Raw genomic sequence first — 72,089 nt, forward strand, 5'->3', positions numbered from 1 at the left:
CGCCTCCATTTCTTCAGCCTGAACATCCGACAGCTCGTGCGACCGGGCCAAAACGAGAATCTCGTCCAGAGAGACCCCGGGTTGACAAAGGATCAGCTTCCGCAGGAGTTTGGGGCGGCATCCCAGGATGATTTGGCGGCGTATCTCTTTCCTCTGATCCGGGAAGGCGCACGTGCTGGCCAGCCAGCGCAGCCGCGTGTAAAACATGTCAAAGGACTCCGTGTCTGACTGCGACGCCCGTCTGAACTTGAACCTCTTGAAGTCGGGGTTAAGTTGGAGGTCAAAATGCCTGTTGAGCGCGGCGACCGCCGCCTCGTAGTCGTCATCATTACCTGTGTTGGGGAGCGTTTCAAAGAGGTCGTAGATCTCTGAGCCTCCGAAGTAGATGAGCAGCGACCTTTTCTCGGTGCCATCGGTATCCCTGGTGCCCTTGAAGTAATGATTAAGCCGTCTGACCCATGCCTTACATCGTGGGGCTGCCGTGGCGGGATCTGTGGTTTTTCTGAAAGGTGGCAGCGGGGCAACAGCCGTGTGACTGTGCCCTGGGGGTGGTGCGTTGGCGCCCCTGTCTGGATTGTTTCCCCCAGCCTCAAGGCCGGCAGTGCCATTCGGGGCTGGGTCACCCATGGGGTCCGCGTGTCTCTGTGCAGGTGTGGTGGCGCGCAGGCACGTGGCCACGTGCGGCTTACTGGTCTGTAGGCCATGCTGGCGCTGGCGAGGTGGCTTTGCTCCCCTGCGTAAGCTGTGGCAGATGGCGTCCTCCTGGTGCACTGGTGAAAGAACCCAGGTGACGAGAGACCCTTGTGAGTGCTGGTGGGCTTTGCTGTGTTCCCAGTGTGCCTTTCTCTTTTCGTTTAATGTGTCTTTTTTTTTTTCCTGTTTCAATTTCCCCTTTTGTTTTCTTAGCAGGTGCAGGCAGCAAACAGGGCAGCAGCGTGTGTAGGGGGCCTGAGACCAGACGTATTTCAGAGTCTGTGCAGTGGCTGGCCTGGGCGCTGGCAGGTGGAGATGGGGGCCGAAGCCTTGAGGGAGACGTCCTGTACCGACGCTTCTGATGTAGCGTGCAGGGGGCCTGCAGTACTCTTCCGAGTCAGGCACTCACCGCTGAAGAATCCGGCCACAGCGTGCGCCGCCAGCTGAACATGCTCTCGCTGCTCTGGGGAGACGTGGGGACGGGGGCAGGGTGCAGCGGCGGAGGACCTGGAGCCGGTCCACATGGGCATCAGTGGCAGCAACGGCAGGGATGGGTGACGCGAGCCTCAATTGCCGACAGCGACGCACGGATGTGCAGGGCAGGTCCTCCTTTGCAGGCAGGAGCGGAGAGCCTCGGATGGGCTCCGCAAGCTCCCAGCTGGTCGGTGATCAGGAGGCGGTGCTCGCGCGGAGTGCGACTGGCCTCATCTCCAATGTAGCACGGCTGGGCCACGTGGAGTGAAGGCCGCAGCAGCGCTAAATAAGATAAGCCACACTATTGTTAAGGTGCTGGCCGTAAGACCCCGAGCGGTCTCCTGACGTTTATTTATCCCTTCGAGTCGAACCTGCCCCAAGGGGTGTATGGATGCGTGTTGTGCGATACATTGTAGTGGAGAGCCCGGGTGGCTCTCTACAGCGCCAACAATTTTTAGGTTGAACCCGAATCGCCGTGTCTGCCGAATTACCCCCTGAGATGCCATGTTCTGTCAGAGTCCGCTTCTTTGACAGACTCACTGCATAGCTGAAAGCTTCATTAGAACCAATGCAGAGCGGCATGATACATCACAAAGTAACACTGCACAGACCTCGCTTCAAAGACATAAGGTACAACTTCCAGTGGCCGGTACTTGTTCCTGTACCTGACCTGCATTCCATCACAATTGGCCTGAATTTATGATGTTGCCCTGGTCCAGAGTGACCTGATACCCACAGTTGGCACTTTGTAACTCTTGTTGCTATTGTTACTTAACATTTTAAAAGTCAATATCTCCAGTTCTACTGATTAGATTTTGTTCGTTTTGGTATCATTTTCTTTTGCTCTAAATTGGTTTGGGATTTTTCTTGTGTTGTGTTTTTACTTTCTTACTGTTTGTGTGCTGCATAAATACATTACACAATGGCTCTAAGTTAAGCCTGCCTGCATTTGTGCCAAGATACCAGTGGCTTAAGCACAGGTTAATTGAGTGACTTTTGTATTTCACCCTGACAAGGCTTGTGGTTGTTGCTTTGAGTGGTGGGTCCACACCTCTTAAATAATAACCACATTTCTTACAGAGGAGTTTCAGTTTTCCCCCATATTCCGCATGCATTCAAAACTACACACAAGCACAAGTATATAATGATGTGTCAATTAGCAAGATTTTTGTATGGAATGCAGACTTTTCTGAGTTTTTGTCCTGATTACTCTAAAACCGTATTTGTATACAATTTGATTCATTTTAGTGTATTTTCCTTTTGAGCGACTCAACAAAAATTGCACTGTGTACAAAAATAATTGTGACAGAAAGTACAGCTTTGTGGATCTTTACGACCTTCGCGTGGTTTTCATGTTGAATGATAGATACCTGAAGTACAAAAGAAAAATACTTGGCAACCCAAACTAGGGCTGATAAAGTCTTTAGGACTTTTTTGTGCTTCAAATCCTCCCCAGTATTTCATGAGCAGCTCATGTCTTCATATAAAAGAGATATATTTGGCTCATTGGTGAGCAGTTTTTGCTGTGATTGGTTGACTAATGATTGATTAATTGCCGTCGATTGAGTGTGTAAATTTAAACTCTTTGGAGAGCTATGTTGGTGCTTGGCAGCTGTGATATTTATGGGAGTGATAGATGCCATCTTTAAATAAACCCCTGCCTCAAATGTCAGCTGGTGCTTTTATCAAAGGTCTTTCAAGACGTTTCTTATTTAAGCAACCTTCAAGAAGGTCCGTAGGAAACTGCATACTTTTGCAAGGTTTTTCTTTGGTATGAGATCTACGTGAAAATATTAAGCTTTCACAATTTAGGTGGCATATATAATTGGTGAACCCATCTTTAGAAACCTGGTAATGCCAATAACACCTATAAATGAGAATGGTGCTGATGAGTATAACTGCCCCAACCAGTCTGAGCCTGACTGAACTCTTCCACTGAAGCCTGAATTGGGCGAATGATCAAATGGAGCCCCCTGGGCCACACCGACACCATTAGCACACCAGCCCCCACAGCCCGCTCTCCAGCACCGCGCTCCTCACCTGCTGAGCCCTGCAGGTTCAGTATCATCCTAAGTATGGGTGCTGTACTACAATTGATCCTACTTCCTTCACCTCAGGCCTGAGTCCAGTGAGCTGCTGACCACTGCACTGCTGCTGCTTTTACTGCAGATGTTTGTGCCATTTCACAGCTGTGCCAGTTGTGTGCAATACAAGCTTGCGTTACTTCTGACTGTGGTGCTCCTGGTATGTATGCCCATCCCTGCCAACTTGAAGAACAAGCTCACCGTGTGGGGAGGGGGCGGGTCTTGAAAGGGGCAGGGCCTTGTGCCAAGAAGTACCTACGAGACACTTTTGAACCCTACCCTGCCCCCAAACCCTTTCCTCCCCCAAAAAAGAAAAGCTTGCTGAGGCTGCTGCCGATATCCTGGGGTGTTGTCACACCTCTTAATGAACATTAGCAGTTCAAAGCCTCGTAAAGCGAGCTGGAAAGCTGCTATTTTCAGTTGTTTTCAGCTTGTTTTCCCTGCCACCGTGTGATATCGGCTCTTCACCAGGAGACCATGTGATGGAAGCCGATATTGTGTGTCACATGGTAGCACTGTGTGAGTTCACAGGTATGTATGCATATGTGTGCAGTGCTTAAAGTGGGATGAAAAAGATGGCAGGGCTAAAAAAAGGGCGTGGCTAAACAAACGTAGCCGGGGTTCCTTATGCAATTATGGGCTTGGCTGAAAGATATGTGAACTTGAAACCAGTGATTGTATCAGTATGCCACATGACCAGGATTTTTGTGCCTCTAGCCGGGTTTTCCATTAGTGCATTCAAATGCATCTCATACCAGCAAACACGCAGTTAAAACGAATCAAACCTATTGACTTTATCAATGCTTTTTAGCATTATTTTTATTCAATATCAAGCAAACGAGTAAAAAACTGCCATTCTTCTCTTCTCTTCACGTCACTTTCCTTTGGGAATCTCCCTCTCTGAATTGGTTCCTTGTGCCCAGTTTCTCCACACATCTCTGTTTGCTGTCCCTCCATCTGTATGGCTAACTCTTCATTTCCTACTCCTCTACCGTTTTTTTCGCTCGAATCTCCTGAATTTACCTCATTTCGAATCTCCACTTCACCAACCCCTTAAACACATGCGTCCTATTTCGAAATCTGTTTACTTCTTTTTCCCTACTTTCTCACAAAATTGGAAAAACAAACACCACGTAGGTGACCATTGCTCTGTGCATTCTGGAGAGAGGCCAAGAGCTGGAGGAGCATGTACTCAGAATAACTTTATGACCAGGGTGACCACAATTTTAAAGCCAAAACCCAGGACATCTCACAAAAATAAAAGAAGGACTTCAATTTTACTTCAACTGAGCACGCATAATGACAGCTTTCCTCAGCAGAGAATTACAGAAGATGGAGTAAGATCATACTCGAAATGCAATTTTTAAAGCCAGTAGTAAGCCTGTTTAATTAAATTGCTTTCTTGTAGCAGCTGCTAACTATCCCCGGTTTGGAAAATATTAAAAGGAACCTCTCCCTGTTTTCAGTCGACCCTCTCTTAAAACCGGGACATGAGCTTGATTTCCTGAAATCTGCCTGGACAGCTGGCGAAAAAACGGGACTATCCAAGCAAATCCGGGACGCCTGGTCACCCTATGCTTACAATGACCTCTGTGAGGGAAGGTTGCTTAGCTGCTGCTGTATGTGTGTGTTTGCATTGCTGCTGCCCTTACTTCAAATACAGAGAGCGAGAGCCAGAGAGTGGAACTTGCACAGCTGGTACTGCTCACGTGGTACCTGTACTCCTTGTATACATGTGTGGAAAGAACGCCCCAGAGACGTTGATGGAAAGAACGTGTGCGTGCAAGGACTTTTAGCCCCATGGCTCTAGAAAAAGAGAAGTACAAAAACAGAAAAAGGGTCAATCCTACTGGAAGCCATAAACCATTCATCCAGCTATATAGCAACCTTAATCTTGAAACCCTTGAATACCTTCCCGCCCAAAAGTGAAGTCAAGCGTTTGATGGGAGACTGCCCATGCATGGGTGACTCATTACTGAATAGTTTATCGTATTCAAGGGTGTAAAACATTCAATTCAAAACCATGACCGCATCTCTTTAATGAAACCAGCGGCAATATATCCATGCTGCTTCCATGACTCCTATCTATGTAATATACAGGAATCAGGAATACACAGGTGGGCTGGTGAACACAGGTGTGCAATGAAACAGCTGTTATATTTACATACATACACAAATATACATACATGTGTGGTGACATACACACATATTCATGCACAGAAGCATGAAAGCACACACAAGCACTAATAGACATACAAATAAATATGTCCACTCACAGGCACACATACAGAGCTGCACACCAATGCATACATATGAGCACATACATAAAACGCATATGTACACTGTGTGAAAGTGCCTCTTCTGAGTGGTCCCCACTTTTTTTTGCTGAATTTTATTGCTCACTGGGGCACTGCGTCCAGTGCTCAGAGCATTACCTCTGATCCGTAAAATATGTAAAAATGGGTTAATCCCTTATTGGCATATTTAACTTTCTTGTAAGGCCATAGTATATGGTGCAGAAAATACACCTCTTAGCATAGAAAGTTAAAATGTCACCTGTGGACTGCAGCTCTTAGGGGTCTATTACGATGGAAGTCGAAAAGCCTCTGACCTTTGGTCAGGGGTTTTCCAACCCCCATCGTCGGATTTAATTCCGACTGGCTGATTATGTCGAGGTGCTTACTAATTACAACTCTGCATTGCAGCATTGTGATTGGTCAGGGGTGCCTGACTGTACTTCCTGCGCCTGCGTGACAAGGAGAGCAGAGACGTGGGACCCGGTGCGGAAAGGTTTTTTTATTATATATATTTTTTTAATTGTGCACTGTTCAATCCCCCTTTTTACCCCTGCGCGCCCGTTCCGCCACACGAGAACCATGCCGGCCGCCATTGTTTGAAGCCATATGATAGCTTGACTTGTATTTGCCTCGTGATTTCAAAAGGACCTCGAGCTGAACATGAGCGAGGCACATGGCTCGACCCTTCAGTGGCTCAGCTTCGTTTATACACAAACACGCACCGCTAAATGCCCACGCACACATACACACATAGGTAGCCCATTCACCTACACATCCATGCAAAAAACATACGCTCAAATGCACAGAAAGCACAGGCGTATGTGCACACATCATAATATATATCCAGTGGTTGAAGTGGGTGGGATTTGAGGGGCATAACCTGCCCATTCTTTTGTAATGTAAGAAAAACAGTTCTTCTATATTTTTTTTTGAAAAGTCAACTGTTCTAGGGCGGTTAATTCCAGCGTTTAAATGCTTCAACTGAAGTGAAAGGCAGGGAGTCTCCAGTGCTGTGAAACTGAGGAATGGTAGATCACTGAACAAGCCTTTTTGCCTGGGTGCCTCCTTGCCTGAAAGAAATGTAAATGTGCGCCACAGGTTAATACTAAAATCTATATTTTTGAAGCCCTTTTAATCTTATAACTTTTTTACACATTTTATAGCAGCCTATCGTCTACTGTGTGTAATGCACGTCTGAAAAAATGACTTTCATATTCACAATGCTTTCAGTTGCAGACTGCAACCTCGTAGCACTAAAGTTACACAAGTCACTATTCTCCATTGCACCAACCTTGATTCAATTTTGTGGGTCTTTGGTTCCAGACACAGATCTCTGAAGTGCATTAACTATAGAGGTTTCATGATTTACTTTAGTGCATTTCCCACTGATTAACTTAACCTAACTTGCATTAATTTTTAATTTCAAAAAAAGTTTCTGAATATTTTGTTTTTTAAGCCACGCCTTTGACCCCACCCCCACGCTTAATCACCCCACCCATTCGCGCAAATCATCACAGTTCCCATTTTTTTTAGGTCTCGCCTGAGACAGCACATGTGCCGTCTTTGAGACATTTAGTAAGTGGCTTTTAAAAGTGCCACCAGAGGCTTTTCCTGGCTTCAAGCTTGCGTTCACGAGCGCGTGCACACCCACAGCCGCCATCTGTCTTTCCTCCATCTGGCCATCATGGCTCATAAAGCTCTGCCCCTCCCCTACCTCCTCGTCAACTGCAGCCATACCTTTAAGCCACCTTTAAATTGAATGTATTGCTAATTACTATAAAGCGCCACATGGTTAAATAGGATTTACTGCAATTTAAGAAGAAAAGAATCAACAACAATTCCTTGAATCCCTTTTCTGTGTCTCGCGGCATCGCGTGAGCGCAGCTTTTCTTCTTCCGAAGTCAGTCATACTTGACTTGTTCGCAGGGCATTTTGCTCATTAGCATCTCTGTGCATAACTAGGGTCTGAAAATAGTAAGACGCATGTCACGGTGACATGAACATATTCTCTGTTTTACACGTTGTTTTCCCTCCTACAATGTTTTCCTTCTTTCTGCTTGTTAAACAACCGACCACGGTAAAGCTAAGGCTCCTACAGCATGTTTCCTCCCCTCTCCCTGTGCTCCCCCTCCCCCAGCCCGCACACTCGTGCTCCGAAGTCTCCAGAACACCCCCCATCGCTCCTTCCGGCGCATTTTCAATTAGCTTCAGCCTCACGTGCTTGCTCCTCCACTGCCTGTTTCACCCTTGCTCTCCCTTGTTCTCTCTTGCGTGTGTGATGCTTTTCCCCTCTGCTCCATTCCCATGTTGCCCCCCTTCCACCCGCTCCTCACCAAACTACTTGCAGGCATGTAAACATTTTTTATTATTATAACTACTTTTTTGTAGGGCCCTGCAGCCACTAATTGCAGCCGGGCTGTTACTCTGTGTGAACAGTGCTTTTCCTCCACTAACGTGATTTTTAGCAGCTCAACCCGTCGGCACTTTGCTTTAATCCCCAAAAATAGTGATTTTAATGGTCATTCCGCTCCAAAGTCTCTGCGCCATTCAAGTGTCGGACGGAGCGGAAAGCCTGCAGGAAAACACCCTTCAGCAGAACTGCGGGCAACAGAGCGCGCGGTCCTCTGCAGCTTTAGTCCTCAGAAACATGCATGCCCCACCTCTCAATTTCGTGACAGTTCCCCAACAATACACTGTCGCCGCTGACCAGTGCCAGTACAAAAAACCCTAACAGCAGGGGTGAACCGCTCTGCAGCACGCCGACTGCCATCCAGCTAGCAATATTATACATTGCTTTCTGTGCTTTTTAAACAACCGACCACGGGAAAGCTTAGGCTCCATTACATATTTCCTCCCCTCTCCCTGTGCTCCCCCTCCCCAGCCCGCACAATCATGCTCTGAGGCCTCAAGACCACCCCATCTCTCCTCCCCCCTCTGCGCCTCGTGCTCATTTTGCAGCAAGGTTGACACATTGGGCTACATCTCCCACAATTCGGCAATATTTTTCCTAACTTAATTGTGCAAGGGAAAATCAAGTTGGGCTAACAGCCATATTTTGGGCTACAATCCACGCAGTGTATGTCCGATTCACAGAATTGTGCCTCGCAGCCATATTGCAGCCTGGGGTTCCTTCGCTATGCCCCTCTTCCACTGTCTGCCTCTCCACAGTAACAGCGCAAACATACATCCTTTGCTATAGGAGCAATTCCTTCCTATGAGGGTGTTGCTGTTTTTGCACTGACCTTTGGCCTGCCCCCATAAACCTGCAGACCTGCCCCTTCGTTCCTTTGACCCAATCATGCTCAGATGCATACCTCACTGCTTGGGCATGCCAGCACTTGTAAAGCCCCGCCCCAAACCTTTTTGCCCTTCATTGTTTCAGGCTCACCCCCTACTTCCTTCTATTTACCTGCCTGCAACTTCTGTGACCACCACTCACCACCCTAATTAACGAAGGAGGCCTCCTACCGCCTGACGCCACATGTGTTTGAAATCACATCTGTCCCCCCAGAAGTCAGCAGTTTGTTGCTGACCCAGCCCTATCTGATTCACAAACATTTGTTTGCCTCGGGCCCTGGTGTTCTGAGCCACCCCCAGCTACTTCAAATGAAAGTAAGTTAAAGGGAGAGTGTCTTTCTGGTGTTTAACTTTCAGCACCCCGGCAGCGGCATGTGTAACAAAAACTGCTCTTATGTGTGTTCAGTTAAAAGGTGCGAGGAAGCTATTACTTTGCCTAGTAATGCTCAATAAGGTTTCTGCTAAGAAATATTTACAAAACCTATGTTACTTAGAAATACAATTCTGCTAATTACAATTACAGTGCAGTGCTCTGATGTGGTGTGAGGCCATCCCACCCATGTTTTAGGAGTGGTGTACAAGAGGGCTACACCTCTGGCTCTGTTTCTGTAATTTTCTTGAATGTGTGAGAAGGAATTTGCCTGAGTGGTGGGGCACATTCATTGGGGTCGGGGACGCTGTAAGTAAAAGCAGCACTGTGTCCTTGTGTAAATATGTAACTGCTGCTCATACATAGCGCTCCAATATCCTCTGGTTAACTTCCCGCTTTATACATATATAAACATGCTTCCTCTCGTGCAGGCTGAACCAAACACACAACCAAAACTTTCACCAATATAGCAAACACAATGTCCTTGGAATCCCCAACAATTGTCCCCTATCTACCAAGCAACTCCACCACCTCTACAAACAACATGCAGACAACAAAAAGTCTCACCATCATCTATAAACTATAGATATGGTCAGTACTCCTGAACAATTTTCTCATTTATATCATATAGTATAACATTCTCCTTTTACGGTTGGCAGTTTAACTCGATTAAACAAGTACCAATCATGTACATTTGTTGATCTCCTTTCCTCAAACCCACCCTAATCTCCTACCTTTTACTCGCTTTCAACATTTCTTCCACCCATCCTCCCTATATAATTTGTTCAGACCCACCCCTCCTTCCTTTTTCTCTCTCTTCCTTATTCCCTCGTTCCTCTCTTCCTTATTGGCCTCCTTAATCCCTCTTACTTCTTTCCTTCCTTCCTACCTTGCTTACCTTCCTAACCCTCCTTCCTTTTCCCACTCTTCATTACTCCAACCATCTCTTCCCCCTTCCTTGATTCCTCCTTCCCTCAAACTCTTCCTTCCTATGTACTTCCACTGTCCCATCTGCCTATCTTCCTCTCTACCGCCCTATCTTTCTTCATTACCTCCTTTCCTCCTTCTTGCCCTTCTTAATCCCTCTCTTCACTCCTTAATCCTATACACTCACCTTATTTCCTAAACCCTAATTTCAACTTCACTTATTCCAGTCAATCATATCTTGCCTTTCTGCCTTTCACTAAGTCCTTTCATTGTTCTTCTTGCTTTCTCTGCTATCCTTTTTTCCTCTTTCTCTCCCTCACTCCGTCCCTCACTCCCTTCCTCAAATCCTCGCCATCTTTCCTCCCTTCTTTTAATTCCTTCCCCCTTTCTTCCCATCCTTCCCTTATCTCTCTATCACATTGCTCCTTCACTCGTCACACTCACACAGATCCATGCCACACCACATAATTCACCAACAAACCCCATAATTCAACTCAACACAATTACATAACACCGCATACATACAATCCAAACCACATAATTCCACATCATGCTAAAAAATTCAACAGCACACTCCACTACATACTACTCCACACCACAATCTACCATTGCACATAATTACACTCCATCACACCCAAATCCATCTCCACATAATGCCACATAATTCGTAACTAACAATTCCAATCCAACTCACATAATTCCACTCCATAACACATAGGTAAAAGACATTATCATTTACAACGCCAATAGTTCTAACTCAAGCAAATGCGAAAGCAATTGCATTCCTTTTTGGATCATACAAGTGAAAAAAAGGTGCATGCGTCATGCGTCTCTGGGGAGAGGATGTGGTCTCGTGGCTAGACGGCTGACTTTGGAGCTGGAAAACTAAGGTTCGAGCCTTGGGGTCAACTCCACATCCTGTGATTCTGGGCAAATCACTTAATCTCCACGTGCCTGCCAAACAAAATGAATGTGTAACGTAACTGGTGCTCATGTAAAGCGCTCCAATACCTTCGGGTTGCATTTGCGCTATATAAATCTGCAAAAAAATTAAAATACATTTCACATGGTAATGTATGCACGTGCCTACACAATAATGTGGTCAGTCTACTTTATTATAATTTTTGAACATGCTACACATCAGCCACACTTCTCTATGACATAGCTTAGAAACTAAGGCAAAGCCCAAAAAACACTTATAAGGTCCCAAAGGCGAGACCTGTTGGCTATGTCAATGCTTGTTTTTTTATGGACTTCGACTGCTGTACACATACAACTAACACACGCATGACCACAGCCCATGTTGTACACGCGCGTCTATACGTGCCACACATGCCCATATTCTCATACACATACACGGGCACGAGCGCACTTAGGTTTGCCCGCGTTCTCGCCCTGGCACGTGGACGCTCACACGTGCGCGCTCTCCAACTGACTGCCCTGACGTCGAGAGCCTGGCAGCATCTTTTATGCAGCGAGGAGTATTTGTTCCGCTGCGTTAAATGCCAGCCGAAGTCAACATTGCTCCACCAGTGTGACAGGACCACAAAGGCGCTTCGTTTTCTGGATTGTTGCTGCTCATGTAGGGGAAGCGTTATGCAAAAATGTAGCCGGCGAAGGGCATGTCTGCAGGATCCCAGCGGGGCCTGGCGGAGGCTGTCAGGAAGCAACCTTCACACAACGCTGCGGCCTGCGGCAGGCGTCGACGTCCTGCTCCTCAAATCCAGTCGTACTTTTCTTTTTATTGTTAATTTCTTCCATTTTATGCAAAACTCACCGTTTTAGTCTTATCTATTAACTGAATAATATCTTAAAACGCTTATGATGAGAAACGTAACTAAAAAGCAGGACCTCTGTTATTCCTTTCTTTGTCCCCCGAATCCCCACCTGTTCCTTTTCATGTGTTCTCCCTTCCTTTATCCGCCCTGCTCTCATCTCCCAGCTCATACAATAACTGGCTTATTTATAAAGGGAACATTCACTTCGCTCCCTCCTGAATCACTGTTTAATAATGAACGTTTGAAACTCACTAAATCATAATCATTTTTACCAGCCTTAGAAGAATGAAGGTCTAAGAAGACTCGCCGTGAATTCTATCTGTCTTAAAGGAGTCAAATACAGACTTGCGGTGGGGGAAAGACATAAAAGCTGGGCTCACCAAGTACATTTTTAAGTGGCATAACGATGTAATACAAAGCAGGCAACGTCATTCCACGCTTCATTCCACCATTAGTCGTCAGACCTTTCTTTTGAGGGCATGACACTTTCTCTATTTTTTTCTTCTATGTGGTGTCAGCTAGTTGCAGTACGTCATGCCGTAACGCAAAAAGGCAATTACTCTCATTTGCGGTTGAGGAAAAGAGGGTATGCAGTGAATGATGTCACAATACGGCCCAAACCCCATGCTGATGTCATCAAGTAATAAGCACTTGGGAGCGATTGTTGTTGATCAATGTTTGCGGATTACACTGGATAAAAATAATTGTTTTTGACCGCATCGACTGGGTGCCCCCTTCAACACGCAAACATGATTGACAGCTTAGCCCTATATGCAGGGTCAGTGCAATTATGCGATTCTGAAGCTGCAGTTTATGAATTTACAACATATGCCACATGACATAATCCAAAAAGAACTGTTGATGGACAGAATGCAGAACAATGTCATACATTCACCCCAGTACACAGATCTGGGCCTAAATCCATCGTCTTTTTTGCTCACCATGCCATTCCAGTTTGGACCCAACCATATGCAAATCAGTCTTGACCCTGTGCCCCATGGGAACAGTCCAGCCCGAACTGCCAGGCCAGGTCTTCCCTGAACTGGAAACAAGCATCCTAGGACCGGTTTCAGGGTCTCGCCCCTCTTCAGCCAGGATAGCTTGATTCCAGTGGCATGGAGAGCATAGGACTCACGTCTGAGCATACCCGTCCCACTCGGGTTGACAAATGCAAAAAGAACTGTTGATGGACAGAATGCAGAACAATGTTATACATTCACCCTAGTACAGAGATCTGGGCCTAATGAGGTGAGTGTTTGATTTGCTCAAACGCTCCGTCCATCATCCCCTATGGTATTGCTTTGTTCACCCTAAGTTGGCAGGGTATGCCCAGACGTGGGTTCCTTGCCCACTTTGCCACTGGATTCAAGATAGCCTGGCTGATGAGGGTTATGAACCCGAAACCGGTCCCAGGATGCTGGTTTCCGGTCCAGGGAAGACATGGCTTGGCAGTTCGGGCTGGACTGTTCCCATGAGGCACAGGGTCAGACTGATTTGCATATGGCCATGTCTGAACTGGGGTGGTGGAGTGAGCTAAAGAATGAGGATGGATTAAACCCAGATCAGTTGACTGGGGGTGAGTGTTTGATTTGCTCAAACGCTCCGTCCATCATCCCCTTTGGTATCGACATGACATAATCCATCATCTGCAGCATCATTTGCAGATCTCCCCCACCTCAAAAAAAAAATTATATATTTGTATCTAGCTGGGGGAGATGAAAAGTTACTAATAATGTGGCAATATGTTTTGCTCGCAGGGGAAAGCCCTTCGCAAAAGTTGACTGGCCACCTTTAAATTGCCTATTGGAATGTTAGACTGTTACTTCTGAGGTGGAATATTTTCCCATCCACTGTTAGCATGTGTAAAAAAGACATAATAATGCCGTAAATCTGTCACAAAATGTGCTGCAGTATGCCACACAATTTGCCTTATCTTGCAGCATAATTTGGTCCTCCCCTGTTGCATAATTCCGGTGGCCTTGCCCATAGGTTAATTAGCGCTCAGTCAGATAAGTGGTAAAGTAGGTCATTTTTACACTTGCAAGGTTTTTCTAACTGTTTATTTCCTCATTCATGGAGCACCGGCAACCTATAGTCCATTCATGCACATCAAAAGTATGATAACAGCACACATACACTGTAAAGAAGCGGAACATAGCAGAGAAAGTGTGTAGTATTCTCTTGTTATGCTGTAATGTTCCCTCTCACCTTGTTCCTAGCTGCTCAGCCAGTGTGAGTGTTCTGTGTAGAATGTTGGCGTGAGTGACATGAGTGGAGTGCTTGGGTGCCTGGTGTGTGAGCGTTGCCAGTTGGAAGATGGGCTGAGCAGCTAGCAGGCTGCTCCTGGTGGGACTTGCTGTAACTTCTACTTAGGGAATTAATAAATCACATCAAACTCTACTTGGTTACGTCTTCTATGCCTCCTGAACAGGTGGGGCTATCCCACTACATTTTGGCGGCGATCTTGAAGGGATTTATCCTCGCTCAACGTGTCAACTACAAGGAGTTAAGCTAAAGCTGTTGGGCCTTAGAAGTAAGGAATATGGAACAAGAAACAAGATACTTAAGCTAAAGGAATATGGACAAGCACGCCACGATGCCCCACCAGTGTCCACTACACCGGACAGCCCCAGCCCAGGCGTGCTGTGCCTTGATCTCCGCATCCACTACATCTATAAATACGTTATCAAGGCTGCCTAAATCTTGCAGAAGATCCTATGCTACAACGAATGTCTACGGAGACACAACAAACATCTACAGTGCCTCTGAAGTAAGGTAATCACTGGCTGCCTCGAGTGCGTATTGAGGCAATTCTGTTTGGCGAAAGGTTTAATTTCTACAAGTTTTTCTTTTGAGACTGTACAAGCCCTTGAAATTTGTTTCTCTGGGGCTTAATGGATGTTGGCTATTCAGCGTGTCTCTAGTTAGCACACCACTGCTGTGCACTCTACTTCTAGCAGTTTATTTTCAGGCACTGGTCCTTTAACGTCTTCTGTGCCACAGCAAACGGTTACAGTGCCTCAAGAAGCGGGTGATCTACGACTTTTAAAAACGTCAGTCAGCTGTTTGCGACTTCAAATTGCTTGGTATTTCTGCCTGCCGTTTGGGAGCCAACTGGGTGAGGAAAATTCAGTTTTTTTATTTTTTTATTTTTAAATATTGCGAAAAATACAAAATGAACAAAAATATAAAATACAATCACATACAAAAAATAAGAATAACACAGGTCACATGCATTATATGCTATACAACGTCAGACTGTAAAAGAAGGAGGAGGATAATGGGAACAGAGTGGTAACAGGAACAACAGTACTACAGTAACACCTCCCAGGGAGAGATGATCTAGTTGGGGAAACCATCATGTCTCACAGCCGTGGAATGGGAGATAACAATCATGTCACAATTATGGCACAGCCAATAGAAAGTCGATAAAGCTTCACAATGTTTAGTCATCGTGCATTTCAGTCTCATTGCGATTTGACTCTTGATATTGAGCAAAGAGGCCCCTAAAGCTTAATGGACGAGAGGTTGGTGGAAGCAGCTCATTATGTATATCTGACTTTGTGTTACAATAGACCATATCCCTTTTCCACTTAGCTACTGTTGGTAGAGCCCCCCGCATCCATCTCATAGCAAACCTACGCCTAGCTAAAAGCAGGCCCATAGCTATCAGTTTACGCATTTTTTTTTGGCAGGGGTTTCGTATAGCCTAGCAGCGCTAATAATGGATGAGGTGTAATAGGAATGCCCACTATGTCAGTCATGGTGGAGAAGATTAAACTCCAAAAATTAGCAACTGGGGACACTGCCATGCTAGATGGTAAAAGCCAGCTCCCGGACCGCCACAACGTTCACAGCAGTCTGAGTCTCGTAACCCATATCTGTATAAACGTTCTGGTGTATAGTGAACCCTATTCAGAAACTTAAAATGTGCCAGTCTATGTCTGCCATTTAGAGAGTCTTTACGAGTGACCTCGCAGTAATAAAACCATATGTTATCCTATAGTTGCTCCCCAATATCAGTCTGCCAGGCTAGTCGGGCCTTAGAGTATGGAGATATCTTGGTCTGTAAGGCCGAAGCATACAGTTTAGAGACCAACTTAATAGGGAACTGGGAGCAGAGTAGAATGGATAGAGGAGGGGTATCCGCAGGTTCTGTTAAATCGTCTCCCAACACCGCCCGGAGAGCGTGCTTCGTTCGGAAGAACTGAAACTGCGTCAGTGCAGATGGCTGCTCCCTATTAGCAATTGCATCATTCCAAGTTACCATCTTGCCGTTTTTAAAGAGATCACCCATTTCAGACATACCGAGACTATGCAATGGTCGGAGCATGCCTTTTTCCGAGCTGAAAGCGTACCAGTGACACCATTCAATTTTCATTCGAGGCGAGTACAATTGTGCTCCAGCGAACAAACCAAGGAGGGCGTGCCACGCATGTGTCACGGAATTCACTGAGTTCAGGACCCCACAGCGCCGGATCGGAGCCTTAGCTAAGAACCAAGGTAATGGCTCGGGAGCAGCAGCGACTCTCTCTCTATATGGAGATGTGGAAGGTTTTGGGGACTGTGAACCCAAGCATGCATGTGTGATGCCTGCGCAACTTGGTAATAGAGCTCGAGATCTGGAGCTCCCAGACCACCAGCAGAGCACGGCAACATTAGAGTGTCAATAGATACTCGCAACGCTTTACCCGCCCAAGCCAATCTGGTCATCAACATTTGCAATTCTCTAAACAGGTGTCGAGGAACCACTATTGGAATATTAACAAACAGAAAGAGAAAGCGGGGCAATACCACCATCTTCATCAAAGAGACTCTCCCCACAAGCGAAAGCGGGTGGCGAATCCAACGATCAACGACCTCGCTCAATTTTGCTATCGCTCTACCGTAATTCGCTCGGATCACAAGTTCAGCATCCGAGTGGACTTTTATCCCCAGGTAACGGACCGGATCAGAGGTCCAATATAAAGGGTAATCTAGCTGCATGGGAGTCGTGCAAGGTGTCAACGGGAAAATCAAAGACTTATCTCAATTAATTTTCAACCCTGAAAGTCCTCCATATCACAGCACCTCACACATAACAGGGTGGAGATGTACTTCCAGGTTTCTGATATACAAGAGCGTATCGTCAGCATAGGCTGACACTATCAAATTATAGTTAGGGAAGCGGAGGCCCCTATGGCCATGATATTCCCTCAATGCTCTCAGTAAGGGCTCAGCCGCTAGAGCGTTTAAGAGTGGGGATAGGGGGCATCCCTGCCTGGTGCCCCTCGATATAGCAATAGGTGCAGAAACCATGTCTCCTACACGGACTCGAGCTACCGGCCGATTATAGAGGACCGCAACTAGTTACAAGAAAACATCCCTGGCCCCAACGCGTCACAGTACAGCATAAAGAAACAGCCGCTCAATAGAATCAAACGCCTTTTCGGCATCTAAAAAAACCGCCGCAGCAGGGACATCCAGACGGGTATGCTGAAGAACTCCAAACACTGTCCGAAGATTGTGTGAGAGTGTACGGCCCTGAATAAATCCTGCCTTCTCAGGGCCAATTAGCTGGGGCAATAATGGGGAGAGGCGGTTAGCGAGAATCTTAGCAAATATCTTAGTGTCCACATTAAACAAAGATAGCGGACAATAGGAGGAACATATTTGGGGGTCCTTGTCTGGCTTCAATAGGGTAGCAATCAGGGCCTCCCTCATTGTCTGTGGCATAATCCCATCAGCACCAATCTCCTGAAACAATGTGGACAAATGGGGAATCAACAGGTCACTAAAGGCTTTGTAAAATGTCACCGTGAGCCCATCCTGTCCAGGAACGCTGCCCTCTCTCAAAGTGTTCAATGCTAATCTTATCTCCGGTAGCTCAATAGGCCGCATTAAACACTCCCTATGCCAGTTTTGTAGCCAAGGCAGTTCGATATATTCTAGGTATTGCAGTATGTCCACATCACTAGGGGAAACCTTTGAGCTATAAAGCTCTTGATAATAATCCCGGAGCTGATTAGTGATATCTATCGAATCTGACCAAGTCGAGCCAGCCTTATCTGATAAGATTGGGATGCCATTGGGTTCTAGCCTGCGCTTTGCCATGGCTGCCAGAACCAAACCCCGTCGATCCGCCTCCCAATATATTCTGGCTGTTGCATATTTTCCCATATGTTTTACCTCGCTATCAGCCTCTGCATTAAACTCGGCTAACGTGGATTTTAGGAGTTCGAGCAGTTGTGGAGAGGACTCCCGAAACAGATCGTTCTCCAATGCAGCTATCCTAGCCTCCAAAAGAGCCAGCCGATCTTTGATGGAACGAAGTACTCCCACATGCTTACTAATGGCTATACCCCTAATGAAGGTCTTTAAGGATTCCCATATGGTAGCAAAAGAATCTACTGTGCCGATATTAATTGTGAAAAACTCTGAGATAGCCTCATTCAGTTCTGTTTTAAAAACTGTGTCAAGCAGTGAGTAGGGAGGAAACCGCCATAAGAAGGGAGGGGGCCCATGTGGAGAAAGAGAAAGAGTCAACAAAATAGGTGAGTGGTCGGAGAACGTTCATGCTAATACTTCACAATTCTGAACCGTGGCCATCAAGGTTTGTGAGATGAGCCAGTAGTCAATGCGTGTGTGTGTGTCATGGGGAGCTGAGTAATGTGTAAACTCTCCCATTGCTTTTGATCTGGCTCGCCACACATCCACCATTTGCATCTGTACAGATACATCAACAATCGCTCTGACAGCAGCCGATGGAGGTTGCTGTGGTCCCTTACAGTGGTCTGAGAGAGGGTCCAAAACACAGTTAAAATCCCCGCCCCACACCACAGACAATGGGGAATATGTTTTAATAGCCCGGGAAAGGGAATGATAGAACTGTGGGTCATCATAGTTCGGGCCATAGGAGTTCACTACCAGAAAATCTGTTGAAGAGTTGTAACAACGGGTGATAACATATCTACCAGAAGGGTCTGCATCGCAGCAGTCAATCCGTAGCTTAGCACTAGTATTGATCCAGGTCAAAATGCCCCTAGAGTGAGAAGTGAAGCATGCAGCATGAAAAAACCCCAACCCACGTCTCCCAGTCAATAGACTGCAGCTCGGGTGTAGGTGCATCTCCTGCAGCAAAGCAATATCCACCTATTTCCTCTTTAAATAAGCTAGCATTTTACGCACCTTTCTATGGTCATTAAGACCTCTAACATTCCATGTCAAAAGTTTCAACCGTTTCCTATGATTCATAGTGTTGTGTAATCAATATACAAAGCGAGAAAGCATCTCTGCCGTACCGTTCATGAAGTGACTGTGCCACCCCCTGATCAAGTAATAAGAACCACGACATGTGACCTATAAAAAGAAACCATCAAGCACTCTCAAAAGAATCCCTCACATCACCACCCTCTTCCCACGCCATGCATACCCCAATTGTGCAAAGACGACACACAAACCTCCCTTATCCAGACACAACCCATCATTCACGTAAAAGACATAAAACACAAAAATCAAACTCCATAACATTATCGACAACAGCGGGTAACGCTTAGGGGCAGATGTTACCCAGCAGTCACAATCTACACTTTTCTACGCCATACCACCTCTAAACATATATGTAGTATCAATTACAGAGGAGAAACTCCTGAGGGGTACCAAGACCGTCACCATTGCTACAGAGACCACTACACTAAGGGTGCCCTCCTGAGCAACAGTTCAACAGTTATCAAACTTCTTCCATCGTTGGGAAGGAAACCCCCTCAGGAGCCAGGGAAATCAGGGTAGCGTCATCACATTAAACGATACTGTAAAATACAATGGGAGAAACAGTTTGAACTCAGTGGCCTGCACTCAGTCATTTTCATCAAGAGGTTGCGGCGAGGTATCACCACCAGCATCCTCGCCCTGGCCTCTTTCATTTGCTAGCCACTTCCCAGGTTTTCAAAGCCTTCTGCAGGGTCTGTGGGTCACAGAAAATTTTAGGTTTGCCATCAAAGAGAATCTTCAGCCTCGCTGGGTATCGCTTAGCATACTCGATGCAATGATCTCGCAGCTTGCGCTTTAGGGGGAAAAACTGCCTCCGGCCTTCCTACACCTTTATAGTGAAGTCAGGGAAGAGGGAGAGGGAAGAACCTTCAGATTGCAGCGTGCCCAATTCTCTCGCCCTGCGAAGCGCTGCGCCTCTGTAACGATAGTTGAGAAGCTTAGCTATAATGGGCCATGGGGGAGCACCAAGTTGAGGTCTTGGGCCCAGTGAACGACGTGCCCTCTCAACTACGAACATAGTGGAGAAGGTTTCAGACCCAAGCAGTGTTTTATGAAGGCGTTCTATGAAAGTTCCATGGGACCTATAGCTGTCGATTCAGGGAGGCCCGTGATACGGAGATTACGCCGCCTAGATCTCGCTTCCAAATCTTCTGCCATATCCTGCAGCACAGCCAGTGCCTTCCCTACTTGTCGCTGGGCATTGTTGGTATCCATTTGGGCCTCCTCTGTTTCGGTTATACGTCGCTTCGCCATATCTAGGCGCTCCGCATGTTTGTCAACTCTTTCGGCCATTCTGTCCATCCTGTAGGCCAGTGTGTCAATCTTATCATCTATAGCTGTCAGACTGCGCTGCATGGATGTGATTATTTGTTTAATGTCACTTACAGGGTCATCAGTCGGCCATCGCCGAGTCCACCGCCTCCTCATGGCGCTTCGATTTGCGCTGCTTGAAGTTGAGCTCTGGCTGGGATTTATCCGGCTTGCCCATAGTTGCACAAGCGATGAGCGTGGACTCCGCAGTGGGTTTACGTCTAGGGCCTCGAAACTCCGCTCACCAGTTCAGGAGGACGACGAGACAGGAGATCAATGTACCCCGGGGATGGGGGGGGGGGCAGAGTCACAATAAGTACTGCCTTGCTGCAAATGTCACCAAAAAGGTTGTCCATCGCCCAGACAGACGGCAGTAATGGCACCAACAGGGTGCGCTCCCAAACACAGAGCAGCTCGGCCTCCGACGGCCGACAATAGACAAATGCGTAATAGCTGCAGGTCCGGCCTCCAGATCGTTGGGGTCTAGCGCCGCATGCCAGTGCAGGTCAGGCACCCCAGGATATCAGTGTCCCTGATCAATGCAGGCAACAGCGGGGGACCAGATCACAGCCGACCCGCAGGGCCGCAATGCAGGCAGCGGGGTGGTGCTCGCCCAATGTGTGTTTCGTCCTAGGTTCACGAGCCGCAGGTCCCCAGAGTACACAGCTCACCTGCCAATCCACGGAGCTCAGGATCATGTCATCAGCTCACCACGAAGCCGCATCACCATCAAGAGTGTGCCGGAGGACCATCGCGCACCCTCCGATCACGGTCGCAGCTGGCTTCAACGGGACACCGCAGCTCGCATGTCCGCCACACGTCAAGGCCGCACTCCGATGGAAGAAGCAGCGGCCCAGTTCTCCTGATCAAATGGCGCGAGGCAGGAGTGGGTAATCTTGGCAGGTTCAGCAGGCAGCTGGGATCTCTTCAACAGTCTGACCAATGCCCACCTAGGCCGTAGGAGCTGCGAATTGTGCCGGATTGTGACGGTGAACGGGGGGCCCGATCACCCAGCGGCCATCCTGTAGCCAGGTAAGTTTCGCTCCCCCCTCGGCCTGCACACTTATTTAAGCCTTCCCCCAGCAGGTACAATCACAGCACTGCAGTGCATGTAGGCCCACTGCAGCTTTGAGCCAAACAGTCAGTATTTTAAGTGGCCACTCGATGGTGAAACAACGCTGAAGCTCCTGCCCCCCACAGTCTTATTTTTGCTGATAGCAGGCCACTTGCGGGATGTCTCACTTCTCTCCCCCTTAACGTCGCGTATCACGGTCTCTGGCGATGCAGCCGCAGTCCCCGGTACAGGTTCCTAATTAGTTGCAGCACTCAGTCAGATCGAACGCGACCCCCGCTGCTTGGTTACACTAGTCTGTGTGGCATCAGGCACACCGCCGCCGGTTTCTGATGGATACTCCACAATGTCTCGCTGGGACAAAGAGCGCAATCCCGACAGGGCCGCTGCAAGCCTCCAAGGAGCCGGGGAACCTCCCACGTTCCTTCGCCTGCAATGCGTCACAAACCGTAGCTTCGGAGTAACGTCTGCAATTCGGCAGGCAATTAGCTCCCTGGATAGTGTGAATCAGCTGCTACAATATTCTCCCACACAGCAACAGGATACGAAGGATTTAAAGGAGGATTATGTAGGATAATTGGTGGCTATCGGGAGAGCTCTCCTAGAGCGCGGCCATCTTAGCGCCAGGCAAGCTCCGCCCCCCCCAAAAAATATAGTTTTCAATTTAATTCTTGTGTATACTGTTTTCCCTACAATATGGCCTCTCGAGAAACAGTTGCGCTGCATTTTAAAATTCAAATACAGCTCGCGCACCTCACCTTGTCCACGGTGTCGCACGGAGCAGCTGTAGACCTTTCCTTGATGTTTTTGTTGCCAGGCAGTCCCCAATGCTGCCTCTGGACGCTTTGCAGCAGGAACGTGCCGGGAGCCATTTAGCATGCATCTCCTGTGCGTCACGCCATCTTGGAGCATTCAGTCATTCAGGTTGCCTGTTATGGAGCGTGATGAGCCCTTCTTCCTCCTTTCTGCCAACCACGTTGTGTGTGCTGAATAAAGTTTTACGTCTGTCGGATGCCAGCACCAGTGTCGCTATGTGAGGATCGTTAGAAACGCAATCGTCATTTGGAGTGGAATTTACTTCCAGGCAGTTTCTTCGTTTGTACTGTGTTTCGGGTTTGGTTTGTCATGAACACTTCGGGGAGTCATGTGGTGAGTTTTATTCTTTTACAAACCAGAGAGCCTTTCCATCTTCAGTGGGCGTTCTCTTTTCAACAAAATTCATCCTGTTTGTCTCTCATGCAGAGTACTATCTTCTTGCAAGTCTCCAGGAGCTGTTTTGTCTCTACTAAGTACTGTTTGCGTCTTTGCAACATCTGTCCATCATCATCATCATGGTGACAGGCACACCAATGACATTTAGTGTTTTTTTTAAAGCTTATAGTGAACATTTGTATGTTTTGTCAATATTTGCAGTTATTCAAACTTTGAAAACACCGAGTTGTGTATCTCGTTTGACATGCCATATGCTCTTTGGTAAATCATACCATGTCCTGTATTTTGAATGAAAGTTGGGCGTTGGTCCCCGGAACAATCAATGAACCTTTATGGCTCTATGTGTTGCCCTAAAGCAATGTATGGTTCAGAAGTATGGGGTTTTATAAATCTCGATTTATTGCAAAGGGAAGAAAATAAAATCCTCCGCTCAATCCTGAAAGTTCCCAACTGCACACCTGCACTCATAGCACATAGAGAATTAGGACGACCCTATATAGAGGATCGGATTAAATTTAGACCAATCCTGGCGTGGCTGAAAATTTGGCTTAACCCGGAAGCTGCACTAAGCAGGCAGATCCTAACAGATTGTTTAGGGAGGGACAAATGCCTGAATATACCATGGCTGAATTATGTTAAATCCAGTCTGGATAGCATGGGTCGTAAGGATCTGTATTTAAACCCTGCAGGGATCACTCCACAGGATAAGCAGACCCTCAAGAGGAATTTTTGGGACCAAAGATCTCTTGCTAGAGCCACAGTGGAAGGGGCCAAACCGGCAGTGAGTACCTATAGTAGACTTGAAACCAATGATGGGATTGAACCTTACCTTTGTGTTCTGTGTAATGCCCAAGAAAGGTTTTTAAGGTCACGTTTTAGGCTCAATTTTTTACCATTTTTGTTAGCTGAACCAGCGGGTTTTAACCACTCAATTGAGCAGAAGGGTGCCTGCGGCTGCGACAATAAGTCTCCGCAGGACACCCTTCATTTTGTACTTCTATGTCCTCTGTACGCTATTCCGAGACGTAGATTTTTAAAGGATATTTTAAAAAAGGCGAAGTTCACTCGCGCTAAAGATGCATTGATCTTTTTACAGAGGGCCAACGATCCGTTAACTTTGTGCTCTGTTATCAGTTTCCTGAAGTTTGCACTAAGACTTAGGGTAACCAGAGGCTAGTTTTATGCATGAACCTCATAGGCTCCCCACCTGTTATTGTGATCATGTTTTTTTTGTACAGCGAACAAGGAATTACCTCATGTATATACTCACAGTCATTGTTCTTGTATAATGATTTAATATTTTTTTAACCTGTATATATATGTACTCTTTTATGATGGTTTTTAACCACCGAATAAAGAACTATTGATTGATTGAATGAAATGTCATAGTTGCTTGCATTTTTCAGATGTAGTATCCCTGCATAAAGGACGGGAGTGGGTCTTATTCCCATGTCTCGTCTTCACATTTTTGTTACTGATTTTATAAGCCTTTCTACCTTGACTCTAGGGGTTGGCTTAAGGGGTGTATTCCCTTATTACGTTTGGTATGGGTTTTAGCCCCATTTCCACGTTATTGGTCTCTGTACCTTTACGTCAACGTATTGTGTGCGTTTGCCACACTGTGCTGCACTTGTGTTGTTTTCTTGTGCTGCACATGTCCTTGGATGTTAGTCCCATGTGGCACTAGTTGTTACGCTCCATGTTGTTGGTCATATCATGTTTTACGTCATCCCTTACACTATGTGGGTTTGATGTACATCCTTTCTTTTTGATGTGTGTTTTGGGTGTTAGTCCCACTTACAAGTTTTAACGTCATATTGTTGTGTCCAGTGTGTAAGCCGCCCTGCGCATCACCTTGCTGTGTTTAGTGTGTAAGCCGCCCCGTGTCTCACGTTCTCATGTTGTGTGTAAGTCGCCCCGCACCTCACCCTGTACTTTTACATCGTTATGTATGTGTGTAAGTCACCCTGTGCTTCATGTCAACATAATGTGTGCGTTGTTACACTGTGCTGCACCTTTCTTTGTTTACTATTAAAGGAGGAGGATGGTGTTAGTATATTCTTCTAGCCTTTCATCCTTATTTCCTCCTTTGTTTTTCTGTTTCCCTCTCGTGATGTGGATTTACCATTCATCCCTGGGTTTATGGACTGTTTTCATCTTTTGTACATTGCTGTGTATAGTTGTGTTCATTTTAATGTGGTTCTACTTATTTTTCAATATAAAAGGAAGAGGATATGTAGTATTCTCATGGTGTAATGTTCCCTCTCACCTTGTTCCTAGCTGCTCAGCCAGTGTGAGTGTTCCGTGTAGAATGTTGGCATGACTAATATTAGTGGAGTGCTTGGGTGCCTGGTGTGTGAGTGTTGTCAGTTGGAAGATGGGCTGAGCAGCTAGCAGGCTGCTCCTGGTGGGGCTTGCTGTAACTTCTACTTATGGACTTAATAAATCCCATCAAACTGTACTCGGCTACGTCTTCTATGCCTCCTGAACACGTGGGGCCAGCCCACTACAAAATGTGTGGGAATTGGACTTTCCCTTCTGATTCCCACATGTTTTACTCCAGATAGTCGCTATTCCCGCACAACTTGAAGTTCTGATAAGGCTGGCTTCTTCCATTACCAGGGACCATCGGAATTTCTTGTAGAATCCGGTAATCCTAAAAAGCAGGTAGTAATCAGCAATATATAGCATGAAAAGCAAGGACTCTTGCTAAGCATTCTATATAATATTTGCATTCATGAATTTTTCATGGTCACTAAATGCTAATGTCTGTAAAGCTGAAAAGCCATTTGGAACAAAAAGACACAGAACTAATGCAACGCACTGTAGAATGAGCAAAACAATTAACTCGTTCCGTGCTCATGACCGAACCACGCCGTCATGAGCCACGGTTGCCGTGTGCTCATGACGGAGTGGTTCCGTCATGCTGCGGCCGTTGGCGCTAATTCCCCGCCTGTGCGGGCGATTAGCACTGTGGGCGGAGTCATGACGGAACCACTCCGTCATGAGCACAGCCCAACCGTGGCTCATGACGGAGTGGCTCCGTCATGAGCACCGCGCCACCGCGCTGCCCCCCCGCACACCCCAGCGCTGCGGCGGAATTTCCGCCGCAGCGAAGGGGTTAAAACAGTCTGCAAACTGATTACGTTTGGGAAGCTCAGAATAAATATATCAAAATGGAGGGTCTTAACTGCTCCCCTACAATAGGTTGTTTTGTATCACTCGGTGTGCTTTAAGGGCTGTGATGCTAATGATCTGTAAAACGACTAAATTAATACAATACAAAGCAATAAACACCAGGTCAATTCAACAACTGAATCAACAACGAAGGGTGAGAGTGTCTCAGGGTTCTTTTGTGTGCGTAAAAAGACATGAGGAAGACACATCAACCTTTGTGTATGGGGGGAAGGGTCAGACTGCAACAGTACACATAGATCCAGCAAGCAGGCTAGCCGACTGGGTGCTAGAGCACTGAACGGGACAAGTTTTGAGGGAGCACCCATAAGTAAAAAATTAATGCAGGGAGGGGTATGGTAATTAGTCAGAATTTGTAAACAAAGGAGGGACTGAAGGGCTTTTATTCAAGGAGGTCCAGCATACATGCCCAGCATAGTCATGTGTGAAGAAGAGAGTATGCAGTTCCTCAAAAGAAGGGCGGGGGGGGGGGAAGATGCTAAAGGAAAGAAGAGACCGTGCAACAGAGGAATACCTCTATTCGGAACTAGGGTCCTCACACACCCAGCAAGCTAGGTGTCATGCTTCATCATATGGACCTGCTCCTCGTCGGGCCGGCGCTGCAATGCCCGACGGGCACCCTAAAAGGGGCTCTTTGGCGGAGATCTTCAGTTCCTGGCCGTATGATGCAGTGTGTGTGAGAGGGACCTAGTGGTGTAGATGTGAGTGCAGGTAAGTGAATTAAAACAAGTTAGAGAGTCCAAAAATAGTTTTATTAGGGATGGCTCTCTACCTGAATAAAAATGTGTGGGAACAGAGTGGCAGCTAACTGATGTTAAGATTCAGTTTGGCTATGCTCATCTGCGCTGGTCGACATGTTTCTTGCCTATTGGTCCTAGTGATCCGTGGCAATTCCTCAGGACCTAAAAGCTGTCAATAATCTACACTGGGTGGTAAGTACAACTGTTACCTACTACCTGATGTAAGGGAACGGTCTCGCCATCTGCCTAGGGAAACCTAATATGGTTTAGTACCATACTCCTATCCGTGGCCGTGGCGCCACCTGGACACCAAGACTCAGGTGTCTTGGAGGTTGTTGCAGGAAACGCTGTCAACCTACCCTCGCGCCACTCGACCCGGGAATTCACACAATTAGTCAGAATTACCACAAGTGGCACCTGCACATGCAGCAGTTAATCTCTCAGGCACATTTCCTCCATCTCTTGTGATGGGCTTGAATTGTGCAGTAGATATTCACAAACATTAATATAGCATTAGAGCCCGCCGTAGTGGGCTATACCGGCCATTAAAGGTCCGCTCCAGCATTAAAGGCCAGATCCGGAGGCAAGGTCCTTGAGCAAGAGAGAGGGCCTTTAATGGCTGGTAGAGCCTGCTACAGAGGGCTCTAAAGCTATTAGAACATTCCACCCTTAGAGGACAAAATACTCTAATTTGTAAAACCACGGCCTCACAAAGCCCAATGGGGTTGAAATCCCCTCATGCTTGGTGAGGCCTTTGTGAAACATTAGAATGTTGATGCTCCGGGCTTCTACCAGTCATTAGAAGCCCAGACACTCCATTGTTTTCAATGGAGCTCCCAACATTCCAATGTTCTAATTATCGTTGAAGTTATTTTTCACCCGCCCGCCTCTGATATTATTGCACATGGTAGAGCAGACTTAGGCTGTCCTTACCACCTCATTTCGCATTGCCGGTGGCTGTCAATGTAAACTGAGGGCACAGGCAGCAGCATCTGGACAGTGCAGCAGTTCCACGAGGTCTAAAGGCTTAGTCCTAGCCAGGAGAAAGCAGACAGCGCTCTGAATCCATACTCGGGATGCACCATAGGAGCAAGGCCTAGGTAGGTCTACCCCCTGTAGATGAACAGTAATCGTTAGGCATGCTCCGGTCTACATTTACAAAGGCAGACAGGTGGTTACATGTGTACTACCAATTAGCTTTCAATGCATCGCAAACTGATGAGTCAGGCTTCCCTTCCCATGGTGTACTCTGGTATAGTTTGTGTCCAGACTCCTTCAAAATCAGCTAAGGCGGAAATAGAAGTGGGATAAGGGTATGCCCTCAGTGGGAAGCACCCCTGCTTTATCTCCATCATTAGACTGAAGCAAATGTTTGTGATCAGCTACGGGTAATCTTAACAGCAGCGGCACTGTTAGCGTACATAAGCATTTACCACACACTTCTGTAGTAGTAATCATGTTGGATGTCACCATGAATTACTCTGTTTAAGATTCATGAACATTACTTTAAGTAGAAAGAGTAAGCACCAGTGGCAGCCCCTCCGCTAAGGCAGAGGAGCGTCGCCCCACTGAACAATTCAAAACGGAAAAATAAAATGATGATAACGTAACGTTATTATCATTTTATTTAACTGTACTGGCTCAGTTGGTTGGGGAGCGGGCTGGGGCTGGACTGTTTAGAGCTTGGGGAGTGCTAATCACATTTTGGCCGGCCCTCTTGGGCCAGCCAAACAGTCACATGGTCACAGTCACATGGGAGCCTGTGTGGAGAACAAGCACAGCCTCCCAGCTCCTGTCTGAGCGCTGACCCACAGCACTTAGACCAATCACAACGCTGCTATACGGCAGGGCTGTGATTGGTCACAGGAGTCTGGGAGGCTGTATGCTTCCTGGTTACTGCTGCTCGGGAGAAAAGAAGATGACAGAGGAGAGGCGGTGGTTGGCTGGCCCTATCCAGGTAGGTGTTTTTTTTTATTCCCTCCGCCACCCCTTGCGACCCCCTCCCCCAGCCCCATTTGGTAGCAGGCACTATTGGTGAGCACTTATGGACCTCTCCCTGACCAAAGTCTCTGGACTGGATTTACGATTGGGATGCCAGTAGTAAGCTCCTGTAGGTGCACCTAGGAACTCTTAAACAATAGTAATGTGCCACAAGTCATGACTTGAGAAAAGGGGACCAAGCATGGTGACCTCCCTCTTGAAACCAAAGTGAGGGACGCTCAATTTATAGTCACTTCTCTTACAACACTTCAAAAGTACGAGCCTGACAAGCACCAATGTGTACTCAGAGAATCAAAATTATCGGTGGATCTTCATGCACAACATAAAAAATGGCAGAGGTGGCCGAGCTACACAGTGTGTCGAGTTTTGTCCACAAAGTAGTAATAAAAAAAAACCTGCTGTTAGTTGAATCCAGGTTCTAGATTCTCGTATATTGATCTTGGAAGACTTTGGCTTCAAGTAGGCCAAATGATGTATATTCTATGGTTTCTGACTTAGAGATTATTTATTATTAGTTTAGACAAGCCACTTTCCAGTTTTTAGAAGTGCTAGTGTTTGTTAAACATTTGATATATTTACCTGCTGTTGCCACAGGTGTTTCCTTGTCTGGCTGATGCCTTTATTTATTTATTTAATAATGTGTGTCATGGTTAACTCCATGTTATCACATGGTTTTGTACATAGAACAGCATGGTTCATTGGGTCCAGTGGAAGGATGAATGTTAGAAAGCCCGATGTAATACTTAAACAGATGGCAATGTCTATTTGGGGGACGTTAGACAACAATCTAGATATATGCATAGTACATTCACTAGGAAATTAATCACAAGAAGATAGAATGATTTGCATAGCAACACATGGTTTTGAGAATGCTCTGGGCCATTTCTTCCAATTTACTCTGGTCAATAGGCTTTTTTTTAAAGGTCTGAGAGGAAAAGGGGTTAGCAGCAAATTTAAATCATAAAGTACAGTGTGACAATTAGGACCACACAATAAAAGTTGCAGTCAGTAACTTAAAGTCAGAAGGTTTATTACAAACTCTAAGCCAGACTAATGTAAATCATTCTCAAGAACATACTATAAAAGTACAGGATTATCAAAGGAAGACCAAAGCGATATAAAATATTGGTCCTCAACAGCAAGGGGCATATAAGAATTTTGGTGGCAGAAATGCAAAAATAAGGAAAAGGATTTCATGACTAGACGAATGGGTTTGATCCTTCTCCCCATACATAAAAAAGATTCACAACGTCTACTAAACCCTACACTAAACTAAAGATAGGTGAAAACCGGTTGATTCAAGGAAGTAAGAAATGTGCCAGCATCAGAACCTCTGTAGAAGTTCTATAGGGAAGGAGTCATGTATAGTGTAGGACATTATCTCTCTGTACAGTGTGCTAAAATAAATTACACTATGTAGAAAGCCCGGAGAATCCCCAATGGTTATGCAGAAGTATAGATATTAGTAACTCTCTTTTTGTGATCGTGTGGGCGAACAGTTAGGCTTATCAGAGGGTAGTGCTAAGCATTTTTTGGAAGGCAATAAATGAGACACAAACTCAACAATAAATCCCAAGACCAAATTGTAAAAATAATATACATTTTTATATAATTTTTAAGACCTATGATACAGTTCTATGATAAGTACTTTCGGAGATATGATTTTGGTAAAGTTTGATCAATATATCACTTCTATGCACAATTATCCACATAGAAAACAATGGGGGAAAAGCAGAAAATGCACAGAAATTCTGGTAGAGATTTCACAAAGTTCAGCATCTGGATTTAGGTCGATCTTGGGACCAGGTCCAAAGTTCCAGCACAGGAAGTTCAGGAGTGTCCCAGATCGGCCGGGAGCAAAGTGCTGAGGTCCTGGAAGCTGATGTGCAAAGACAAAGGGGACCACTTGAAAATGCGCTGCATAGAGGGACTTACATTAAGTCCGGTGGCTCTCCTTAAAGGGACGTGGTCACAAGGGCCTAGGGACCACAGGAACAGAGCTGGTTGGTTGGTGCTGAGGCTGGTGGGACTGGGTGCAGAGCGAACAGGTCAGCCGGGCATTGTGCATCTTTAGGTCCTCTCGGTCAGGAGCAAGCAACTTGGAGAGGCGGTCTTGGGATAGCTGGGCCACTTAGGAAGTGGGTCCTGGTGTCTCCAAACTCGATGGGGAGACAGATCTGACCCCCTGAGGCTGTTGTATCTTCTCTTGCTTTGGTGCTGCTTTGGTGCTGCATTAAGGTCATCAGTAAGCAGCAAGTCGACAAACCAGACTTCATGGGATTGGGGTCTGCAGTGTGCAGGGGAGTGATACCTTCACTCCAGGGGAGTTTCTCAGCATTTTCTTGAAGACTGGCTTCCCCCACTATCTGGAGGTTCCTGGGTTTGATTTCTAAGGCGGCATCGCCTTTGAAGCTTCCCACCCAGAAAGCCCATTCTGTCCTGGAGGAGGTGTGAAGCACCTCCGCCCTTGTCTCTGTCCTCTGAGAGGGCTGGCTCTCACCCAATGAGGTCAGAAACATGTCTGGTAGTGGCAGGTTGATGAAAACATTTCAGGAACCAAACCAGTGCTTGGAAGTTTTGCAGGCGACCCTCTAAAAGAGTCTCCTGTGTGAATTTCTTAATAGATCTACCACTGGCATCAGTGAAGATTTATTAAGACAAAATGGTTGGTACCAAACACCTTTGGAATTAGTGAAGCCATCATGGAGCTAGGAAACTTGTGTTGACAAGTATCCAGCCCATGTACTCTCCATGGCTCCACTGTGCACTTATAACATCTCAGAATAGACTGGACATTGTAGGGTCATATATGCTCATGCTAATATGCTCACACATAGAATACAGGGCACCCTGCCTGATGGCTAAAGGCCTACAGTAGGGGTGACTTACCTATTTCTTATGCAGTGTATGGATGGCATGGTAAACAGGTTCTGTGTGCCATGTCGACCCTTCGGAATTCTCTGCACCAAGACACACAGCCTGAAATGGCAGAGAGCATACCTGAGTGAGTGGCACAACCAGTGCTGCAGGTCCCGGGGCACTGCTTCCTAGGGACTTACAGCGGTAACTGAAGTTGACAACTCGGGGTATATTTACAAGGGGATTGCACCACTGGAATTTCATTTTTATGACGTTCCGGTGGAGCAATACCTTGCACCATATTTACTACTTGGCATAACGCTGCTTTGTTAATATGGTACCCTTTCACAACGTTTTCTGCATGAAAGGGGTAAGCAGTGGGTGTTGAAATGGGTATTTCTCCGGAACACCCCTTGCTTTTGGACACTGCCCCAGATTTACAAGGATATGTAAATCTGAGACAGCACCAAAAACTAACGCCATGTAAAAGCAGAACTTTTATTTCTCCTCATTTTTGCATATGTTATGTGTGCTGCATTTTTCAGCACACATAGAAAGAGCAGAATACCTTTAATTCGTGTTTATGTGCAGAAAGGTGTCCCTGCCTGCAGATAAATAAGCATTAAATAATGCTACTTCTATGTGTGCTGAAGAATGAAGCACACATAGAAGTAACAAATCACTATTATTGATTGTTTATGACACCTTCCTGCACATAAACAATCATTCTCTGCAACGCAGGCTTCCTTGCACTATCGCACAAGGGTGTCTGAGTTGGCGCTAGGGAGCTATTTTTAGCGCCAGTGCAAGGGAAAACACAGGGGTGTGCAGTATTGTTGTAAATATGGTGCATCCCTGTGCTTTTGAAATGGCGCAGCATGGCGCTGCAAAATTTGCGCAAAGGTGCGCCATTTCCTGGTAGATATGCCCCTCTCTGTGTTCTTCATGGAAATTATTTGCCCTCGCCAATTCTTCCTCTCCTCACTGTCTCTGAAATACAATGTGCTGTTTACTAGCTAATTAATTCCTTTGGTATGCACATGCAGAGGAGAATAACATGCAGAAAAACAACTTTCACGTTAGTATTAAATGTCTCAACTTTAAGCTTAACCCCTTCAGTGCCCCGCCCTTTCCCCGCCCTGTGCCGGGCGTTGTATTAGCGGGCGGGGTTCATGACGAGATAGTCTCGTCATGGGCACAGCGCAACCGCGCTCCATGACGAGACCATCTCGTCATGGGCACTGAAGGAGTTAAGGCCCACAATTACTTTAACTTAACAGTTTTCTTTAAAAAATGCATATTAATTCTACAACCTACATATAATCCAATAAATTATATTTTACTCATATATGTGGCACAATAACTAATACATATATAATTAACCAACAATTACAACGTGTCACAATTTTGTAATGGGAGTATTGAACACATATATGACTAATTCTCACTAATCCCTGGCGAATGCACTGCATCAAATGTATTTTAGCACACCACCTTACATTCTAAACCTATATAAGATTAATATCAGCAATCCAGATCTCTCTGGAAAAGGAAAAATGTTAATATGCACGCACATATGTCAACAACCCACCAATAAATGCACCTTCTCTACCTTTAGTGCACCATATCCCATTAGTATTACTGCATCACATGAGTACATAAAGCCAACGATAAATATATGTGGCTCCATCCTTTTATGTTTGTATATACATATACACACATATGTGTGTATATGTACACACATGTGTGTGTTTTTAAGTGAACATATATATTCACTTAAAAAACCATAGGTTTCACACATGTTATAGTTAGATGGACATTTCACTCATACAAAACCATTGAAATTCCCCCGTTATAGTTAGTTCAGATAACTATAACTCGCGCGCCCGCAATGCACTGCTGATGACGTCACATATTACATCACTTATGACATGGTCAGTGGCATCACTCATGACATCACTGATAACATCATCCTTGTGATAGAGTGGCTGTCGCGCGAGTTATAGTTATCTGAACTAACTATAACGCGGGAATTTCAATGGTTTTGTACGAGTGAAATGTCCATCTAACTATAACATGTGTGAAACCTATGGTTTTTTAAGTGAATTTGCCAGGTTTTTTAAATGCTAATTCCTAACTATAACGTGTGTGAAACCTATGGTTTTTTAAGTGAATTGGTAAGGTTTTTTAAATGCTAAGTTATGTATGTATTATTATATTTTTTATATATTTATTTTACAATAAACTACCTATGTATATAGTTATAGATTGACTGTATCCTGTAATATGGAATGGCTCGTTTAAAATGTTTTGTTTTTTTTAAGGTTTTTCACCGAGCGCGCACCCCGCGATTTTTTGAAAAAAAAATAAAAAAAATGTTCACCCTTCGAAGTCCTTCAGGGACCCCCTGACAAAGGCTAGGGGGTCAGGAACTCTCTACCCTGACCCCTTTTCACGTTCTCCACCTTTGTTTTTCTCTCTCACACAAGTCACACACAAAATGGCGGACGACACTTGCTGATTTCGACCGATTCGAACGTTGACTGACATCTAACCACCAATCAGATTTACGCTCGCGCACGGTGCGCGCACGGTGCGCGCCTATAGATATTTATATGCTTTTAAATGCAATTTTGTCAGGAAATACTGAACAGATTGACTCCATATATGCAAAAGGCACTTCCCCCTGACCTGAGGACTACCTCTTTGCCAAATTTCAAGCCGTTCGGGCTGTACCTTCGACTAAAGGTCCTATGGGAAAATGCATGGGGAAAACGCGTTTTGGGACCCCCCTTTTTTCTCGGCCCCCGCTTGACGAATCACCCTGAGACTTTCAGGGTTGGAGCTGAGCGGAGCGCCCCATTAGTTTTGAAAATTTCGCAAGGATTCGTCAACCGGCGCCAAAGTTATTCAAAATAGAATTTTCAGATTTCCTATGGAATCACGATCCTAACTAACTATCTACTGGCGACCACCAGTAGATAATATATATATATATATATATATCCTAGACAAACATAAAACGATGGAGCCACAATTATGCTACTCCGGCTTTAAGTTGAATTCCAAATCAAGAGTTAGTTAATATCCACACACAGTCAGAAAAGTGTCTACTAGTTGACAGAGTCTCACCCTTAATTGTTGGTAATTTCAGAACCTCTTGATTGCCCTGCTCCAACCTCTAATACTTTAACAGTCTATGATGATTTCACAAGAACTTTCTGGCCAATGGTTTGTCATCCACACACACAGTTACCTGGAAATTCTAGAGAGGAGTTGCTCTTATCCATTTGGTTTATAAAGGCTCGAACTTTCTATCTTTCCCCTTACTTTCTATGCTCCAAGATTGCCTGCCACACTCCCCTTCTTAATTTGAAATCTAACAAGTCTGAAAATGTCCCACCGGCTTGCCATGCTTCTCATGGAACTCCATTAAAAAATATTTGGCCAATCTTCTTAATGCTCTCATTCTTTATTAACTGAATAGACAGCTTCATTAACAAGGTTTGTGACGTCTATTTTTTCTCTTTGACTATACACTTTTGTAGAGTCTTCAATCTCCTCCTCATCCCCGACTTTAAGTGCAGTAGACTTACCTACGCAGTCCAATTTGTTGTGTGAATTGCGGGGAGCATATCCTTCAATGTTAGGGGAATATCCCTGGAACTTGGTTGGTATTTGCATTAACCGTTTGTGGAAAATGAATATCCATAATGCTCTATGCTTTTATGCCCTAGCGATTTGCGTGAAAAACAGTTGAAAGGAAAAGTTTACCATTCGGTGATTATTTCATGCAGATATTAGAAACTAACTGATGTATACAAAACAGCGATGGATGGAATGCTTGAATTAATCTCAGCCACTGGTAATTACTCAGGGATGCTTCCCTATTTTTGGTTATTTTGTACACTATTGTACCTCAGCCTGGACCCATGATATGTAATTCAGTCTTGTCCCTGCTCTAATAGGACCATTCCATCCAGAACTGCCAAGCCAGGTCCTCCCTAAACCTGAACATATGCAACCCAAGATCAGTTTCACCCTGATTGGTGTTAACCAGTTGAGTGTAGCTTGCTTCCAGTGGCACACTGAACACAGGACCCATGTCTGGACATACCTGTCGCACTTGGGGGTTCCACACTCAAGTATGCAAAACGAGATGGGTGGAATGCTTGAATTATTCTCATCCACTGATAATTCCTCAGGGCCGCATCTAAGACCATTATTATTTTGCACACCTTGCTACCTCAGTTTGTTCTCAGCCATATGCAAATGAGTCTTGACACTGCTTCAGCCCTAATTGCCAGTCCAAGACCTCCCTGAACCAGAACAGAGCAACCCAAGACCAGTTTTGCATGATTTGGGCTCATTTTTAAAGTATATAAGCCAACATCATATCACCTTATTACTGATTTCCACAACTTTGATTGAATTACTTATGCCTCACGGCAAATGAATAATGTGCACAATAATTTCTTGAAGGCAGAGCCTTTTCTCCAAGTTGAGAGAGCATAGTGCCCCATTTCTCCTTATGAGAATTGACAAGTGCTGATTTCCCAGATCGATTTGCTTTTGGAAATACATGTTTCTGTATATAATATATCAATGCTTGGTATTAGCACTCGTCACATTAGTTTGCAATGTGAATACTGTAGTTTATTATTTTAAGTTTTTTCTTCTTTTTATTTTAGGTGGGAGGATGTGATTTGAGCGGTAAGAGGGTAGAATAAATGTGGGTATATTAAGTTGGTCCTTTGTCTCTGTCTCGCTACTATTGTTTAATCCTTGTAGAAATGCTAGAATATGGAGTGTGGGGATAACGGCAGTTGGAGCTGGTACCAGAAGGGTGCAAATGTGTTTTACTACATTGCAGCCCTGAAATAAGTATGTTCTCTACTACTGCAATTCAGGCGAGTCTGTGCTGCTTTATGATGCAAGACTCCCTGACTCAGTATTGAATTTGATTACCAGGCTTCAAAGTACTATTGAAGCCACAATAAAGTGGGTACATTAAAGCGAAATAAAAAAACTCTATTCCAATGAACTGGGGTGTCCGCAAAGACTGTATACCGACCCCTAAGCAATTCATGTTATCCATAAGTGAAGTGATCAATACACTTGATACTTGCTTGAACAATGCACCTACTATAACATGCTTGGAGGTATGCATCACACTTATGCAGATAATGCACTATAAGCCTCTAAATCAGCTAGCAATGGGGTTAAGGAACCTATTGATAAGATTCTCTGAGTTTTGGGAGGAGCACGGCCTGTCTATCAATTCATCTAAAACCAAGTCTATGACTCGTAATCTTCCAAGACAATTTAGACGCCATTTTTTTTTTTTTAAAGAAGAGGTTAGAAAGTGTTCATGACTTTGATTATGTGGGTGTCAAGATTGCATCACATGCTACTTGAACAAAGCAAATTGAAAGGAGTGCTATTACACTAAGTCACAAATGAGATGCTTCTATGAATTTTGGCGAGTGAGTAGTGTCATGCATAATTCCTTCTGCAATGGAAATACATAAGCTCCTCCCAATCTGCTGCATTATATGGCTCCGAACTTTCAAAACAGGTTTCAAATAGGAGGAATTCGCCGGTTAAATGAATAGCACATATTTTCTCAGGGTATGGAGGGAATCAATGTCATGTAGGTAGCAGAATCAGTGTTCACATACGAGCAGGCGCCACGTGAATGGAGACACTTTCTACTATGTATCGCTTGGTGGCTTTAAATGCTGTCTGCCACAGGTGGGGCCGCCTGTGATCAAGAACACAAAGGCTGGGGTAGTAGAGCCAATAAAGTGGGTGTACAATAGTAAATTCCATGGGGAGTCAGAGCTGCAGGACATGGCTTGGACCTAATTAGACCAGACAACTCCAGACAGCTGCAGCCTCTTCTAGCTGATCCTGACCTCAGCAGACACAGCCCTTCAGGGAGCCGAGCACAATGGGGCATTGCTGCTCCTGCATTGGCTGGTTATTCCCATGCTCATGCACAGGCCAGTCTCAACACTGAACATGAGACATGATCACGCCGATCCCCATGCTGGGTGGTTTCGATCATGCACAGGAGGATGACAGGGTCTGGTAGCAGTGGACACACACAGGCTAATCACTGTGCTGGGCGGATGCCGCCATGCAATGAATGATCACAAGGTTTTATTAATATCAGCCACACACAGGCCGATCATAATTCGAGCAGACCCAGCAACACCACAGGCCGAATCATCAGCTGGCAGAGGCAGCAGAGCACAGGCCAAATTCAACACACAACCACAGCCCCAACTGGGCCTCAGTAATTGCAGTCACAGGTTTGCGGTTCCTGGGCTGCCAACACTGTGACCTAGTGGATCGCTGTCCTCAGGGACCTGGAACATGCCCGACCTCTTTTGTCCTGGAGAGATACTCCCCATGCAGGGTGACTTTCACAGCAGTCAGGCAGGTTCTATGTGCTTTGGAACAAGGGCACAGTTCTCCAAGAAAGAGGTTCAGACTCAGGCGATGTACCCTCACCTCTGAAAGATATACTGTCAGGCACACACCAGTCCTGGTTGAAGAGCTGTCATTTGCATACTCTGCGGAGCAATCCCTTGGCCATAGAGGATTTGGAACTGGAACAATGTGTGGAGCAGTGAAGTCCCTCTTTTCTCCAAACCAAAATCAGACAGGGCAGTGAAACCATTGTCAGCAACTCTGGAACCGGTTTGAGGTGGTTCTCCTTTCAAGTGTCATTTCCAGCCTGCTCTTCAGATGCAGTCTTTTATGAAAAGAGGTGCTTCGCATTTCAGGGTAAACTCCAAACTGAAGCACCCGCTACACAGACACTCTGAGGTGTGAGAATTTAGCACCTGGCTGTCATGAGCCAAACTGAAGTTGTAATCAGGGAAAAACAAAAGGGCAGGACTCATGAAAGACGTTTTCGCTGCCTATAACAGAGTTTGCCATCCCACACCTTTTTTCTGCCAGCCACCAAATGGCAGTGCTCAGAAAGACTAATTCGCACCTCCATATTACTAGAAGGCTAAGTCAAATTTAAAAAGAAGCCCTCTCTGTATTTCCCTCATTTCAGTGTCCAGGGCTCCTCTCTACAGCTTCAGGAATGTCAGCAATACACTTCCACTCTCTGGGAAACAACCCTTGCCTCTATCTTGTGCCTCCATTACTGTAGCTCCCTCACACACACACACCATGCATAAACCACACAGGCTACACATATAAACATGCACAATATCCACTCTGGATTTTAGCACTAGGAGTTAGGGAAGCACATAGAAGCAGACCTTTCCTTGAGTGAGCCAATGGGCCTGTACTGCAGTGACCCAAGTAAACGGGTCTGGTCCCTACATTGGATTCAGAAAACATGGTAGGCTGCCACCCGCACTTGATGTGGTAACCCCATGTTCAGACAGTAATCCGCTGTCTGTCAATGAGGCACACTTGGTTCACCCCTGTAGATCACAGGACAATTCCAGGACATCATTCATGTCAAGGACAGGCCTAGCCCTTTGAGCACATCCTAGATCAGCGTGATAACTGGGCCAACATTTTTTAAATCAGGATACCACATACAAGCATTAGAGCACTCAGGGCAATGAGAACTCCACTGGGCACATTCCCACCCCAATAGTAATTGTTTATTAGCAGAAGCCCCAACACAACTCGGAATACCTGTGGTATGATCAGTGCTCAAAATGAGTATGTATTATGAGGAGTTCTGTGGGTGAGATACGGTGTTACTAGGAGCTGGCAGGACTAAGATCACATGCTGCATAATTATTAGATGTCGTTGTTCGGCTAATTATTGATTTCAACACCTGTAAAATCCTACCTCTTTATGCTTCCATAGTCCTGGGACGCCTGTGCCACTTGTCAGAGGATACATTGGTTGTCAGTTTGAGCTGGGCTATTCCTATTGGAGCAAGACAAAGACTGATTTGCATGTGCTTAAACTCTGCAATGGTGCCATAAAGAAAGCAAATCTGTACTGGAACACGTCTCAAAGTACTTACAAGTGGCTGAGATTAATTCAAGGATTCCTACCATCATTTTTGTTACTTTGTGTTAGTAAACTACAAAGGCCTTCCCAATTCTTATCTATGTGAATAAATCCATTTGGCAGTAGCCCATTGTAATACACATTTCATTCAGAGACCCTCTCAAAAATGAATAGGCTACATTTTCTATACTTGTCTATACTTTATTGACAGCGATATATTCTTTAAACCATATTACAGCCATAGACAATACCACATGTTTGTCTTTCTAACTACTGTACTTTTCACAATGAAATGCTACGGCTGCCGAGTTTCCATTATGTGAGCAGCACAGGAGCAGGCCATCTCGGAGTTAGCTCTGTGAACTCCTCTCCATGCTTTCAGTCTTACTCATCGTCACAAGCATCATTTCAAATGCCAGTTGTGAAGATAAAGGATCTGGGGGCATATATACAAGCCCTCACCACCACCAGAGCATCACTTTTTTTGATGCTCTTATGGCGCAGCGCCATTTTCCATATTTAGAAGTTGGCGCTAAGCCATGGCACTTTGTAAATAAGCCCCTTTCAGCCGCAGTCCTCTGCGGCAAAGGGGTGTTGCTGTGGGCGTTTTACCACAACACCCATTGCTTTATGATGCTGCCCCAGATGTACAGGGCTGAGGCAGCACCAAGAAGTAATGCCATGGAATACCAGGTGTTAAAATGGAGATACTAGGAAAAATTATAAATTTCTCTTTTTTTTTGCTCATTTCAAGCACACATAGAAAGTGCAAATCGCCATTATTGATTGCTTATATGCTGGAAAATGTCCCTTTCTGCACATAAACAATTGTCCCTGCAACATGGGGACAGGGTGACTGCGCTGGCGCTAGGCAGCTATTTTTGCGCCAGTGCTAGGGTAAACACATCCCTGTATTTTGAAAATAGCGTGGCGCTGCCAAATTTGGTGCAGCTCTGTGCTCCGACATTTTATTGTAAATATGCCCCTTCGTGTAATAAATCCATTACTCAATGCTCTGGTTTACCCATGCTGCCCCTTCCAAATGCTGTGCATTTTATTCCACTTCCTCTGGAGTATCAAACCTGTGAGTGATAAGTTATCTCTCTGCTACTCTACGGTGATTGTGAAGTGGTAATGAGTGTACACATCTGTACTGTTAATGTTAGTGGTGATCAAAGCTTGTCTCTCGTGAACTTACCGTAATGCTCACAAAAACTTCGATAAACCCCATGGTTCATGACGTTTCAGCATGCGGGCTTTCACATTAAAAATGGTCTTTGAATCCCACTTTAAGTTTCTTCAAGGAGAAAATGGCCAGCCACAAGCCATCCAGTTTTAAAAGAGGAGGACTGTTTTAAGGTTAACTCGTGAGGAAATCGCACATCCTTTTCAGCATCAACTAAGCACAGGTGACGAAACGCTGCCAGTATGCAAGGGAAAAAACTGCAAATTGAGCAAATTTAGAGAAAAAGAAAACTGGGAGGACTATGACCTGCTAATAATCGAGATCAATTTGTAATTTCCCTCACATAATGTAAACGTTCCACACTCGTAGATAATGTTCTATTAAAAGTATGCTTATATCTTCCTTGTTAGGTGAAATAAGGGACTTTACATTTAAGCCGTCACTCATGCAGTCGGAAGCAGTTGGGTATTTAAACAGGCATTCCTGAGTTTTGAATGAGCTGATTGGTCCTTATACATGACCAATTGAATGTTGGTGTGAGAAGAATTTGGCAGCTGAGGTTTTCAGTTTGAGTGAATGAAGCTGGGAAACAGTATTCTTTCTAGGTCTGGAAATTAGTCGTAGTTCGCAAGTAAGTCTCAGTCTTCGCTAATACTCAACAAAACTGACCTGAGGTGTCTTGTTTTGTCATAGCATTGTATACACCCATATCAAATCAATATAGTAGAACTGTAGGCTATGTCCTATTGATAATGAATACACTTCATGGTGTCTCTTCAACGTTTTCTTAAATTATGTAATAAAGACTTCACCTTCTGATGAAAGATTTGTGTACATATTATAGTTACTATACATTATGGATGAAAAAATAAGTTACAACATTGGGATGGTGGCAGCTGCTTTAGTGCATGGAATGTTCTAATAGCATTTGTTATTGAACCTCACCTGCAGCTCAAGCCTTTAACTCAGGACGAGGGACTGTAATGGCCATTGTAGCCCTTGGAGGTGAACTGTAATGATATATCAGAACATTGGAATGTTGGGAGATTTCAAAGTGGTACTCTATTTGATTAAAAAAATAATCATAAAAGCAAGACATACATACATACCATACATGTACAAAACTAAGGGATTAAAATGACCAAAGTGTAATAGGACTACGCGTTTTAAAACCAGATAGCAGCATATCGTTAAAAACAATGAATAATGTAAAAAAAGAATAAGTGTTGCTGCTAGAATCTACAAATAAGACACTCAATTGCAGAGAGACCCACGAGATAAGAACAGTTCACTGAAGCAGCTGTCAGTTGTCGATAGTCCGTATCGAGTCGTCTGGATCGCATTCCATAGTATAGCAGGGCCAGAGAACACAGGTTGTACTGAAATAAAGTTTCATAGATTTGCTATTGTTTTAGTCACCTGTGCATATCCTCAAGATTGTTGCCAGGCCTGCAATTTGATGGTTGAATTTGCGATATGCATGGTGACTAAAGATTGTGAGGCTCATGTTTAAAGCTGTGTTCTCTGGGTTCAATACCACGATAATTGCCTGCCTGCAGGACCGGACTCCCAATCTGTTCCACTCTGGCCTCAGTTTTAGTCTGCGCTGGGCCTGCAATGCAGGGCAGAGGCATAAAACATGCTCCAAGGACTCCACCAGGTCCCCACAGCCCCTGCACTGTAGCTCATCTGATGTACGACGCCAAAGAGGTAAATGTTTCAGAAAGTGCCATTCCCCCATTCTAAGTGCCATAAACCGCAATTTTAAATACAGAGGGTATGTGCAGGGCAGGTATGATGGAAGAGAAGCCAGCTGGTAAGAGTTGATTACTGTCCATGCATTCTTTCATTTGGCGAACAGAGCTTTGTCGGTATTATGAGACCACATACGGATGCGCTTCTTGATGCTTGTTTTGAAGACTATGTTGCTAGGGTTAAGATTCCAGCGATCGCTTGCTGATAGTTGCTGTACGCATTCATAGAATAACTGACTACAGGACCCACCTGGGTTATTAAGGCGGATATCTGACCACAACAGTGACTCAAGGGACCCAGCTCCGGCCTGCCTTAACTTATGGCACAGATTTAAGTAAGCACCTGCGCTTGAGATTTCGTAGTTTAAAAGACCCAATTCTAATCGTATCTGTGCAGCTGAAGCGGATTTTGGTATATGAAATACTCTTTTATAGATCTTAGTCACATGTTGAGACATTTATTGAAGACAATCAAATGTCAAAGCCAATAATTTCCGCTATAGACCTTCTTTTGTAGCATTCCAATGCTTGTTATTCTATTTTCCCTGTTTAATTTAGAACATTTTATTCTCAGTGGGTGAAATGTTCAACAGCATTAGAGCCCATCTTCCTCAGACAATACTGGTTGGTAAAAGCCCTCTTTGATCTTATCGGCCCTCTCCTATTGCATGTACCTTCAAGTCGAGGAGTGGGACATTAGCATGCAGGAAAAGTCCTCAGCAAGAGGTTATAGTGCTATATTAGAGCATTGGAATGTTTGGAGGTCCATCGAGTACAAAGGAATGGCAGAGGGCTTTTAATGGCTCCTATAGGTTGTGTCTCCGACCTTCCAATGTCTCTTTAGTTCTTCTTCCTGTTTAATTTTGAGCAAGCAAATGGGTTGAATGCTGTAATAGGATGATAGTCATTCTGTTTGGTGTGGTTCAATTTGTTAAAGGCACTTTTTCTAATTATAGGCCCTTACGCTCGACTCAAGTCTATAACTTGGGTTAAGGGCCTTCACAGAGTGATATAGACCTAAACCACTGGTTATAAACAAGGAATTAGACTATTGGAATCCTGGATCTCCATTTAACATAATGCAGAAGCAGAATCACTGTAAGAAAGTGAATTATTAATTGGAGTGAATGTTCGTCCTCCATAATAAAATAATTAACTTGTAAATCAGGCATTAGTATCTGACTGGGACACATGCAATTTCAGACCAACAGTGATGAAGCACAGGTTGAATCCATCACCCAGGTTTGTCCAGGTCAAAGATGCTACCTTCTGACATTGTCTCTGAAGTGGAAGTCAATTTTCTACAGCGCAGCAAGGTTGCACACTGTATCTGAGAAAGTCTTTTTTTAAACCAAATAATTGAGCTGATGGACAAGGTTCCATGAAAGCCGTTGGTTTTGGCAGGTGTTGGACTTGGCTCTTTCTGCAGGGTCCTTCCCAAGTTCTTTGCTTTCCCCCTCCTGTTTTCTGAATCAGTTTTGCTGGCTTTTAGAACTCTGTGCACTTTACCAATGCCAACCACTGCTAAATTGCTTGTGCTCTCTCCTGTAAGCATGGAAAACTTGGCTTATACCCAATTGGCATATTTAATTTACTTGAATGCCCCCTAGTAAAGTAGTAGTACATTTACTCAGGGTCTGTAAATTAAAAGCTACTAGCGGGCCTGCAGCACTTACTGTGCTACCCACTTTAAGTAGCCTTTTAAACATGCCTCAGGCCTGCCACCGCAGCTTGTGTGTTTTTAAACTGCCATATCAAACAGGCCAAATAATCATTTTGCTGACCCAAACCTTCCTTTTTAATGAATGTAAGTCACTCCTAGGGTAGGCCTGAACGGCCTTGAGGGCAGGGTGCAGTAAATTTGAACAGCTGGACATGCACTTTTAGGTTTTACATGTCCTGGTAGTGGAAAACTCCAAAAATCGTTTTTCACTTCTGCAAGGCCTACCTCTCCCATATGATAACATTGTATTACCCTATTACATTTAATACATGCTAACTTTCATTTGGGAGCAGGAAGACAGGTCGGGTTTGTGGTCTATGAAATTGCCATTAAGAGCCCTCTTTAATTGTAAAGTCAGATTTGTTATCAAAAATGCCCCATTTTAGAAAGTTGTCATTTTCCTGTCCCAGCCATTTGGTGTCTACTGTCTGCATCTTGGTTCACATGACTAGGTGCACTTGGTATTTATGGACTGCTACCAGTCAGTGAGACAAAGAGAAGATAGGTGTTGGCAGGATGGGCTACTCTGAGGTAACGAGGGGAAGGAGCTACCACCTACCACATTTGCACATCACTAATGCCCTGCCTGAGCACTCTCACAAAGGGGTTTGGCACTAGTCTAATGTCACCCAGACAATATGGGGCTGGCCAGGGAGGCAGGAAATTCCAAACACCTCTGGGGGATGGACTCCTCTACTTCAAAGTGGGCACCAAGTATAAATATAGTGCCCTTAGACCTAACTCTTTATTACAATTCTGGACCTGTGGACTTTCCCAGGAAAAAGGACTCCTGTGCTGCTGAAAAGAGTGCCACTCTGTCGGACTGGTGACCTCCTGTGCTGACCTGCTGCCCTCCTGCCTCGGTGAAAACAACTTGACCAGGATCTCTAAACCTAGGACCCTAGAGGGACTCCAAGGGCTAGTTGGTTGGCATCCTGATCAGAAGCCTCAGGGACATAAACAGGCATCAAACAACCTTGAACCCAGCACCTGGACTTTGCCATCTGTAAGTTCTCTCTCCCCAAGTGGTGCCACCCCAGTCCTGGACCTTTGGAAGTGGGCCTGGAGTTGCCCTGCCAGTCCAACTGTGGATCCAGCAGTACCGGTACATCTCTTCTGCGGCATATTTCCGGCAGAACCGGCACATTGCCTTTGCTGTGTGAAATTCCTTGATGCAAGAACTTCGCATTTGCTATTGCAGATCATCAGAGTCGACGCATTTTGATGCAAGGACATCGCCTTTCCCAAAGCAGCTCATCGGATCTGCCGCTGTACAATGCATCTCCATGCAAGGACATCGCCTCACACTTCGGAGCTTCCCTTAACTGCTGCTGCATGACGTATCTCCTCGTTGAGCCTTGCATTGAGTCTTCTGCATGACTCATCCTTGACATGGGACCACATATCTCTTTGCAACTAGGATTTAAGGTAATCTTGTTTAGGGGGCATAACTGGGTCCCTGTAGGCAGCCCGCACTCAATCGTGGTCAGCCTGAACTTTTGACTTTGCAGTGGTCCTGCACGACCAGATAACCACCTTTTGCACTTTGTGCTTTTTTGTGCTATTTTCACCTCAATCTTTAACATTTTATATCTCCTGTTCTACTGATTTTTTTGTTTTGTTTTAGTCTTGATTTGTTTATTTAAATGTACTCTAGTTTTCTAAATTGATATGGAATTCTTCTTGCATTGCGTTTCCTCCTTGATACTGTTTGAAGTGCTGCATAAATATGTTACACATTGCCTCTAAATTAAACCTGACTGCTTTGTGCCAAGCTACCAGAGGATTAACTCAATGAAACAGTGAAATACTGAGATTGGCTTTTTCAATTGTGTATAACTTATGAAGAATTGAATAGCACATTGCATGTTACAACATACTTTCATCGTCATTAAGAGTTGGCAACTGTTTGTTTTGGAAACTATTTACACCATATTAAATCATACGAATATTAACGAGAAAAACTATGTTGGGTCATCACTGTTATTTCCTGTTGTTTGTAAAAGTATCGAAGGACATTCATGGCTGGTAATTTAGGGGACAGCAATGATCATTGCATAATTACTTATGGTTGTGGGTGATCTAACCTAGAAAATATTCGGCTAACATTGCCACCTTAACGTTAGAGTGCCGGGGTAGTCCTAAGTAATAAAGAACCAGAGGATTAACCACAGGTTAATTTGGGACTTGCTTGTGATGTTACACAGACAATGATTGTGGTTTCTGCTTGAGTAGCATTTCATCCCCCCGAACCAATAGCTCAATTTCTTACAACACGAAAAACTGTAAGTGGGAAAAGTTTAAATTTCTTGTCTATAAACGTCCCCTCATCAGACAGGTACTTTTCACACCTCTGCCCAGTCAACATTTCTTCATTCAAACTTAGTTATTTTATTTGGAGCCCTGAATCCTTCAGTGGGGCAAGGCAGTGGGCTGTATCCAGGAAGGTCACAACAAAGTCAGATAGATGTGCTGCGAGTGTCCGCTGAACAAGCTTTTCAAGTGGCAAAAAGCCCAGAGTGGAACCAACTTGATTTTCTTGGCCAGCAAGGCTGTACCTTTTGCGGATTGACTTTGGATGGATGGTCTCGGTCATCCAGGGGTCTGGAAGGTCAAAGGGTTTCTAATCCAAATGCTTCAGAGACTATAAAATAAGTCCTTCTGGACACCACTAAGGATTCCAGGACCTCGAGGACAGCACTTAGGGGTCAGAACCCACTCCAGCAAATGCCACTAGCATTGTACAATCCCCTTTCAGTTACAACTGGTTAATCCAGGAAAAAAGCTTCTTATAGCTTTTGATATCCCTGATGACATACATGAAGTCAGTTAGGTCCCTTTGTCCTGGGTACAGGTACAAGCAGGTCCAACCCTTCACATCTCTTTAAAGGTTGCAAATAGCAGGTGCAGTCCTTCTTCTGTTCTTCCACAGGTCTAGAATGTACTGAGGAGCTGTGGGTGAGGTGCCAGCTTTGTAGGATTCTCTAGCTAGTAGCTTGGGGGGATTTCTAGACCAATGAGGGAATAGATCTTGGGGAGAACCCTACCCACTTTTGTAGCAGATCCTTTTGTTGTACCGCAAACTTGTCCATATTATACTATTCTCTGGTGGAGTGTATGATGGCAAGATGGCTCAGATATGCTGGCCTTGAAAGAGGTTTGTGGGCAAAGTAGGGGTGTGTTTAGGGAAACGAATAGTCCCCTTCCAAGCCACACCACATCACTGATATTGAGTCAAACTGGCTTCCTTGGAAAAAAGAACAAACACTTCTCCTTCCTCAGGTCTCCGCTTGCACTGAACTATGAACAGACAGGCATTCCCTCTGTTACTTTCAAGTTAATGAAGTTACTAGAACCTCACCAGCTGCCTTTTATGAGTTGATAGGGATCACATGGCCCATACCCAACCCATCCAGGCTTAATCCATTGTCCTGCTCTGGGAGCAATTTTCACATCTCCTTAAGGTCAAGTAATCACAGGGCAGCACCTGGCAGGGTGATGCAAATTAACACCCAGGAGCCTCAGACATGGAAAGGATAACTTTTTAAAAGTTACTTTTTCTTAATATGTATTAAAAATCTAACTTCACTATTTCATTGTTTATTTATAAGGGTGGGCGCAGTGCTACGCTTCGGCCGCGGAGTGTGCATAGCTTTGCCTACTTCGCGATCCGCGAAGTAGGCGTAGGGCAGGCAGGCTAAGCACACCCACGGCGGAGCGAGTTGCCCGCCACCCGCCTCCCTCCCGCCCGCTTTTAAAATGTAGTAAGAACGATCCTAAACTTTTAAAAAACAACCTTAAAGTAATTTAAATAACTTACCTGAGCTGCGGCGTCCCGGGGCTCCCTCTTCCTTCTCTCGCCGACTTCTTCCCGACAAATGCGCATGCGGCCGCGCATGCGCATTTGTGAGGCCTGCAGTATATGATGCCAGTTTGGGTGTACTCCAGATTCTACACCAGTAAAGTAACGGGCATAATTTAGCTGTATCAGCCAGTGGCTTTCTACCGAGATCATAATGTAAGGGACACACTGGAGTGCTTTGTGGGAGGTTGGTGGTCTTGCGTAGGAACCTATTTTCAACTAAAGTGAGCTGAGACAGATTCTCACAGCCCCATAGTTCTGCCCGTAAAGGGCTGAGCTAACCACTTTCATATTATATATCTGGAGCACCGGACTGACTGGGTTTTGTGAGTGAGGTGTTATACTCGAGTTGAAGCACGCCCAATAATTACTAAAGCTTCAAGGTTGCCAGGACAATCTGTTGGTTCCATTTCAAATTATTCTACATGTTGACCCCCAGGTAGGTGAAAGCATTGACTTGCTCCAAGGGGCGGTTGTTTATTAAAATGCCACCTTTGAATCCTCTGTGTGAGTTAAAAGCCATACTTTTAGTTTTTGACACATTAACTTCCAAGCCCCTTATGTGGCAGAACTCCTCAAATATCAAAAGGGCTCGTTGGAGATGACTGGGGTCTTTGAACTAATTAATGTGTCATCTGCAAACATTAAAACAGGGATTTTTACACCTGCTAGTGTTGGAGCATCAGTAGCAGTGGATTCCATACAATTCACTATTCTGTTGATAAACAAGGAAAACAGTGTAGGTGCCATGATGCAGCCCTGGCGCACACCTCTCTCAATGGGAAAGGGACTGGTAACATTTCCCTGTGAACCCCAATGGGTTTGGGCATAATTATCCTCATGTAGGTGAAGAGGTGTGGTGCAGCGGCCAGGGTGCCTGACTCCGGACCACGGGGTTCACGGCTTCATCCCCAGTGCCGGCGGCAGGTCAGCCCAGCACATTGTGACTCTGGGCAATAGCTTGCTTAATCTTCCCAAGGGCCCCCAGCGCCGGGAAACCACTTCGGAGGTAGCTGTGCGCTTTACAAATTCAAGGTTATTATTATTATTTATTATTATGTAGTCTGACAATGAGGGTTAACAGTTCAAGAGGCATCCCCATGTTTTAGAGGACCACCTATAGTTTGGTACGGGGGACCAGATCAAAAGCGGACTTTAGGTCAACAAAGGCAGCATACAAGCAGCCCTTACCCAGGACCACCGTCTTCCAGTATAATAAGATAAAACAAAACACCTGGTCGATGGTACTGGTATATGCCCGAAAGCCAACCTGCAGAGGGGATAATATACTATGTTCATCTATCCAATCTTGAACCTTGCTAAGAACAAGCCGCCCCATTACCTTTTGTAAGAAATCTTTTGAGCTAATAGGCCTGTAATTACCTGGGTGTAATTTGTCCTCTTTTTTAAAAATGGGGAAAATGTCAGCACCTTTCCAAAAGCCGGGGACTGGCGCACAATGGGCAACCGCGTTGGCCTGCAGGAGAATATATCGGCACCATCTGGCTTTATCATTCAGGAATATGTCTGCTGGAATGCCGTCTGAGCCTGGTGCTCTACCACCCGCTACTGATCTAAGTGCTACTTCGACATCGGCCCTACAAAAAGCCTTGTCTTGATAGAACGAGTAGGTAGACTCGCCTGGGTCTGATTCAGATGAACTGCGGGCATATTGAGGTTTGAAATGATTAACCCAGTCTTCCTGGGTCACATGATTTTGTGGCTGTTGCGGCTGTCCTCCTCTTTTCCATTTTATTGTATTCCAGAAGTGCTTTGTGTTACCCATGGTGCAGGCCTCCTTAAGGTCCTGCCATCTCTTTTCGTCCCAGGCTTTCTTGGCCTTTTTCTGAGTGCTCCTATATATTTGCCTAACTGCTCACACTTCGGCAGGATCACCTACTCTAATAGCTTGCCGTAAAGATTGATGTGCCATTCTACATTCCTTGTTAAACCAATCGCAGGCTTTCATGTTTGTAATGCTTGATGTCTTGCACTGCTTATTAAAATACGTACGCAAAAGGGCAAAAAATGTGTTATAGGTAGAAATAGTAGACTCGGAAACCTCAATTTTAACTGTGCAAGCCTCTAACTCAGCTATAGCATGGTCAATGTTCTTAGTGATGATAGATATGAGTTCGGGCTTCTCTAGTATCTTCACCCATTTTAAGCGTCTCATATCATTGGTGGGGACAACATCATGAGAGAGCAATTCGCTACCTATTTGAGTTGGTGCCTTCTGCCGTGGTAACCCCAAGGACGCACACAAGGGATTGTGATCGCTCTCTAGCCGGTCCCTCACTATCATGTTTCCAAAGAATGCCATAGTTTCAAGCTAATTAGCAAGTAGTCTATACGACTAGCACTAAATCCATTGTTAAATGTGTTCGCCCTAATCTCTCAGATAAGGATCTTCCATTTGCTGCCCGTAAGCCTTTCTCCAAACAAATGGAGTTAATTTGGATAGCCACATCCGTCCATTTTTTTATGGGTGCAAGCTCCAGCTCTTGGATTCCCCACTGGGCATCTTCCTCTTCTGTGAGGTAGCACTCCTCCTTGACAAGAGGCTTGAACAGTGAATTGAAGTCGCCCGCAATTAAGACATTGAAATCCCCCGAACATAGATCGAGAAGGTCATTGAGAGCCGCTAAAACTTCCGACTTCTTTCCCCTGGTTCCTCTCACGTAAACATTATAGATGTCTACGTTCCCTTGAGGACCCATATTCAGTCTTAAGGCCATAATGTCATTAATTTGGGTCGTGAGTACCTGGATATTATAGCCTAATTCTTGTCGGACCCAAATTGTCAGCCCCTCTGATGAGTGTCCCCCTGCTCCTCTTATAGCCGAAATATGATCATCTAAGTAGCCTATGCAATGAAGGGGAGCCACTAACTAGGTTTCCTGGAAGAGGCAGATGTCATAACACTCAATGAAGGCATACCATTCAGGAGATGTAATCTTTGAATTCATCCCTGCAATGTTCCATGACAGCCAAGTTTTCCTTGAGGAGGAATGGCCTGCTATCAGTAACCCATTTAGTCTATTAGGAGATGTACTTCTAACCTCCCAAGCCCTTTGTCAAACATGGAAACATTGTTATGGTTCCTAGAGGACGACCAGGGCCTATACTTAAAAACTTAGAACTAAGAGGACTGCCTCTGATAAATGTGGGGACTCTTTGGGATCCTTGGTGCATTTGGGGCGCATTCTTGTGTCAGTCGTTGATTTCCAAAGAAGAATTTCCCATCTGGCTGGTGTAAGTCTGCCTGGGAAGTTGTCTACACGGGCTACTCGGTAGGGATCGTGTAAACTGGATGGATGACGATTCCGTAGAACTGGTTTGGAACTCCAGAGCAAAAAGATTTTTGGCAAGATCTGCCCTTTTTAGTGTGAGCTTAATGCAATCTGTCTGGTGGGCTAAATAAGTATTAAGTAAAACAATTGGTTCTGTCGGGATGTTAAGAATTGCTTAGGATACTGTTTTTAATGCAGAGAGCAAACACTTATTTATCATGCACAAAACAATAATTCGGGTAAGAGAAGGAAAACACACACTGAAGCAAGATTCAATAGTATATTCAAAATGAGTATCGAATACTAGTGGCTGTCACAAATACAAATTCAATTGCAGCAAAACAACAAGTGACTGTGGTGAAAAAGTGACATATAGTGATTAGTGATATAGACAGTACACTATATACATGACAAATACACGTGAGATAAAATGGGGAGGTGGTTTTTTTTAAAGTTCTTGTCCTGGCTATTTTTGCACATTTGCTACAAGATCCGTTGATGAATTAAATCGTGATCATGAGAACTGTGCAGAAATATGTAGCATGTCGATGTTTCGACCTTGGAAGCAGCGCAAAAATGAAGTGCATCAGAGCGGGTCTTCCTCAGAACTATGGAATGATGGATGGACAGCCAAATTGCAGAAGCCTCAGTTGATGAGATTAGAAGAGAGTGGTTTGACTGCACCGAGGAGTAATTCATATAAGAAAATCAGGAATTTCAAAGAAGGTCTCCACCAGCCGGTTGGAGCCTCATCCATAGATTCACTCGACTTCCACCAGCAAGTTGGAGTCTTGTGAAATGCGCTTTAGTAATCCATAATAATGATTCGTATCGTGTTGCTTAATGTGCTGAAAGCGCATCCGTCCGGCAGCTACTCAGACCAGTTACTGACTAACCTTCTCCTGATTTTCTTATATGATATCTGCTTCCAGGGTCGAAACATCAACATGCTACATATGTCCGCACAGTTCTCATGATCACGATTTAATTAATCAACGGATCTTGTAGCACATGTGCAAAAATAGACAGGACAAGAACTTTTTAAAAAAAAACCTCTCCCCCTTTTAATCTCACGTGTATTTGTCATGTATATAGTGTACTGTCTATATCACTATTCACTATATGTCACCTTTTCACCACAGTCACTTGTTGTTTTGCTGCAATTGAATTTGTATTTGTGACAGCCACTAGTATTCGATACTCATTTTGAATAGACTATTGAATCTTGCTTCGGTGTGTGTATTCCTTCTCTTTCCCGAATTATTGTTTTGTGCATGATAAATAAGTGTTTGCTCTCTGCATTAAAAACAGTATCCTAAGCAATTGTTAACCTCCCAACAGAACCACCTGTTTTACTTAATATTAATACCCAGGTTCTGAGGGACACCGGGTCGCCCCATTATTTCGAATACTGGGCTAAAGAAGTAAGCCTACGAGCCTTGGTTATATCATCCCTTATCACTGAGCGGCATCCTCTGACGTACCGTATCCAGTGGATGGCTTTATTAGTCAGGGAGTCTGCAGTTTCCGTACCTTTGCTGATGTCATATTTGGGCACATTCACCATATAGATTCTATGGGTATGGGACATATTGGGGATGTTCTGTTCAACCAGCCCAGTTTGGGTACTACACTGAAGTTGTTGAATCTGAGAAGAGTAGGTTTGTCTGCTCTGTGATATCTGCTCCCTCATAATTGCTGCGCTACGTGATTATTAGGATTTCTTGTGTTAGACTGTGGTAAGTGCTTGGCCATAGAGGGTAATGGCACTGGCTTTTGGGTCGAGGCTACGATGGGAGCGATGGAACAACCATTGGGAATGGTGCCTTTAGTAAGGGGGGCTGTTTCTCTCCCGATGATGGCGGCCTGGCAAGGTTGGGGAGGGTGTCTTGTTATGTGGTTGGCATTCTCTATACGGGAGGAATCCCTTTGCGATAAGAGCTTAACCATATTGGTTAAATCTTCAATCATGGTTTTCATTGTCCCTTTTTCAAGCCAAAGCATGTTGACCAGTTGGATCGTGTCCTGAGACACTTTGTTAAGCCTTACGACTGCCCGTGTGTTGCTAATAAGCGGTGCCTGTGGTGGCTGGGGCCTCTTCTCTATCACCATTAGGCACTACCGACAAGGGCGAGAATCTGTTTGTGCAGGCGATTACGGGATCTAATTGTTGAAGGTTGGTAACAGGGGAACTAGTAGGGGAGTAACCTGCCCTCGTTGTGTTTTGCTTTCCCTCAACATTCGGAACAATGGGCCCTTTTTTGCGTGATTTAAGAAACATGGCAGGGATGGCAGGATAGCGGTTTGGGCTTCAGTTGGTGGGTTGAGTAGATCTAAGGGGGATTTATCGATGTCAGATTGAGCGTTTGGCTCTAGCTCTAATATGTCCTCACACTCACTAGTAAGGGTGTCAATGTGGTCTAGGACACAATTGCTACCTGCATGTTTGTGTAACTTCCTGGCATTTTTCCCTTTGCTACCCCGACCAGTACCACTACCCCACCCCCCACTTCCCTCCATGGACTTTCTTTTCCCCATGCTTCTGAGGTGTAAAGAAACTTAACCAAACCAACGTATCAGTGAGCATTCTCTGGTCAGAACCGATGACCAAATTTCAAAAATAAAATATAATTTGGCACGCAAGCACTCAGTGGATGGAAACAGTTTGAGTTACTTCAAATTTCAACACGGGAACTCCACTTAAGGATGCAATTAAGGAGAAGCAAAAATAATCAGTACTTCAGTGCTGGTCCATAAAACAAACCAAAGTCGAAGTGCCAGATGAAAGCGAGGTGGCTCTGACCCGCCTCTTCCTGTCAAGAATGGGCCCACCCTTGGCCTGGGCTTCGCCCGGGTGAGGCCTGCGCGTGTCCCACGCCGCGGGGGTTGCAGATGCTTTTTGAAGCACGTGGGTGGTAGCGCGTTCCTCCCTCCTGGGAGAGCGAAGGATCCTGGGGCTTGCAGTCCCCCCAACTAGCAGTGCAGGCAAGCGGTGGTAGGCGGTAGCAGCGCCCCGCGCCGCATGGGGTTACAGGTGCTTTTTGAAGCACGTGGGTGGTGGCGCACTCCTCCCTCCTGGGAAAGCGGAGGATCCTGGGGCTTGCAGTCCCACAACTAGCAGTGCAGGCAGGCGGTAGCAGTGTCCCGTGCTGCGGGGGTTGCAAGTGCTTTTTGAAGCATGTGGGTGGTGGTGCGCTCCTCCCTTCTGGGAGCGCGAAGGATCCTGGGGCTTGCAGTCCCCCAACTAGCAGTGCAGACAAGCGGTGGCAGGTGGTAGCAGCGTCCCATGCCACGGGGTTGCAGGTGCTTTTTGAAGTGCGTGGGTGGTGGCGTGCTCCTCCCTCCTGGGAGAGCGAAGGATCCTGGGGCTTGCAGTCCCCCAACTAGCAGCGCAGGCAAGCGGTGGCAGGCGGTAGCAGCGTCCCGCGCTGCAGGTGCTATTAGGAGTGCGTGGGTGGTGGCGCACGGGGAACAACCTTTACAAGGCAACTTTTACAACGCACTACCTTTACAACGCATTTTTTACAACGCATAATCCTTTACAACGCATGACATTACAACGCATGACACTACAACGCATTTTTAAAAACTACCTTTACAACGCATTCCATTACAACGCATACTACCATTACAACGCATACCATTACAACGCATAATATTACACTACACTATCCAACACTTACCCTACTGTTGCACCCCCTGGAGTTAGAATAGTAATTTTTACCCCTATACTATCCAACACTTACCCTACTGTTGCACCCCCTGGAGTTAGAATAGTAATTTTTACCCCTATACTATCCAACACTTACCCTACTGTTGCACCCCCTGGAGTTAGAATAGTAATTTTTACCCCTATACTATCCAACACTTACCCTACTGTTGCACCCCCTGGAGTTAGAATAGTAATTTTTACCCCTATACTATCCAACACTTACCCTACTGTTGCACCCCCTGGAGTTAGAATAGTAATTTTTACCCCTATACTATCCAACACTTACCCTACTGTTGCACCCCCTGGAGTTAGAATAGTAATTTTTACCCCTATACTATCCAACACTTACCCTACTGTTGCACCCCCTGGAGTTAGAATAGTAAATTTTACCCCTATACTATCCAACACTTACCCTACTGTTGCACCCCCTGGAGTTAGAATAGTAATTTTAACCCCTATACTATCCAACACTTACCCTACTGTTGCACCCCCTGGAGTTAGAAAAGTAATTTTAACCCCTATACTATCTAATACTTACCTTAAATGCAATTTAATATTATGCGTTGTAATGGTATGCGTTGTAAAGGTAGTATGCGTTGTAATGGAAATGCGTTGTAAAGGTATTTTTTAAAAATGCGTTGTAGTGTCATGCGTTGTAATGTCATGCGTTGTAATGGATTATGCGTTGTAAAAAATGCATTGTAAGTGCATGCGTTGTAAAAGTGTGCGTTGTAACGTCATACATCCGTGGCGCACTCCTCCCTCCTGGGAGAGCAAAGGATCCTGGGGCTTGCAGTTCCCCAACTAGCAGTGCAGGCAAGCAGTGGCAGGCGATAATCTGCACTCTAGTATTTGTCATAGGACAGTCAGGGCCTTCCACAATGGAAATAGTTTTTGGGGGCTTGTAATTGCATAGACAATGCAAGATTACATTTCTAAATGTTCCACTTTTATGTACCATGCATCCGACCTTGTGGGCTAGAAGGCCCTCATAGGCATGACTTGTTGCTTTAAAATTGAGGTTTTTACCCTATCAAAAGGGCTATTTTAATAGGTTGGGCAGCAGGTTGAAACTGAAGCAGTCAGGCTACATTGGCAGGCCTCAAACCATGTTCTCCTTTTAAGAATAGTGGATCGCCCAATAAGTGTTGCAGCCCACAAGTAACATTTAACTTTCCATTCCATAGGTAATTTCTACACCATATACTATGGACTAATAGAAGAGTTAGACAGTGGATTAACCAAATTGTATATGTATAGGGGTCCAAGCACACACTGAGCAGCAGTACCGAAGTGTGCGGAGTCTAAAATTCTAAACCAAAATTCAGCAAAAAAGGGGGGTGACCATGTAAAAGGGGCGTTCCATCTGCTGGCAAGATCCTGTGGTAAATACTACTGGGGTGTTTACCACTGTGTTGGTTTATTACCATTTGTAGACCACGGTAATCATATGCGCTGGTGGGAACAGCAGTATACAAAGACTTTCTCAATGCATAAATAAAATCAATAACAAATTGAGATTGAAGTAAATATCAAAGCTGAGCTTATTCTAAACACAGGATGAGGAGTTGTATCTAACATTGCGGGTCTAGTTTCTGTTAAAGCTGCAAAGAAGACATTAGAAGAGTGACATAATTCAGTGGGCTATGTTCTGTGGCTCTCTGAAAACATCCCTATTTGAAGCCTTTTCTCGACTAGCTACAAAAACACTTGAGGACATCAACGCTACAAAGACATGTGAGAACATCACACACCGCCCGTTGTAGATGCAGCAGGTCTCTGAGAGCAAATTTCCCCTTAGACTGCTTCTTACTCCGCCCATTCTCACTTGCCTCATTGGCCTAAATATAAGATATAATCATGCACACATCTGTATATTAACAGAATTGAGAGAAAAATTGGCATGCTGCAATAACCTTTACTTGCCTCTGAAGGGGCGATGATGCATAACCCCTAAGATTAACTTGCAAGTTGTATGCTCCTCCACCTTGCAGTGCACCAGAGTCCTCCCATGGAGGAACAGCTGCCAGATGGCTCTTTCCCATGCAGGTTGGTGGTGCATGTAGGGCACCAAGACGCTATGGGAAATACTCATGCAACAGCATTGTGAGCAGATGTTTTCCGTGGGAAGAGAAAGACAGTCCATCTGTGGTAATACTAGTCAATAAAGCGATGTGCTATGGCTAGAGTAGCATACTGAAAAATTGTCCTCTAAACACAGATGATGCTGGCGTTAAACCCTTATAAAGTTCCACTGCATGGCAACCTGCACTTTGGATGAAGCATCTTTCTGCTTTACTTACTGTGACCCTAGGACAGCGCCTATATGGAGTTGAATATTTTGCTGTGGTCGACAATTCTCTGTCTTGCACTCTCCACCCTCTTATGGGCAGTCGCGAGTAGCAGTGATGATCGTGCTCTTGACTTGTTGCACCCTGGAACTGTGTTCTTCGACAATGGGTTTGTGAGCCTTAAAGATGCTTCCGGGAAAAGCACTATGCTGTAGACATGATGGTTTCAGTGCTTAATTTGAGCCGGTGGTTTCCGGTGCTCGGCACTGGCACTGAATTGACAGCACCGGCACTTGTGATAGTCTGCCACAAGGTGTCTCTGTCTGACTAATTTAGAAATGACCACAACAACAGTTCATTATTAATTCAATGTAAATTAAAAACTAATATTATTTACCGCCCAAGCCATTCTTATAGCTTTGGGGGCCTGAAATAGTCGGTATGTCACTTTTGTAGGAGTGTGATGGTTAGTAGTTGTGTTGCTATTATCAGTTGCAGCGTTGGCAGGGGCATTGCGCAATGCAAGCTGCATTGGCCTCCTGACATGAGCCCTGGCACTTATTTTTTTTACAAATTAAGTACTGGGTGGTTTAATCCCCAGGTGGTATTTCTTTGTTATGATGTATTTTTATTTACTTGAGGTGGTATATCATCGTCAACTTGGCAATGAAATAACACTACTACCGTCAAATACCACGCTGGTATCCCCCAACACCACAATCTCTCAGCTAGATTTCCTTACTGCAAAGCGGTAAGACATAATACCATGTGCTCTAAATCTTCATTATGCTGGAGTTACAAACTCTGATAATTAGCAAATGTGCTTCATAGGGTGCATTAAGCTACTGGGTTACTGTTGAACAACATTACACCTGCCTTTACATTTCTTCATGTATACACACGTTATCCAAATTAAGTCCATATCTCGTACTCGGTTGCAAAATCCCCTTTACGGGTGTCTGCAAAGTACGCTGATAAGACTAGAGCCCGGAATGATGCGTTTTATTTTCCTCATAAAAGAATTAACTGAGTGACAGAAGAACAGCAGGCCTTTTTTGTGACATTATCATGTTTAATTCCCTGTGGGAACTTGTTAGCGGTGCTTTCTGTCGGGCCAATGTGTTTTCGCTTCTTTCCTTCTGGCTTGCATGTCTGTTTCCACTGCTGCTGATTAACAGCTGCGAGCTACGAAGTAGGGGTGCCGCGTGGAAACAGAGGGACCGTTGTGTGGACATTTCAACTTTCCCCGCGCGCAGTTATGCCTGCGCACGAGACCGCGCCAGCGCGAGCCAGGGTAGCGGGTGCTTGCTGTGTTTTTTAATTGAGTGGCACTCCTCCTCTGGGCTTCTGGGAAGGTGAAGAGCCAGCAATCCGCATCCAGCTGCAGCCCGCTCCCCGAGCGGTCGCATACTACTAGGCCTCGCCGGCACCGTGCTGTGGGCGCCACAGCAGTTTGGCAGGAGTACGTCGTCTCTCTGCGCGCTGGGAATCAATGGGAAGTTTCCAGGTCTCATCAACAGCCTGATTTCTGTTTGTATGTGAAAGCAGCGGTGTCTCAAACAGCGAGAGCTGGTAGAAGTTGTAGGTGGCATTGGGACTGGCGAGCTGCTTTGCACATCTGCAGCTTTATGACGGGAGCTCCTGGAGCCTCAGAGCAAACATGGTGCGCTTGTGAGGTGTCAGCCAGAGTGCTGCCTCTGCAGGAGGAATGAAACGGCATTGGAGACAATTCTTGCATGAATACACTTTTTTGGATCTGTGTATGAAGTTACATCGAATGCAGAAATGTTTATATATCCTACAAAGTATTTTGTTAAATCTGATTTACCCATATACCATTAATGATAATATGATATGATAATAATTTATTTGACCTTTTTTGCACTTAATGAAATGTTAATTTGTAACCCACATAACCACTGCTTATATGATTTATACATGAGTTTATTCGTTATTTCCACGTATGACTTCAACATATTATTTTTCAGGTTGTTCTATAGATTTAGCAGACTGAACAATTTATGTGATTAATTTAGTTGGCTAATGTGCATTTAAAGTTGACATGAGCCTAGGGGCCTCACTTTATTTTTAAATGAATATTTTGTTCGACCTGTGTGCCTTGGGTGATCTTCCCCTAAACTTTTTTCATTACTCTGCACACTTTACCACTGCTAACCAGTGCTAAAGTGCGTGTGCTCTCTCATTTAAACATGGGGAAATTGACTTGCACCCAGTTGGTTCTTTCGTTTACTTATAAGTCCTCAAGAAAGTGGTACTACATGTACCCAGGGCGTGTAAATTAAATGCTACTAGTGGGCCTGCTGCACTTATTGTACCACCCACTTAAGTAGACGTTTAAACTCAGGCCTGTCATTGAAGCCTGTGTTTTCAATTTAAACTGTCATTTTGAACAGGGAAAATAAACCTTTTTACAGGTCTAAACCTTCAATTTTAATACATACGTCATTGCAGGCATAGGCCCTAAACAACCCATAGGGCAGGGTGCAGTATATTTAAAAAGTTGGACATGTGCTTTTAACTTTTACATGTCCGGGTAGTGAAATACTCTTAAGTTTGTTTTTCATTACTGAGAGGGCTCCCTCTCCCATAGGATAATGTTGTGTTAACTTATTACCTTTATTAAGTGATAACTTTCAATTGGGAGCAGGTAGAAATTTAAAATTTGGTGTCAAAAGAATTGTAATTTAAAACCGCATTTAGCGGTAAAATCAACTTTTAATTTACAGTTCTGATTTTTTTTTAGAAAGTTGCCATTGTCTCGTCCTAACCATATGGTACCTGCAACCTATTTCCTGGGTCAAATCACTAGGTGTAGATGGTAGTCGTTCTTTGCATATTGCTAGCAGACAGTGAGAATAAGGAGCATAGGTGTTGGCAGGATGGACTATCTCAGACTTTACGAGTGGGAGAATCTGCCACTTATCACACTTGCACATAACAAAGGCTTTCCCTGAGAACACTCACAAAGGGTTTGACACTAGTCTATCGTGACCCCAGGCAAGCTGGGGCCAGGGCAGGAAGCAGGAGATTCCAAATACCTCGTGGTTGAAAATTCCAGAACTTTCTCCTACTTCAAAGCGGGCATCTGGTATAAATATTGGACCTTCAGACCCAACTCTTCAGTACACCTTTAGACCTGTGGGAGACTCAGAAGGATTCATGTGCTGCTCTGCAAAAAGGACTGCTAATCTAATGCCTTGCTGCCTAATTGTGAGGACTGAACCTGCATTTTGATTCCAGGACCACCAGAGTGACTTCTAGGGCTAGTTGGCTGGCCTCCTGATCATAGGGAACTACCACCTTGAACCCAGCACCTGGACCCTGTCTGCTGTGAGTCCTATACTCCAAGTGTGTTCCACCCTAGTCTTGGACCTTTGGAAGTGGGCTTGAAGGTACTCTGTCAGCCTAACTGGTCCTGATGGCAGAACCATTACAACGCAACACTTCTCCACACAGCTCCGCTTCTGAATCACTGTTGCGCAATGCATCTTCGCTGCAGGCCTTCACATCTTAAGCCCCTCATCAATGACGCAGGACTCTCCACTGCAGCACTGCAGCTTATTCGGAACCACCCATGTTCGGCACATCTTCAATGCAGGACATAGCATCGCAAGCCCTCGTAGATGACATCTTTGATGATGATGCAGGACCTTGCATTATAGTCATGCAGCTCCTCTGAACTGCCGCTGCACAACATATTCTTGAAGCAGTATCTCTCAATGCTCTGCAACCGGGATTTAAGGTACTCTTGTTCATGGGGCCTAACTTTATCCCTGTATCTGGCCCGTGCTCCTTCGCAGTTGGCCTAAACTTCTGACTTTGTCTCAGTCCAGCGTGACAAGACAACCACAGCTGCTGCTTTATGCTGTTATACACTACTTTCACTTAAATCTTTAAAATTGCTTAGCTCTAGTTTTACTAACTAGATTGTAGCTGTTTTGGTTGTCATATAATTTACCTTTAAAAGGCGCAACCTTGAGCCCCTTGGTCTCCATGCTGCTCTCCCCTGACTCTGCTTAGCACCAGAGTCTGCGGCCTCGCCTCTTGCAGCGAGACCAGAGTCCTTCCAGGTTCGGGCTGCGGTCATTCTCCAGCTGCTTGCACCAGTCTGGGTAATTGTAATTGGTATCCATTATAGTCATGTTTATTTAGTCCCTCTGGTTTCTTTTCAGTTAATTTTTGCCTCTCTATTTACTTATTCATTTTGTTGTTTGACCCTTCTGCTCTCCTGCCATTTTTCTCTCCCACCCGCTGGATCCCGCCAGTTGCAGCCTCCAGCCCCACGCCTCCCTGACAGCCCCCCTACCTCCCAAGGACTACTTATGCAGGCCACTGTGAGGCCGTTGGTGCACCAAAGGTGCGCCAAATTCAAACCTGTGTGCCTGACCACGTCTGTTTTGCACGTAGCACCCGGTCCCCTGGTCCTTCCTCCATCCACTGCTACACCTCCAAGGACTTCCTGGCCCTAGACCCCGGAAGTCGCAACAACACCTGCTTCACATTCTCACCACAATCATCCAAAGGACCCTACACCTGCCACCACTGCTGTTTCTCCTGCTGCACAGGACCACCTACCCGCACTGGACCCCATGCCTCTTCCACTCAGAAGACCACAAACAACCTGGATCCACTGCACTCCAATACATCCTGTTCAATGTCCACTCCGTCTGCAAACATACTATGGAAATCTGGAACAGCATCACCACCCTCTCCCTTGACGTGGCTTTCATCACTGAAAGATGGCTCAACCCCTCTTCGGACACCGCCACCGCCACTCCTAATGGCTACAAGTTGATACACCGAGATAGCACCAACAAACACAGCGGGAGCATTGCTATAATCTTCAAAGAAACCATCCAATGCACTGTCACCAATGACGACTCAACGCATTCATGGACCACCTCAACTTCCAGCTACAAATCAACGATAAAACCACAATAAGAGGCATCCTCACCTACAGACCACTGGGACCCTGACCATCCTTTTACGATGCCATCTGCAACCTCATCGCCCCACTTTGCCATCAACTCCCAACACTATGTCCTGCTCCACGATCTCAATTTCCACATTGACGACCCCAACAACGCCAACACTACCTCCCTCCTGGAGAACCGTAACAACATTGGCCTCACCCAAATAGTCACTGCACCCAAGCAAAAAGCCGAACACACACACAAAGCCATAATCACCTTCAGTGACAGACCAAAGTTCACCTACATCACAGAACACATCTGGACCGACCATGCCATGGTCCACTTTACCATCTCTGACACCTTGCACACCATAGCCAAGCACCACAGTGACATCCACTGCAGCTGGGGCAAGGTGCCACACAACCAGAAACCATAGCAGATCTTGACCAGGTCATCCAGAACTTCTCCACCTGGATCAACAAATGCGCCGACAGAGTCGCCCCGAGGAAACCAGTATAAACCAACAAGCCAGCTGGTACACCCCAGAGCACAGAACCACCAAGTGCAACTGCTACCGACTCAAGAAGAAATAGCACGTCATCAATGACCCCTCCAGCAGAGCTGCTCACAAAGGAGCCCACAGCAACTACCACTTGCGCCTCAAGAAAGCCAAGAGAGCAGCCATCACCGACCGCATTAACATGGGCGCCCGCACAATGGAAATTTTCAAAATTGTCAATTAATTCTTTAAAACGGCAACAAAGTGAAAACACCATCCACCCCTCTCAAGAACTCTGCGACACCCTCTCAGACTACTTCCACAGTAAGATAACCACCATATACAACAACTTCAACCCCCAACCCACCACCCTCAGACTCGACAATCTCAAGCAACCAGTGAACACCATCTGCACGATAACTACCTGGTCTCCACTCACCTCTCAGACCACCATAACCATCATATCATTCATCCACTCGGGGGCACCCACTGACCCCTGCCCCCACCATCTCATTAACCTCAGGGCCAACCTAATCAGCACAGAGCTCACCAACATCCTCAACACCTCCATCTCCACAGTAACCTTCTCAGACGGATGGAACCAGGCAGTGGTCAGATCCCTCCTAATGAAGCCCTAGCCCGAAACCAGCAACCTCAAAAATTGCCAACTGATATCCCTGCTCCCCTACCCAGCAAACGTACTCGAGAAAGACATCAACCAACTACTCACCGAATACCTGTAACTAAATCACCTACTCAATCACTCACAAACAGGATTCCTTGCCAACCACAGCACTGAAACCACATTGATTGTTGTCACAGACTACATCAGAACTCTCCTCGACTGTGGAGAAACCCTGATACTCCTTGACCTGTCGGCTGTATTCAACACCATCTCCCACTACACCCCCATTGACAGACTCCACAGTGTCAGCATACAGCAAATTTCCCTAAAGTGGATCACTTCTTTTCTTTCAGGACGCACACAGAGCATCCAACTAACTCCCTTCACATCTGCAACCAGGAACATCATCTGCGGCGTACCACAAGAGTTTTCCCATAGCCCCACCCTGTTCAACATCTACATGACCCCCCTCACAGACGTCATCTGTAACCTTCTCCTCATCGTAATTACTGTGGGGCAAAATCTGTTTCACTGTCAATGGAATATTAGAAAATTTCCGCCTCAGTATGAGACAAAGATCCCTTTGGTGGACTCAGCAAAGTTTGCATCAAATTAGTGTGATGCAAATACCATGCTTATCTTATCCGCTATCACCATCCACTTGCCATCAAAGAAGGGCAGGCCAAATTAGCAAATTAGCTTACAGAAATAATGTGGACTGACAGGCTGGTCACATATTTAAGGCTTAAAGAGTTGGAGCAGAGTCATTTGGGCTAACAGTGAAGGCGAAGTTAGATTGAAGGCCATGGTATTGGTGGAGGTGCCACAGTAAGTGCTACTAGAAATACATACTTGGAATTCCGCGGAGTTGCATAAAAACTCAGTGGAATTCCACAGAGTTCCTCGAGCTGGTGAAGTTGCTTGCTCCACTCGCCCACCCCTTCCTAGTATTTAATTTGTCTTGCTCGGTTAGTGTTCTAGTCTTTATTAGATCTCTTTTAGGAGCTACTGATGTTTTAACCTGAAACTGTCCAATTGTTAACTATGATGTTTGATTGGTAACTTACTTTAAAACGTTTCTATATGCCTATTTTATTGTTTGTGTTTCTTGAGCCAAGCCATTTGTTGATAGATTGCATTTAACAATGTGATTGGTCGTACGTCAAGCTTCTCCCACTTGCGCCGTTCTGTGTGTGCTGCAATATGATTGGCTGCGGAACGTTCCTTCTTCCTTTGCTGAGTTCCTGAGATGAGTAGGGGCAAGCTTACAGCCTGATTAAATTGTTTACAATCCACAGTCCATCACATCAATCCTGACCCCACGTTGCATGTGCATGACTGTAAGTGATTACTTAATCTCTTACACCAGCGCTGTAGGCAATATTAACATGTGTGAAGCATCTTTTTTATGCAACACAGTAGTTTTTTTTAGTTCATACGGCTTCCCTAGGTTCTTGGCTAAACTGATTCATAGTGTAGCAAAAATCCTACTATCGTCCTTGTGGTCTAACCTCAAAGTGTTTTCGTGATGAAGGGGAGTTGGGGACTGGAGAAAAGCTTAACTTGTAGTGGAGCGGACGCTGGACTTGCGGCACACACTGACCCTGGCCGGAGCGGTAGCCAAGCTCAGTCACACTCCAAAATGCACTCACACGTTGTCTGCAATCTTCCCACGTAGAAATCCACAAGCAATCCTAAGTAATGACCCACTTTCATAAATATCACAAGATAATGGCTCCTCCGGCTGCACTCACAGTCTGTTGATGTGAGCTCGGGAGGTTCAGGTGAGCCATACTTAACACATCCAGACTAGTGGTGGGTGCCGGCAAAAAACTCTGCTATGAGGCGTAGGCGTAGTTTTTGCCAAACTCTGCCCCCAAGCGGAGTGACAAAAACTCTGTAAACTCCACCGGCGGAGCAGAGTTTACTGCCCTCCTATAGAGCGGTTACATTTTTGCATTGTAGTTGTACGTTGTAGCTTAGGCAAACCCACATTCCATTACAATTGATCGTTATGCTTTTATAAAATATATCTATATTCAACCAAGGGCAAAGTATCAAATGGGCAGAGGGTTCAATGACAGAGGGACCCAGAGGTCTAAGGGGGAGGGTTTTTTTTGGCCCAGTGGTTGTGTTTTTTGTACACCAGCCTAGGGCACTTTACATCGTGTCACTTAACAACTTCCGTTCTTCTTCCACTGTTGTAAGATCTTCCAAGATAAGTCTGCCATTATTAGGTTTTCTTGGCTTCCTCAAAAAGATATGTGGGCTGATTCACAAAAAGCTGCAGCACTCATGGCAGAGACTCTGCAGTCGTGGCGGTACCAGTGCAATTTGTAACTGCAGTACAGAGGAGAGGGTGTGGCCTGACGGGTAGAGCGGTAAACCCCACAGTTGGGGAACCGGGTTCGAGTCTCTGCAAGGATGCTCAACATCTTGTGATTCTAGGCAAATTACTTAATCGCCCCTTGCCTCCCGAAGACGAATGTGTCCGTCTGTAGTGTAACAGGTGCTCATGTAAAGCACTCTGATACCTTTGGGTCGAGATCCCGCTATATAAAACTCTAAAAAAAAAAAAAAAAAAAGAGTAAGAAAACTTGAGGTCCACTAGGACCGGGGCAAAAATAAAATAAATTCCATGGACAAAAAAAGTATTTTTTCGAACCTCCTATTTGTTTACTGAAGTACGTCCTCTTTAACCATAGAGGGAATCTGTCTACAATATCTATGGGACACCAAGGCGAGATGTCCATTTACTACGTTGTTTATATTAACTTTTTCTGCATAGATTGGAAATCAACCGTTTCCGCCTTCAAGGATCATAAATAATGCCTACATTCAACACATGCTTACTATTGAGAGGATGTAGAGTGGACCCGAGTCCATCAACACCAAATATCACGATTCCAGACATGTTCATGTTAAGTGACAAAGATGCTTTTGAAAACTATACATAAAGCAAAATCTAGTCCTGACCACGCAAGTGAGTTCAGCAGCGCAGTACAGTCGTTCCCTGGCCCTCGCGGAGGCGGCAGAGCAGGATGCGCGTGGCCTCGTGCTCCCTTGGCGCTCCTCCGGGGTCACTCAGCAGGTGTCCTGGACCCAGGCGGTGGCTGACATGCTTTCTTCACAGCTTGAAACAGACAGAATCCAGCAAGAAACAAGAGGCAATTTATACCGTGAGACCGAGATGAAACCCTGTAATTTTGTTTCAGATTAGAGGCGTGAAAAAAATAACAAAAAAATGAAAAATCCTTGACATTCAGTATAAAGAGTCGTTTGTGATATTTTTTTGCCAGGGGCAAGCTAAACCACAGGAGGCTAACTCATATTTCAGGACTCTTGAGCTTTTTAGATTTTTTTCATGCCCATGTCCTCTCTTACACCTTCAAAGGCGTACTTTTAATGTCACCTTTAGCTGTATTCCGTGTTTCAATTTTGCTTTTTAGTTTAGTGATGGGCCTGATATCTAGTCATTTTTAAAGGCATCATTTTTTCTCTTCAACATAGGAATTATGCAGCCGCATACAGCCATACCCTGTCTCTTGCATTCCTTCTGTGACTTTTCCTTTCTCTGTGTCTCTCCCTATCTTTCTTTATTGTCAGTTATATTCTCTAATTATTTATCTTCTCTCTCTCCTTTTTTTTCACCTTTTTTCCCCCTGAGTTTTATATAGCGTGAACTTGACCCAAAGGAATCCGTATCAGAGCGCTTTACATGAGCACAAGTTGCGTTACATAAGGACACATTCACTTTTGTTCGGCACGGTGAGATTAAATGATTTGCCCAGAATTACAGGATGTTGAGCATCGTTGCCGAGACTCGAACCCGGTTCCCCAGATTTGAGGTCGATCACCCTAGCCGTTAAGCCACCTTCCTCCCCCTTCACGCATTGGTGCATTCGGCTACTTTTAGAGCTCTGTAACAGTCATATTAAAATGCTGTTACTTCCATGCTCTACAATTCAAATCACCTCCCAAGGTGGATGTAACCATTGCCAAAGATGGAATCCCTTTCTACTTCAGTTTGATTCTCCCAGATGGCTTCTTCAAAGCAGAGTTTTACACTCGAGAATTAGCTTGTGCTGTGTGAAGCTGCATAGGTTCCGTTACATGCCATACATGTAACTCGCACAAAAACTATGAGTAATTTATGCATTTCACATAAATATATCCTCCTGCAAAAATCTGTAGTTCACAAAGTTTTGCTCACAAAGTTTTTTAGCCACATGTCTGAGTAAAAAAAGGGCATAATTAACCAGAAGCGTTCAAAACCTGGCAAAACACTTTGTGATCATAAAGCAAGTATTGAAAACCTACTGTGCATCAAATACACCAGAAAAGGTCAGACCACTTAGGATTCCAGTTTCTGTAGGAAAACCTCTTCTGTCTTATGAATGAGAATTTCTTTTAGACCACCATTTTTCTAGTATAACTATTGGGCGTTCCTGTTGATAGAGGCATTGAATCTAAAACATAGCACTTCCACCCCTCAGTGATTACAACGTGGTACAGTGACAGAGTTGACTTCAGGTTATTACAATATTAGTGTTGGAAATTTGCCCTTTCTGCATGGTCACCCAGGATTTTTTGTATTTTTATTGAACTCTATGTTTGTTGGCTGTAGAACTTTGAGCACTTTGTCCCTGTTAACTAGCTATAAAGTACCGGTGCTCTCCTGTCAGAACATGTTAGAATTGTCATACCTCAAATTGGCACATTTAATTTACCTGTAAGTCCCTAGTATATTGTACCAAAGTTCCCTAGGCCTGTAAATTAAATGCTACCAGTGGGCTTCAGCACCCACTGTGCCATCCATTAAAGTAGCACTGGAAAACATGTCTCCAGCCTGCTCCTGCAGCATGGGTATGCAGTTTTAAACTGCCATTTCAACCTCGCGTACCAACTTTTGCCAGATGTAAACCTTCCTTTTGAATACTTATTAGTTACCCCTAAAATAGGCCCCAAAAGCCCACAGGGCAGGGTGATGGTATTTAAAAAGTAGGATATTGATATTCAATGTTTTAAGTTGCCTGGCAGAGAAAACCCTTCAAAGTCATTTTTTCACTGTGGCAAGATTATGTTAAAACTAGTATACACTATTACTTAATAAATCTTAAATGCAGTTAAAATCTAACCTAATGCCCAAGTCGATTTGTATAATACTATTTTGGAAATTACACTTTTAGTAAGTTATCATTCTCCTGCCTAAAACTAAAATCTTTCTTGCCAGTGCCCAGCTCTCATCTGACCCTTAACCCATTATGTCTCTCCAGGGGTGAGATGTGTATTGCTGCCAGACTGTGGATAAAGGGCTCTGGGTGTTGGGAAAGAGACTCCCCCCTTAACAGGATGGCCCAGGGAGCTGTGCCATCACCTTCATGAGCTTCAAAGGATGCCTACTCTGTCTTTAACAGATGATGCTCACACCAAGCCTGGCTCCCATTTGTCTCTCCAGTCAGACTGACATCAAACCCAATTAGAGGAGAGGAACTGACCTGAAATGGTTTAGGGGATAGGCAAATGCTTGCCCTCCACTCACAGGCTTTCATTGGGCATAACATTGAACCCCACAGACCATCTACAAAACACATCTGGACCTGTGAGGAATCAGAATAAGGATTGCCTTGCTGTCTGAAGAATGTGAAGGAAGCCTATGACCCCATGGCCCCAGAAGTGACTTCAAGGGTCAGCTGCCTGAACTCCTGTTTGAGTTACGGAAGTCAACAAGCTTCCAGAGGCTATTCTTCCTGCAACTGTGCAGCTGCCCACATCAGACTGGACCTGCAATAGACCCTGCTGCTGGGCGCTGTTGGAGTGAGTTCTAACCCCTAAGAGGTGCCCCTTAGGTCATGGCCCCTTGGCTGGTGCTAGATGGTACTTCTCTTGTGCCCAAACTGCAAGACATGGGACTTAGAAACTCTGCCACCTTTCTGCCTGGAGAACCTATGGAGACTTGGATCATCGTCAAAGCCGCTGCCATTGGCATCAGATCGCCGGTGAACCTCAGCTTACTGGCTTGCCTCACTGTCCAAACAGAGGGTTTGGACAGCGTCTGGACTGGCACAGAGCAGTATCTATCAATGTCGAGCCCTTACCGGGAATGGATGACAGACGTTGCCCGCTTGGAGCTTTCTATTCTTTATCAATGGCAGTACAGAGACCCCAATCTCCAGTAGCCCCCCATCGTCATGGCCCACTTTAGATCCAGCTTGCCTCATCGACGACTAGTCAATGATAATTTTTCCTCCATAAACATTTCTAAGTTTGAAGGTAAACTCTCCACCGGGACAAACCTGTTCCCTATTTTTAACCGGCGATCCATCAAGGTCAGCCATAACTTTTTATTTTGACTCAGTCTTGTGTGACGACATAACCACAGTTGGTGGTTTGTACTTTTTGGTGTGGTTTTTAATTCATACTTTTAAAACATCATATCTTTGTTTCTATTTATTCGGCGTTTTTCATTTTAGTGTCATTATATTTATTAAAACAGTCTCTATTTTTCTAAATTGGTTTGGGATTTTTCTTGTGTTGTGATTTCACTTTATTGCTGTTTGAGTACTGCATAAAAAATGTACACATTGCCTCAAAGCTAAGCTTCACTACTTTGTGTCAAGCTACCAGAGGTTTAGTCACAGGTTTATTTAGGGACTTTAGTGGTTCACCCTGAAAAGGATTGTGATTAATATTTGAGTTGGGCTGTCACCCACCCTTAACTAATACTTGATTTTCTTACAACTAGGCATTAACTTTTCTCACTAATGAGCTGTTCTTCTTAACGTTGTATAATGTACAAGCAAATCTGACCCAAGACTTTCCTAGACACCTGACCTGGCTTGTTGCTTATCAGTGATTTGACCAGTGTTTTTTTTTCAAATAGACAGTGAAACATGCATACAGCCTCAAGTAAATTCTTAGTGGGTTGTTGTTGCTTCAAGTATTCATTTTGCCATCTCCGCAGTTGCAGAAAGGTTTGGTCAGCATGGAAAGATACATTCTCTTTTTCAGTATTATTCAGGCTGGAGTATATTTGTGAGAAAATGCAGCAAGGCCACCCTCTCCATGATTTGTCTGTCTTTACATTAGGGACTCAAGGGGACAAGTTATGAAAGTACCCTCTAAGTTGGCGTTAGCACCACATATTTGTACTCCCTGGCCATGTACATGTTACAGAAGGGGCCAATTTGCTTGGATGACCACTTGCATAAGACCCAATGAGCAAAATCAAATATCACTCTCATGGAATGTGAAGAGGTGTTTACTCACTTTTGCAGTTGTCCAATGAAAATGATTGAGCGCCATTTCCCATATTACTGAAACAGATGAACAGGAAGAAACTCGTGAGGTGTAATTGCTGACCACCCAAGAAGTATCACAAATTGCACCCACCATAAAACTTCCTTTTGGAGATGTGCATTGAATGCCCCAGCGACACCTAAGGAATTAACCATACAGAATGAAGTCGAAGAGTGCACCATCATGGGCATTTCCCATCCCTACCCCGAAAGGCAGGCTTGGTCAACTTCCAGTGAAAGACATAGCACTAGTTTGAACTGCTGTCCAACCTTCACTTCCCCAGTTTACTCTTGGGCTGGAGAATGCAAGTTTTACAATCACATGTAAGGTCCTGGTCTGTACTAGATACAGCCAGTGAGGGGCAATCCCAATTAAGCTAAAGAGCATGCCTCTGGTTTTTGTTAAAGGCACTAGATCTGTTACTCTGCACATGTATAATATGGCCTGAGACACGAAACCATGACCATCTAAAGGGTGCTAAATAAGAACTAGGAAAGTTAATTAGAGTTGGGTGAACAGCCTATTAAACTCTCAGTCAAACGATACCGGTCTAAGTACATCAGACTGTATTTTCTATTTAGAGCAGGCTGTCTGGTGTTTCTATCTGTCCAGGACATCCAGAGAAAGGCTGGTGGTCCGAACAGAAATTAAGAAAAATTACTCTCCCACCCAGGGAGAAAAATCCCTTTGTGTCAGGGTCATTAGTTTGTTTCTGCAAAACAAACAAGTTTGCTGAGCAGCTGCTTGAAACATGCTGGCCGCTCAGAAAAGGCCATCAGAGACGTCTAAATATGGCTGGTGTTAGTCCACCAAGGTGCAACAGGTCACCCATCAAACTCTAAATCAAGCCTCTAGAGTGAAAGGAATAGTCTAAGGGAAAGGAACAGTTTTAATAAAAGGTTGGGATTCACCACTGCTTTCACAATTGGCCACAAAATGCCTAGTCAGTTTTGTGGCCTCCTGACAATGTGTACTTTGCAATAGGACTAATTTGTACTATAGTCATATCATAAAGGTAAGCAAGTTGGTGTGCAAAATACACAGATTAGTTTAAGATATGAGGTTGCAACATGGGATCCTTATTCTGGTGTTTTCTTTGCCTACCCCAAGTCTCAGGCTTTTGCAATATATTTTGGTGTCTATGATTTTTTTTTCAAACCTAACAATTATAGTTAAACTACTGCCTGTAGTTTTTTTCTTGTTCACAATGTTTGTGAACTTCAAAAACTTTGTATAATTAAAAAAAGAAATGGTCACAGCAGCTTTGTGTCTGTTTACCTTTGTATAGAAAGCCATGTTCAGTGGAGCATTTGCTTATGCAATTTCTGTTTTGACAAAAAAAAAATCTCTT

Source organism: Triturus cristatus, chromosome 3_2 (genome assembly GCF_964204655.1).
Source record: "Triturus cristatus chromosome 3_2, aTriCri1.1, whole genome shotgun sequence".
Classification (NCBI taxonomy): Eukaryota; Metazoa; Chordata; class Amphibia; order Caudata; family Salamandridae; genus Triturus; species Triturus cristatus.